This window comes from Heterodontus francisci, chromosome 9 (assembly GCF_036365525.1).
Source record: "Heterodontus francisci isolate sHetFra1 chromosome 9, sHetFra1.hap1, whole genome shotgun sequence".
Classification (NCBI taxonomy): Eukaryota; Metazoa; Chordata; class Chondrichthyes; order Heterodontiformes; family Heterodontidae; genus Heterodontus; species Heterodontus francisci.
The window spans coordinates 73,096,227-73,168,315 of record NC_090379.1 but is presented as its reverse complement, the minus strand read 5'-3'; the positions used below and the strand labels follow the sequence as shown (position 1 = coordinate 73,168,315).

General features: G+C 42.4%; 1 protein-coding gene across 5 annotated transcripts; it reads right to left on the bottom strand.

The window, feature by feature from the left end:
• Positions 1–17,563: 17,563 nt before the first annotated feature.
• snx6 (sorting nexin 6) lies at positions 17,564–69,985 on the bottom strand. Of its 5 annotated transcripts, none has more exons than XM_068039313.1 (15): positions 69,931–69,985; positions 69,753–69,800; positions 63,425–63,529; positions 58,157–58,267; positions 51,775–51,896; positions 51,563–51,686; positions 49,847–49,942; positions 47,127–47,232; positions 46,448–46,523; positions 41,190–41,229; positions 37,592–37,678; positions 31,541–31,700; positions 30,214–30,299; positions 25,531–26,480; positions 17,564–18,043 (listed from the first exon to the last, which is right to left on the bottom strand). In XM_068039313.1, the coding sequence occupies exons 1-14, from the start codon at positions 69,934–69,936 to the stop codon at positions 26,427–26,429; spliced, it is 1,221 nt and encodes a 406-aa protein (XP_067895414.1). In that variant the 5' UTR covers positions 69,937–69,985; the 3' UTR covers positions 17,564–18,043; positions 25,531–26,426. The 5 variants fall into 5 exon arrangements, with proteins under 5 accessions (XP_067895414.1, XP_067895412.1, XP_067895411.1 ...); XM_068039311.1 differs by having other exon boundaries at positions 17,564–19,627; positions 69,753–69,803; positions 69,931–69,954; XM_068039310.1 differs by having other exon boundaries at positions 69,753–69,803; positions 69,931–69,954.
• Positions 69,986–72,089: the final 2,104 nt, after the last annotated feature.

The following is a 72,089-nucleotide window of genomic DNA, read 5'->3' as shown; positions in this document are numbered from 1 at the left end:
TGTATCTTTCCAAGAGATCTCTGAAAACATTACATTTGGTCTATTATGGCTGGACGCTGAAAGTGCAACTCTGTTTCTCACCCACTCTCTACTTATCCATATCTTGTAGGTGCCAATAAAACAATTAAACATCCTAATTTATAACAAAACCCAGATGACAGAAGCTTTCTGTTTGCTTTCAAAATGCAACATATTTATTTCTTTTATAATTGGGATGAGGAAAGATAATAACCAAATAAAGATGGGGAATGATACAATTTCTTTCACTCTCCCAGATGCTAGTAATGGGAAAGTTTACATTTTCAATCAACAAAAGTCATAGGAACATAGGAAGAACCTAGAAAGAGGAGTAGGCCATTCAGCCTGTTCCACCATTCAATTAGATCATGGCTGATCATCTACCTCAACGGCAGTTTCTCGCACTATCCCCATATTCCTTGATGTCATTAGTATCCAGATATCTATCGATTTCTGTCTTGAACATGCTCAATTCTTGAACGTCCACAGCCCTGCCAATTCAGGTGATAACCGGTCGTGATTAGGGGTTTTTCATTGTTTTTCAAAATGTAATCTTTTTTAAAAATTAGAACGAGAAAAGGTGCCATCAGTTTACTGGATTTTTAATAGCTTTTTAAATAGTTCTTATAATTTGAAACCAACAGTAGCTGCAATAGCAGGGTAATAAATAGTCTATTATTTTTTTCCTCTCAGACTAATCAATGCAGCCTCACGTTTTCTTGCTTTCTCACAAACCCTTAATATAAATTTAACAATAATCAAAATTTTGACATTTGTCCTCTAGCGTTTGTTAACAAAAAAAAACCAAGTTGGATTTGTTAATGACAGAGAGAAGCAGTCTGTCATTTGGCTAGCTTAATTACCCTACCGATGCAGCCTCAGAAATTGTATGCACTACATGTGCTCAAATTGTAGGGTCTGCCTTTCTTGTCTCTTGAGAACACACATTCTACTGGATAAAATGTCATGAAAAAGAGGGTAGAGACCCACTTAGCCGTATTTCTGTCCCCTTTATGTTGCCATTGGAATTTCTGCGTTTTCAGCGTGGTGCAGTGGGGAGAGGGTGGGAAGGTAGAGGGCACAGTGGGACCTGTGTTTGTGCTTGTAATAGGTCGAGGTATAACTGTCATTATAAATGTGGTGGGAGGGACATTCTCAGGCTGAGGCCTCACTTTACTATTCATCCATTATTCAAGGTCTCAGCAGAGAGGTATTTGAAGAAACCAGGTACTGGGATTCTATTGGGATTTCTGTGGAACAGAAGGTCTGTAACAGGAGACCACATGATGCCATGAGAGATGGAGAAATTGGAAGAATGGAATGGAGTCCTTACAGGAAGCAGCGTGTGAGGAAGTGTATTCGAGGCAGCTGTGGGAGGTGTTGGGTTTATAATGAATATTTGTGGACAGTCTGTCCCCAGAGAGTCTCCGAAGCGTCTGTTCTGATGATGCAACCTTCCACAACAGTGCTTCTGATATGTCTTCCTTTTTCCTTAACCGAGGATTCCCCCCCACTGTGGTTGACAGGGCTCTCAACCATGTCCCGACCTATTTCCCACACTTGTACCCTCACCCCTTCCCCTCCCTCCCAGAACCACGACAGGGTTCCCCTTGTCCTCACTTTCCACCCCACCAGCCTCCACATCCAAAGGATCATCCTCCACCATTTCCGCCACCTCTAGCGTGATGCCACAGTCAAATGCATCTTCCCCTCCCTTCCCCTGTTAGCATTCCAATGGGATCGTTCCCTCCATGACACCCTGGTCCACTCCTCCATTACCCATGACACCCCGTCCCCTTCCTACGGCACCTTCCCATGCAGTTGCGGGAGGTGTAATACCTGCCCTTTTATCTCCTCTCTCCTCACCATCCAAGGCCTCAAACACTCCTTTCAGGTGAAGCAACGATTTACTTGTACTTCTTGCAATTTAGTATACAGTATTCGCTGCTCACATTGCAGTCTCTTCTACAGTGGGGAGACCAAACGCAGATTGGGTGACCTCTTTGTGGAATACCTCCACTCAGTCTGCAAGCATGACCCCGAGCTTCCATTTGCTTGCCATTTCAACACCCCTGCTCTCATGCACACATTTCTATCCATGGCCAGCTGCAGTGCTGTAGTGAATATCAACACAAGCTTGAAGAACAGCATCTCATTTTCCAATTCAGCACTCTGCAGCCTTCCAGACAGAACATTGAGTTAAATAATTTCAGAGCATGATTGGCCCCTTTTTAAAATTATTTTATTTTATTTTATCATTTTTTTACCATGTGCCTGCCTTAAACTGGGTTTTTCATGTTTGTGCTTTTGGCTGGGCTGTTCATTTTTCTGTCATTAACACATTCTGTGCATTAATGCTTTGTTTTTCACCACACCATTAACACACTCTTTTTGCCTTGGTCCCATGACCTCCTTGTCAGTTAATCTATCTGGCCCTCTGTCCTATCACACACCTTCCCTTTCGTTCTCTTCCCCCACACCATCCCCCACCCCCGCTTTACTTGCTTAAAACCTATTACATTTCTAACCTTTGCCAGTTCTGATGAAAGGTCACAGACCTGAAACGTTAACTCTGCTTCTCTCTCCATAGATGCTGCCAGACCTGCTGAGTATTCCCAGCACTTTCTGCTTTTATTTCACATTTCCAGCATGCGCCGTATTTTGCTTTTGATTGCATTGGTTTACTGGCTTTGATGGAAACTTAAGTGTATGGGTGACAACGCCTTGATAAGTACTGAGGTTCCCCATCTTGCTATTTTATTCCCACCATCTGTCCTATCCAAACTACCAGGGTGGCAAGGAAAAAATTAGCAAGGAAAAAATTAGCAAAGACAAATGTGGGTCCATTACAGGCAGAGACAGGAGAATTTATAACGGGAAATAGAGAAATGGCAAGAGAAGCTGAATAATTACTTTGTGTCTGTCTTCACGGAGGAATATCCAAGAAGTCTCCCTGAAATAATTGAGATCCAAGGGTCTAGTGAGAATGAGGAACTGAAAGAAATTAGGATTAGTAAAAAGTAGTATTAGAGAAATTAATGGGACTGAAAGTTGATAAATCCCTGGGACCTGATGATCTCACCTTAGAGTGTTGAAAGAGATAGTAGATGCATTGGTGATCATCTTTCAAAATTCTTCAAATTCTGCAATGGTACCTGCAGATTGGAAGGTTGCAAATGTAACCCCACTGTTTAAGAAAGGAGGGAGAGAGAAGACGGGGAACTACAGACCTGTCGGTAGTAGGGAAAATACTAGGATTTATTATAAAGGATGTGATTACTGAACACTTAGTTAATAATGGTCTGATTGGGCAGAGTCAGCATGGATTTATGAAGGGGAAATCATGTTTGACAAACGTTAGAGTTTTTTGATGATGCTACTAGTAGAGTGCATGAGGGGGATTGGTGTATTTGGACTTTCAGAAGGCTTTTGATAAAGTCCCACATAGGAAGTTAATAAGCAAAATTAAAGCGCATGGGATTGGGGGAAATAAATTACCATGGATTGAAGATTGGGAACAGGCAGAAAACAGAGAGTAGGGAATAAATGGGTCATTCACAGGTTGGCAGGCTATGACCAGTGGGGTATCGCAAGGATCAGACTTGGACCCCAGCTGTTCACAATCTGTATCAATGATTTGGATGAGGGGACCAATTGTAATATTTGCAAGTTTGCAGATGACACAAAACTTGGTGGGAATGTGAGTTGTGAGGAGGATGCAAAGAAGCTTCAAGGGGCTTTGGACAGGCTGAGGGAGTGGGCAAGAAGATGGCAGATGGAATATAGGGCTGGATTTAGTTCTCCCCCAGGCATCGGGGTCCGTGATGGAGGTGGGGGGCCTGAAAATGCATCCAGAAGAGTGCCACCACGCACCCCGACGCCAGGAGGGCCCGGCCCAATATTACAGGTGGCAGCGAGGCCTCGTGGTGATCCCTGCCACTTGGCGACGGGACTGCCATTTAAATATATGAATGAATTAATTATACTTAAATTCCCACCGTCTGTCCAGGTGCAATCTTCGTGCCGCTGGTTGGCACTCCCGCACCTTCGGATCCCCCGTCCGGGGAAACAAGGCACCACACTGGTGGGGAGGGTGGAGGAGGTAAGTTTCACAGTGGGGGAAATGGGGTCAAAGTAACATCATTGATGTAGGGGATGGTGGGAAGGGTTAGCGGTTAAAGTTTATGGGTATTGGGGTGTGGGAGAGAGGCAAAATAAATGTGTTTAATTTTTTTTAATTCAATTTATCTTTAAATATTTAAATCTGCCGGTAGGGCTGACAGCCTTTAAAAATGGTGTCAGCGCCTGCGCACAGGCAGCTGACATCTTTGCCAGGATGGACAGCTCACCGTCTCCACGTGATCGGCGGGGGGGGGGGGGGGGGTGGTGGTGGTGGCCCGCCCCGGGCATTCAAATGAAGATTGTGGCGGCTCCGCGACATGCAGCCGAATGGGTGGGCCGCTGTTTTTATCGCCCACCGCCATCTTCGGCAGTGGGCACAGAAGATGCAGCCCATAATGTGGATAAATGTGAGGTTATCCAGTTAGGTAAGAGGAACAGAGGTGCAGAATATTTCTTAAATGGTGAGAGATTGGAAAGTGTTGATGGCCAAATGGACCTGGGTGTCCTTGTTCATAAGTCACTGAAAGCTAGCTTGCAAATGCAGCCAGCAATTAGGAAGGAAAATAGTATGTTAGCCTTAACCACAAGAGGACTTGGGTTCAGGAGCAAAGAAGTCTTGCTTCAAGTGTATAGAGCATTAGTGAGGCCGCACTTGGAATATTGTATGGAGTTCTGATCCCCTTGCCTGAGGAAAGATATACTTGCCATAGAGGCAGTGCAGCGGAGTTTCGCCAGACTGATTCCTAGGATGGTGGAATTGTCCAATGAGGAGAGATTGAGGAGACTGGGCCTGTATTCTCTAGAGTTGAGAAGAATGAGAGGCAATCTCATAGAAACTTACAAAATTCTTAATGGAATAGACAGGGTAGATGCAGAAAGGATGTTTTCCCTGGCTGTGGGGTCTAAATCCAGGGGACACAATCTCAGAATAAAGGGCAAGCCATTTAGGACTGAGATGAGGAGGAACTTCTTCACTCAGAGGGTGTGAATCTTTGGAATTCTCTGTCCCAGAGGGTGGTAGAAGCTCAGTCACTGAGTAAGTTCAAGACAGAGATCGATAGATTTCTATTTGCTAATGACATCAAGGGATATGGGATGGTGCGGGAATATAGTGTTGAGATAGACGATCAGCCATGATCTAGAATTGCAGAGCAGGCTTGAAGGGTTGAATGGCCTACTCCTGCTCCTATGTTCCTATGTGGCAGTATGGCCTTTATCACAAAATCATAACTTGGTCCTTCCTTCTCCTCCTCCTTTGATACCTTCTCTTCATTCAAGAACTTGTTTCACTTCACTCACCATGCATTTAAAATCCTCGTTCTCTATTACCCCCCCAACAAGCCCTACACCATGTTTCTCACGGAGATTTCTTCACTCCGTTCCTCTGCTCTGATACACTCCTCATACTCAGGTAAAGCACTTTGGGACATTTTACTATGTTAAAGTTGCAAGTTGTTGTTAATTTCAGTCTCCATGTCAACTCACCTTGTGCCTTCTCTCCTTATTTCAGTGTCTTCCCTTAACCTCTCTGTCCATATAAATTCTCCAGACACGACTATTCCAATGCACTCCTGATCGGCCTCCCAATCTTCACCCCCATAAACTTCAGCTCATCCTAAACTCTGTTGTTCATTTCCTATCCTGCACCAAATCCTGCTCACCATCGCCCCTGTCCTTGCTAACCTACATTGGTTCCAGGTCCTCCAACTTGACATTTTTATCCTTGTGTTTAAACCTCTTCATGATCTCACACCTGCCTACCTCTAATTTCATCCAGCCCTACAGACCCCTCTGACCTCAGCATTCATCTGACTCTGGACTCTTGTACATCTCTCCCTCCCTTCATTCCACCGTTGGTGGCCCTGTCTTTAGCCACCTAGGTCCCCACAATTTCCAATTCCCTCCCTAACCCCACTACCTCACTCTCCTGCTCTAAGGGCCTTCTTAAAACCACCTCTTTCACTAAGCTTTTTGTCATCCATTATACTATCTACTTCTTTGGCTTGCCGTCCATTTTTGTCTGTTTATGCCTCTGTGAGGTTAAAGGCACTACATAAATGTAAGTTGATGCAGATTCATTTATGATAAAATAGATAAATATTTGATGTGATGTCTATCACAAACATAGATCCAGTTGATAAAAACAATGACAAGGTTTGCTTTTTTCCAGGCACATTAACGAAAGACGATTTAGATCTCACAGCAAGGATAAAGACCCTCATTGATGTGCAGAATTGGGACTTCCACCTGAGAATTATGTAGAATATGCAGGGGAGGTATCCTCAGTGTACCAGCCAATATTTATTGCTCAATCAGCATCACAAAAAAGATGATCCGGTCATTATCATTGTATGAGCTTACTATGTGAAAATTGGCTACTGCGTTTCAACATTATAATAGTGACAACACTTCAAAAGTACTTCATTGGCTGTACAGCGCTTTGGGACATCCTGTGGTCATGAAAGGTGCTATAAAGATGAAATTCATATATAAATGCAAGTCATTCATTATTTTGCTTTCTGTACCAGATTTGACTCTAGTTCACCTTATTTCTCTGTCGTTCCACCTTTCTTTCTCAATCCTTAAATCTCATTGGTTAAGGAGATATACTGTTGGTACAGCCATTCACTAATGATGTACTGTTGCTTTGCCACGCTGTTATCAGCTCGCACTTCCAACAAGTTATGGCACCAAAATGTTGGTGAAGGATGCAAGAAAATATCTAACAGCGTACACTGTGGGATGCTCCAGCAAGATGTGGAATATAACAATCATTCCTTGTATAATGCTAATGAGGGAGACAGGCACAATATGAAGGGAGTGGCATGATACACATTTATAAATAAACTATATATCATTCGTTCTTTTCTTTTCATGAGCGGGAGGAAGTATAATGGGGAATAAGAAAAAGGCAGAGACATTAAACAAATCCTTTGGCTGGAGGTCGGGGCGGGTGCATAAAATCGGAGGAGACTGCATTTTGGCTGGAAGTCTGACATCATGACATCGCTTCCAGATTTTACCAGTGGTGGAAACCATGGAGGGCGGACTTCTGACATCGAGGCAGCAGTGACAATATTGAAAATGCTGGTGCCTTTAATTAAACAGGGGACTCATTTCAGTGTTAATAGAGAGCAGGTGATGCTCATTATAGTTTTGTATTTAAGGGCTGAGGTTTTGCCCAGTTGGGGAGTTGCATCTGGACAGAAAGTTAGTCCAGAAGGGAAGAGTGGGAACTGATATTTGGACTGAGCTATGAATTGACAATAAAACAGTTGTGGATTAGAGACTGTCATAGGCCTCCTCATTTTGGTGAATGGACATCTGCCTGTTTAACAGGTGGGACACCAACTGAAGTATTTAAAAAGCCAATTCACTGAAATTTTTTCTCCAAAGAAGAACCAGCTTGTGGTGGCAGGAAGGGTGGTGACAAAGGGTGCTGGCAGACATTGGCAAAATGGGGGAGAAGGTGTCAGGAATGGAGAGGGGATGCTATGGCAAGGGTCATGTAGGTGCAGTGGAACTTGCCCTGAAGAGAAGACTTTTGGGGGGGTGAGGGGGCTAACTTGTTGGAAGACCTAGGATTCAGAAGGAAGCTACCTGCCATAGGCCTCACTCACCCAGGTTGTGTGGCCCCCATTGAGGAGCAGGGGCAGCTCAGAGGGAGGCAGCTGCAGGCACTGGCAGGAGCATATCGCCAACCTCAACCATCAAGAGGGTCAGCCTTTGGGTGGGCATGGTGCAGAAGGGTGCAAAGGGGCACACCAACAGCCATGTGCACGCAGAAGAGCCTATCCCCAGGAGAGAGTCTACCTCTACTGCCCAAGGCTGAACTTTCTCCAAATGTCCTGGAGGCAGTGTCAGCAAAGATTACAGCTCTCCAGGGAGGTCATCGGGTATCTCTGCACTATGCTGCAGGATGAGCTGATATCCATGGGAATTGGTGGACACCCAATGTCAACAGCCCTGAAGATCACCGTGGGCTCTCAACTTCTACACCTCTGGCTCTTTCCAGGATCCACTGGGGACATGTGTGGGATCCACCAGTCTGTGGCCCATCAGTACATCAAGGAGATGACCAACGGCCTGTTCAAGAGGGCTGGCGACTATATGCAATACTATACCGATCCAAAAAGTCAGGTGGAGAGGACCATTGGGATTTGGGCCCACTGCTGGACTCCTGCAGCTGCAAGGTGTCAATGACTGCACACATGCGGTCATCAAGGCTCCCTCGGACCAACCAGCAGCCTTTCTGAACAGGAAGGGTTTCCACTTGCTCAATGTTCAACTAGTCTGTGACCACCGAAAGAGGATACCACAGGTGTGTATAATGTAGTATAAAGTACATAAGCTGTTGCTGGGTAGATTATGTAATTAGACCTTCAGAATCATCACAGGATGTGATGGTATGAGTCCGTACCTCGTGCTGCTCAGTGTTCATGTTGATACCCTAGTAAGAAGACCCCTGTAAATAAACTCCTGTTACTTTGACCCAGAGTCTACTTTCCTCATTCAATACTAATAGCACACTGACAAGACAGTACAATGCAAGGTTCCTGGGAAGCAGCCACGAAGCCTAAAGACCTCGGCAGTCCCAAGTGCCACAGCTTTTCCAGACTTTGCACATCTTCCAAGGATGGATTCTGGGAGACAAGGGCTTCCCACTACAGACATGGCTACTCATACCCATGAGGATCCCACACACAGATGCAGAGGAAAGGTACAACATCTACCATGGATCAACTCAAGCGACCATTGAGCAGACCATTGGACTTCTGAAGATGTGACTCAGTTGCTTTGATTGATCCAGTGGAGCCCTGCAGTACGCCCAGTGAGAGTCTCACATTTCCTCGTGGTCTGCTGTGTACTGCACTAAAGGCTTGCTACCCGACTCGAACCCGACGGGACCCGAAGACATGTGTCGGGTTTGGGTCGAGTCAGGCCAGACACACATGGTAAGTGCTCTGCTGGTAAGTATTGAAATTAAAAAAAACTTACCTGAGCTGGGAGTCCGGAACGTCAAGCAGGGAAACTGAATCTGCGCAGTGCGTGAATGACATCACTATGATGTCATCATGCAAACGCTGCAGCTTCCTGGAGGTTCTGAGTCCGAAGGTAAGTAAAGGGATGGTTGGCTTGAATCGGGGTTGGACTCGTGACAAAATCGGAGGGACTTGGGCCCGCTGTGGTTTGGTCAGGTTCTTTTTCCCGACCTGAGCAGGCCTTTATACTGCACAACCTGGCACTGCTAAGGGCGAAGGCATTGAACAATGACATTGGTGGACATCAGGGATCTTGATGCCTCCTCCCACGATGAGGATGTGGAAGAGCCTGCTGACCAGGCGATGCAAGATGAGGAACTCCTTGGACCCACAGACAGGGTGAAATGAGACATGTGCAAGGGAGGCCGTTTCCTGTGACCATTGTGCCCTTTCAGAAAGGTTCCAATAAAGCCTTAGCTGTAATCCGCCCTGCTGTCGCCTCCTTGATTTGGCATTCCATTGCTCAGGTGCACAGTGGCAAGGTTGAGGAGCTCAACAGACATAACTTAGTCCACTGCTTCAAGCCCATTGAGGGAGCAAGGGTGTAGATGTGATCTCACAGGGCACCAAGAATTAGAATGAGAAGCAGGAAGATTGAGTGAAAGATTTATTGAGGCTCATGCCAGAGAGGAAACTTAGCATCTAGATATTGTAATCACCCGTGACCCTCAAATGCAGCTAGGTGCTCTTCTTAACGCTCTTATGGGTGCTTCTATAAGGTGCAACTCCTGCCCTTGCAGCTGAGGTGAAGGCAATCTGCTGATCGTGCTACCCTTGGCTTGGGATGACCTTGGCGGCCGTCCTCTGGCTGCCTGAGACCTGGAGGACTCCAGCATGCTGTGGGGCTCCTGCACAGGTGCAGAACCCTCCTCTATCATCGCAGCTACTGGAGCTGGGGTAACTGGCAGAGGGGCTGAGGAGCTGCTGTCCACACCAGGAATGCCCTGAGAGGAGCCTCCAGAAGCCGAAGGCAGCCACTCCTCCTCTATTGCAAGGCACATGTACCTCCTGCTGACCTGAGCAGGATGAGGAACTGGTGGAGAATCCAGATGTCTCGTCTCCCTCTCACCTTGCCACTGTTGAATCAAGCTGATGGCCAAGGCAATGGCATGTAGGTCTGCGTGTATCTCTAGCATCGACTGAGTGGTCTGCTGGATCTGGCTGTCCATGGCGGAAGCCTAGCGCATACCAGAGACAGAGCAGCACCTATGGCCAGGATGTTCTCCTCCGTCGTCTGTGCATGGGTCCGCATAGCCTCCGGAAGCTCCACCAGATGTTCCATCACCTCTTGCTGCTGCTGCAGTAGTTGCCATGTTACATCCGACTCCAAAGGCATGTCATCAGCCTGGGGCTCAGCATAGCCTTGGCCTCCCACAGTCCTCCAACAGTCAGGTAGCCTCGGCTGTCACAGCCTCCGTCAGCTGCTCAGGTGAGTCTGTGCTGTGCTCACCAGCTTGTGACCCTGCATCTGATTGCGAACACAAATCTACCGATGTGACAGTATCTGCGCTGGTGGAGGGTCTGGGGGAATGATGTGACACTGCACTCTCTGAGGATTTTGCCTCCTCCTCAGAGGTGGTCCTCAGTCTCTTTATGTCTTCTGGTCTTGTCTTGCCCATGATCTGCATGGGAGAACATAAACATGCAAGGGTTAAGGGCCTCCCATTTTCTCATCCCAACCATGCTTGCTGTGGAACTCCATGTGTCCAGCTTTGGTCACGTGGGGATTATGCCTTCTGTGTGCCAAATGCACCCTTGTGCACTCACACTCATTGACACTTTCCCAAAGGAGACAAGCACAATGTCTATTCTGGCAGCGGCCCAGTGGGGTACATGGATGCCACCTGCATACGGCCACTCTGGGGGGACCTTGTGGGGGGTCAAGGAACACAGAAGGGTACCTCTCACCAAAAGGCAGCATTGCCTCAGACAAGATATGCTGCTGCCTGAATGCCTTGTCACCAACTGGATGGTCACTCCCTCAGCACCAAGCCAACCCTCTCACATTACCACATGCATGCCCCAAAGGAAAATGAAGTATGGAGTACTCGCCTTGGCGGACCAAATGAGGTCATTGACGTACTTCCGACACTGGATCCAGGTTCTGCAGGTGACCCCACAGCTGCTGACCTCCTCTGCAATTTCCATCCAGGCTTGGTTGGTAAGTCAGGCCAGTTTCTTCTTCCCATCCCCTGGGATAAGGAGTCCTTGCCCTTGCAGCCTGGAGGAGAACCTGCATCGCTGAACCGAGGGGCCACCCACTGTCTTCCTTGTGCCATTGTGTGTGTTGCCTCCCGGGGAGCTCCTTGGTACCTTTGGTCAATGAGGGGAACAACAGCATCAGCAGTCACATGGTTGAATGCAGCTGTAGCAGAGTGTCTCCAGGCAGCAGTGGCAGGCTACACCAAGGCAACAGAAACAGGAAGGACTCCTTTGTTCATGCAGGAATGAATGCAGGGCGGGCTGCCCTTTAAATATGACGCCAGGACCTGCTGTGGGGTCAGCTGACACCGACCTCGCCACCTCGTTTTCCACCTTGGGCCCCAGATGGACGGCCTCCAGGCCACGTGCTCATGGGGAGGTGGTGGCGTAGTGGTAATGTCACTGGACTAATAATCCAGAGGCTCAGGCTAATGCTCTGGGGACATGGGTTCGAATCCCACCATGGCAGATGGTGAAATTTGAATTCAACTAATAAAAAATCTGGAATTAAAAGCTAGTCTAATGATGACCATGAAACCATTGTCAATTGTTGTAAAAAACCCTCTGGTTCACTAATGCCCTTTCGGGAAGGAAATCTGCCGTCCTTACCTGGTCTGGCCTATATGTGACTCCAGACCCACAGCAATGAGGTTGACTGTTAAATGCCCTCTGAAATGGCTCAGCAAGCCACTCAATTCAAGGGCAATTAGGGATGGGCAATAAATGCTGACCTAGCCAGCAACACCCACATCCCACGAATGAATAAAAAAAAAAGTGGACGGCCCCTGCACCGTGCATTCCTTAATGGCCAGCTGCCATGAGATCGCGTGTGACCAGCCATCTAACTCAATGGAAATAGAACCCGTTTCCACTGCTGCTGCCGTGACCTGCGCTATCACCATAAAATCTGGCCCTTTTTATCTGTCTTCACAGTAGAAGACACAAAAAAATTCCAGAATTAATTGGGAACCAAGGGTCTAGCAAGAATGAGGCACTTAGTCTAAGTAAAGAAATAGTACTAGCGAAGTTAATGCGACTAAGTGGTGACAAATCCTCTGGACCTGATGACCTGCATTCTAGGGTTTTAAAAGAGGTAACTGCAGTGATAGTGGATGCTTTGGTTATAATCTTCCAGAACTCCTTAGATTCTAGAACAGTTCCCAAGGATTGGAAGGTAGCAAACATAACGACACTATTTAAGAAAGGAGGAACAGAGAAAATGAGGAAACAGTAGGCCTGTTAGCCTTACATCAGTAGTAGGCAAAATCTAGAATCTATTATTAGGAATATGGTGACAGGGCACTTAATAAATCTTCTTCTTCTTCTTCTTTGGCCTCCTTGTCTCGGGAGACAATGGGTAAGCGCCTGGAGGTGGTCAGTGGTTTGTGGAGCAGCGCAGCGCCTGGAGTGGCTATAAAGGCCAATACTAGAGTGACAGACTCTTCCACAGGTGCTGCAGAAAAATTTGTTTGTTGGGGCTGTTACACAGTTGGCTCTCTCCTTGCGCTTCTGTCTTTTTTCCTGCCAACTGCTAAGTCTCTTTGACGCGCCACATTTTAGCCCCGCCTTTATGGCTGCCCGCCAGCTCTGGCGATCGCTGGCAACTGCCTCCCACGACTTGTGATCAATGTCACAGGACTTCATGTCGCGTTTGCAGACATCTTTAAAGCGGAGACATGGACGGCCAGTAGGTCTGATACCAGTGGCGAGCTCGCTGTACAATGTGTCCTTGGGGATCCTGCCATCTTCCATGCGGCTCACATGGCCAAGCCATCTCAAGCACCGCTGACTCAGTAGTGTGTATAAGCTGGGGATGTTGGCCGCCTCGAGCACTTCTGTGTTGGAGATGCGGTCCTGCCACCTGATGCCAAGGATTTTCCGGAGGCAGCAAAGATGGAATGAATTGAGACGTCGCTCTTGGCTGACATACATTGTCCAGGCCTCGCTGCCGTAGAGCAAGGTACTGAGGACACAGGCTTGATGCACTCGGACTTTTGTGTTCCGTGTCAGTGCGCCATTTTCCCACACTCTCTTGGCCAGTCCGAACATAGCAGTGGAAGCCTTTCCCATGGACTTGTTGATTTCTGCATCGAGAGACAGGTTACTGGTGATAGTTGAGCCTAGGTAGGTGAACTCTTGAACCACTTCCAGAGCGTGGTCGCCGATATTGATGGATGGAGCATTTCTGACGTCCTGTCCCATGATGTTCGTTTTCTTGAGGCTGATGGTTAGGCCAAATTCATTGCAGGCAGCCGCAAACCTGTCGATGAGACTCTGCAGACACTCGTCAGTGTGTCAGTTAATGCAGCATCGTCAGCAAAGAGGAGTTCCCTGATGAGGACTTTCCATACTTTGCTCTTCGCTTTTAGACGGGCAAGGTTGTACAACCTGCCCCCTGATCTTGCGTGGAGGAAAATTCCTTCTTCTGAAGACTTGAACACATGTGAGAGCAGCAGGGAGAAGAAAATCCCAAATTGTGTAGGTGCGAGAACACAGCCCTGTTTCACGCCACTCAGGATAGGAAAGGGGTCTGATGAGGCGCCGCTATGTTGAATTGTGCCTTTCATATTATCATGGAATGAGGTGATGATACTTAGTAGCTTTGGTGGACATACAATCTTTTCTAGTAGTCTGAAGAGACCACGCCTGCTGACGAGGTCAAAGCCTTTGCTGAGATCAATGAAAGCAACGTAGAGGGGCATCTGTTGTTCGCGGCATTTCTCCTGTAGCTGTTGAAGGGAGAACAGCATGTCAATGGTCGATCTCTCTGCTCGAAAGCCACACTGTGCCTCAGGGTAGACACGCTCAGCCAGCTTCTGGAGCCTGTTTAAAGCGACTCAAGCAAAGACTTTCCCCACTACGCTGAGCAGGGAGATTCCATGGTAGTTGTTGCAGTCACCGTGGTCACTTAATAAATCACAATATGATTAAGCAGAGTCAGTACGGATTTATGAAAGGGAAGTCACGTTTGACAAATCTGTTTTGGAGTTTTTTGAGGATGTAACTGGTAAGATGGATAAGGGGGAAACCAGTGGACGTAGTGTATTTGGATTTGCAAAAAGCATTCAGTAAGGTGTTATACTAGAGGTTAGTACACAGAATTAGGACTCATGAGATTGGGGGGTAATATATTAGCATGGACAGAAACAGGGAGTAGCAATAAACAGGACATTTTCAGGATGGTAGGCTGTAACAGGCAGAGCACTGCAAGGAGCAGTGCTTGGCCTCAGCTATTTACAATCTATATTAATGACTTGCATTGGCATCATGGCCTTGGCAGAAACCTAGCTGAAGGATGATGACACCTTCCACCTAACTGAAGCCTCCCCACCTGGCTGTATCTTTCACCACTTGCCTTGCCCAGACTGTTGTGATGGTGGTGTGGCTCGGATAACCAAATTTCAGCTTTACTCCTCTGACACTTTCTCTTCCTTTGAGTATCTCATTTTGTTCAACTCCCTCTCACCTCTCATTTAAAACCCAGGTTCTCTACCATCTGCGTAAGTGTCTTGCCAATTTTCTCAATGAGCTATCTTCACTTCCTTCCTCCCTCAGCCTCTGCATCGAGCAGCTTCACTTCCTAGGTGATCTTATCCTCCATCTCAATTCATCATGTTCTCTCTCTGCTGAGTTCTTTGCCCTCCACCCTCCCTTAATCTTACCCTCCATGTAAACTCCCTAACTCATATTCACAGCCACCCACTTGACCTTGCCATCTCACATGGCCTTGCTATCCCCGTAGTATCAGTCACAGATAAGGCCATTTCTGATCACTTCTCTGTATCACTCTCTACCCACATCCCACTCCCCGCTCCAAACCCTACTTCCTTCTGTATCCGCCCCTGGAAAAACCTTCCACTAATTCACTTGGAACTGCTTTCTCAAATTCCCACAAATACAAAAGCAAAATACAGTGGATGTTTGAAATCTGAAACAAGAACGGAAAATGCTGGAAATACTCAGCAGGTCAGGCAGCACTTGTGGAGAGAAAAAGAGTTAACATTTCAGATCTCTCCCCAGATGCTGCCTGACCTGCTGAATATTTCCAGCATTTTTTGTTCTTGTTCTCAAATTCCCAATTGTTTAGCCTTTGGCCCTCCATTCAGCATGGCATTCCTGCAACTACCGATCTGCTCAACTGTACTCTCACCTCCACCTTCAACATCCTTGTCCCCATTAAAACCATTACTTTCTCTCACCCTGGACATTCCCCAGGTACGGCCCTCATTTCCGCTCCCTTAAGACCACAAGACGGAGTCTTGAATGGATATGGTGGACAACTGGTTTAGCCATTCACCACCACATCTGGCTGGACCACATAAAGCTACTTCCACTATTGGGTCATGCTCTCATCTGTAAAAACTGCTTACTATTATACCAGGATCATCCTGGAATGCAAAGGTAATCACCCTCGGCTTCTTTACTGCAAGCCATCTTCTTAAACTCCTGCCTGTCTCCTCCACCCCCACTTCCAACAATGTGCAAGGAATTCATGGATTTCTTTGTCACCAAGATTATCTGATCAGCTGCCTCTGTCACTTCCCTCCCTTCCCCATGCCCACAGGGACCAAACTTCCTCCAAGGTTCCCCAGTGCCCTACCCCTGCACTTGTTTCCTTCTCTAGTTTCATTCCCATCTACCCTCATGCCCTCTCCGAGCTCAGATGGTCCATGAGACCCACCTCCTGCTCTCTCAACCCTATTCCCACTAAACTACAGACCATCTAATTTCCCTTCCTGACTCCCATGTTAGCTAACATTGTTAATGGCTCTCTCCCCTCAGGTTGTGTTCCTCTCTCCTCCAAATCAGCTGTCATCGCCCCTCTCCTCAAAAAACTAACCCTTGACCCATCTGTTCTTGCAAACTTTCCAAAATCCTTGAATGTGTTGTCGCCTTCCAAATATAGAATCACAGAATTGTTACAGCACAGAATTCCACCCCGCCACAGTACTGAAACGACTCTCATCAAAGTCACAAATGACATCCTGTGTGACTGTGACAAAGACAAACTATTCCTCCTCATTCTTCTCGACCTGTCTGCAGACTTTGACACAGTCGATCACACCATCCTCCTCCAATGCCGTCGAGCTGGGTGGGACTGCACTCATCTGGTTCCATTCTTATTTATTTAATCGTAGCCAGAGAACCATCATCAATGGCTTCCCTTCCCATTCCTGCACAATTACCTCTGCTGTCCCCCAAGGATCTATCCTTGGACCCCTCTTATTTTGCATCTACATGCTGCCCCTCAGTGATATCATCTGAAAACAAATGTGTTTTCGTACGCTGATGACATCCAGCTCTATCTTACCAACACCTCTCTCGACCCTTCCACTCTCTCTAAATTGTTAGGCTCCTTATTTGACATCCAGTACTGGATAAGCAGAAATTCCTCCAATTAAATATCAGGAAGTCTGAAGCCGTTGCCTTCAATCCTGGTCACAAACTCTGCTCCCTCCCCACTGATTCCATCCCTCTCCCTGGCAACTGACTGCGGCTGAACCAGACTGAATGCAACCTCGGTGTCATATTTGACATAGGGATGGGCTTTCAACCACATATCTGTGCCATCACTAAGACAAGCCTATTTCCACCTCTGTAACAGCATCGATCTCCACTTCTGCCTCAGCTTTTCTGCTGCTGAAACCCTTATCCATGTCTTTGTTACCTCCAGGCTTTGACTATTCTAACACAATCCTGGCTGACTTGCTACATTCTCCATAAACTTGAGGCCATGCAAAACTCTGTTGCCCAGGTCCTAACTTACACCAAATACCATTCACTCACCACCACTGTTCTTGCTGACCTACGCTGGCTCCCAGTGAAACAACCCCTCACTTTTACTATTCTCATTCTTGTTCTCAAATGCCTCCCTGGTCTGGCCCCTCCCTATCTCTGCAATCTCCTCCTGCCCTACAACCCTCAGAAATATCTGCACTCCTCTAATTCTGGCCTCGAGCATCCCTGATTTTAATCGCTCTACTGTTACGACCGACTGCTCCTATCAAAGCCCCCAATCAAAATATACGATTTTGATTGGGGTGGGAGAGACGCATTGTTAATTCAATCCCGCCCCTCCACAGATCGCCTAACATATCATTTAAAACTTTCCAAATTAAAGACCCAGCCAAATTATACCATAATTAACCCCCCGAATGAGGCTAACCAAACCAGGTGTCTTTAAATCAACAAATTAACTCTTTAATTAGATGAACTAAATTATTAAACACTATGAAGATATAAACAACAATTGAAAAATTAGAGTCCTTGCAAATTTACAGTCCAATGTTGCTTGATGTCCTCACAGGATGTTGCTTGAAGTTCTCACAGCATGTTGCTCGAAGTTCTCACAGGATGTTTGTTGTTTGAAGTCCTCACGGAATGTTGCTTTCGTTCTCCAGCGAATTTCAATAATTAACAACTTGAAAACTCTTTCAATGGAATCAAGCGGACTTTAGCGTTTTTGAGGGACAAAAGATTGTCAGTCTAACTTCTCTTTCTTCAATTTAAATTACCAGAGATCTCTGTCTTGGCTTGATGTTTTAGAATTTTGAGAGATAATAGTTAAACAGACTAAAATCCTCTTCCTTCAGTTTAAATGGTTGAGAGCCCTTTTTCAGGTGCGCTAAACACCACAGCTGTGTCTTCTTTCTGTCAGACTGTTAGAACAAACTGTCTCACTAAAAGCCAGTTCAAACTGAATTGAAACATATGTATCACATCAGGCTCACTCCCAGTGGCTGTTTCCATGGTATCAAGAATGCAGTCTCCAAATGGCTGTTTCTAAGGCAATGAAAATGCACCTTCCTATAACTCCTGAGGCCTGCTAGTTCTTAAAGCAATACTGATCCCTTGCAAGCCTTAAAGGTAAACCGCATATTCAGAATAAAAACTACAGGACCATGACATTACCTTCAGCTGCCTAGGATCTAAGCACTGGAATTCCCTCTCTAAACATCTCTCCCGCTCTTTTCTCCTTTAACACACTCGTTAAAACCAATTTCTTTGCTCAAGCTTTTGGTCATCTGTGGCTGTGTCATATTTTGTTTTATAATGCCTCTGTGAAGCACCTTGGGCTGTTTTATTAAACTCAAGGCGCTACATAACTACAAGTTATTATTGATTTAGATGAGGAGACTGAATGTAACTTCTGCAACTTCACTGACAATACAAAGTTATGTGAGAAAATAAGTGGTGAGAAGGACACCAAAAAGCTGCAGAGGGAGATAGACAGGTTGTGTGAGCGGGCAAGAACATGGCAGATGGAACATGGTGTGGCAAAGTGTGAATTTGTCCACTTTGGTAGGAAAAATAAAAAAGCATAATATTTTTTGAATGGTGAGAGACTGAGAAATGTTTGCATTCAGATGGACCAGCTGTCCTTGTACATGAATCTCACAAAGTTATCATGCAGGTAAAGAAAGCAATTAGGAAGGCAAATGGCATGTTCGCTTTTGATGCAAAGGGATTGGAGTATAAGAGTAAAGAAGTTTTACTACAATTGTAGTAAGCATTGGTGAGTCTGCAACTGGAGTACTGTGTGCAGTTTTGGTCTCCTTATTTAAGGATGTACTTGCCTGAGTGCGAGTGCAACAAAGATTCATGAGACTGGTTCCTGGGATGAGGGGATTGTCCTGTAACAAGAGATTGAGTAGACTAGACCTATATTCCCTGGAGTTTAGAAGAATGAGAGGTGATCTAATTGAAACATATAAAATTCGTAAGGGGCTTGACATGGTAGATGCTGAGAAAATGTTTTCCCTTGCAGGAGAAAATAAAAATGGGTCACTGTCTCATAAGAAGGGGTCAGTCATTTATGAGATGAGAAATTTCTTCATGCAAAGGGTTGTGAATCTTCGGAATTCTCTATCCTAGGGAGCTGTGGATGCTGAGCTGTTGAGTATATTCAAGACAAAAGTCGATAGATTTTGGGGTACTCAGAGAATTAGGGATAAGGGGATAGTGCAGGAAGGTGGAGTTGAGGTAGAAGTTCAGCCATAATCTTATTGAATAGCAGAGCAGGCTCAAAGGGCCAAATGGCCTGCTCCTGCTCCTATTTCTTGTGTTCCAGCAAGTAATCCCCATTTTGAGGTCACACAGTATCTCCTTAGGTTTCTATATACTTTGATGTTATATTAGTCATAGCTAAATAGCAAAGTTTATGACAATAAAATAAAAGCAAAATAGTGCAGATGCTGGAAATCTGAAATAAAAACAGAAAGTGCTGGAAATACTGGCAGCATCTGTGGAGAGAGAAGCAGAGTTAACGTTTCAGGTCAGTGACCCTTCATCAGAACTGGCAAATATTAGAAATGTAATAGGTTTATGCAAATAAAGCAGGGGTGGGGCAAACAATAACAAAAGAGGTGTTGATAGGACAAGGTCACAGAGAATAACTGAACAGAAGGTCATGGAGCAAAGGCAAACGGTATGTTAATGGTGTGGTGAAAGACAAAGCATTAATGCAGAGAGGGTGTTAATTGACAGAAAAATGAACAGCCCTGGCCCAAAGTACAAACATGAAAATAACATGGGTAGGCACAGTAGAAACAAACTAAACAAACCAAAATAAAATAAACAAATTAAAAAAAAAATGAAAATTAAAACAAAAAGGGGGGCCTGTCACGCTCTGAAATTATTGAACTCAATGTTCAATCCAGCAGGCTGTAGCTTGCCTAATCGGTAAATGCGATGCTGTTCCTCGAGCTTGCATTGATGTTCACTGGAACACTGCAGCAATCCCAGGACAGAGATGTGAGCATGAGAGCAGGGGTGAGTGTTAAAATGACGAGCAACAGGAAGTTCAGGGTTATGCTTTCGGTCTGAGTGGAGGTGTTCTGCAAAGTGGTCACCCAGTCTGCGTTTGGTCTCCCCAGTGTAGGGGAGACCACATTGTGAGCAGCGAATACAGTATACTAAATTGAAAGAAGTACAAGTAAATTGCGGCTTCACCTGAAAGGAGTGTTTGGGGCCTTGGATAGTGAGGAGAAGGCAGGTAAATGGGAAGGTATTACACCTCCTGCGATTGCATGGGAAGGTGCCATGGGAAGGTGGCGAGGTGGTGGGGGTAATGGAGGAGTGGACCAGGGTGTCATGGAGGGAACGATCCCTTTGGAAAGCTGACAGGGGAGGGGAGGGGAAGATGCGTTTGGTAGTGGCATCACGCTGGAGATGGCGGAAATGGTGGAGGATGATCCTTTGGATGTGGAGGCTGGTGGGGTGGAAAGTGAGGACAAGGGGAATCCTGTCACGGTTCTGGGAGGGAGAGGAAGGGGTGAGGGTAGAGGTGCAGGAAAAGGGCCGGACACAATTGAGAGCCCTGTCAATCACAGTGGGGGGAATCCTTGGTTAGGAAAATGGAAGACATATCAGAAGCGTTGTCGTGGAAGGTTGCATCATCAGAGCAGATGCGTCGGAGATGGAGAAACTGGGAGAATGGAATGGAGTCCTTACAGGAGGCAGAGTGTGAAGAAGTGTAGTCGAGGTAGCTGTGGGAGTTGGTGGGCTTATAATGAATATTAGTAGATAGCCTATCCCCAGAGATGGAGACAGAGAAGTCGAGGAAGCGAAGGATAGTGTTGGAGATGGACCATGTAAAGGTGAGAGAAGGGTGGAAATTAGAAGCAAAGTTGATAATGTTTTCCAGTTCGGGGTGGGGGCAGGAAACGGCACTGATACAGTCATCAATATACCAGAAAAAGAGTTGGGGGAGGGGGCCTGTGTAGGACTGGAACAAGGAATGTTCGACATATCCCACAAAAAGACAGGCATAACTAGGACCCATGCGGGTACCCATAGCAACACCTTTTATTTGAAGGTAGTGAGTGGTGTTGAAAGAGATGTTGTTCAATGTGAGAACAAGTTCAGCCAGGTGGAGGAGGGTGGTCACGGATAGGGACTGGTTGGTCCTCTGTTCAAGGAAGAAGTGGAGAGCCCTCAGACCGTCCTGGTGGGGGATGGAGGTGTAGAGAGACTGAATGTCCATAGTGAAGAGAAAGCAGTTGGGGTCAGGGAACTGGAAATTGTAAAATTGACGCAGGGTTTCAGAAGTGTCACAGATGTAGGTGGGAAGAGACTGGACCAGGGAAGAAAAGATGGTCAAGGTAGGAAGAAATAAGTTCTGTGGGGCAGGAATAGGCTGAAACAATGGGTCTGACAGGACAGTCCTGTTTGTGGATTTTGGGAAGGAGGTAGAAGCAGGCTGTCCGGGGTTGCAGGACTATGAGGTTGGAAGCTGTAGATGGAAGATCTCCAGAGATGAATTCAGTGACAGTCCTGCGGACAGTAGCTTGATGTTCGGTGGTGGGGTCATGGTCCAGGGGGAAGTAGGAAGAAGTGTCTGAGAGTTGGCACTAAGCCCCTGCAAGGTAGAGGTCGATATGCCAGACAACAACAGCACCACTCTTGTGTATGACAATTTAGGAAGTGGAAGGTATCAGGGCATGGGAGTTTCTCTCTAGTACAGGCTGAGAAGCTTGGAGATGTAAAACTGAGACATTACAGTGAGTGGGTGTAATACATCATGACAAGTTTACATCATAAATATGGACATAGGTATTTACAATGGAAAAAGACAAAAAAGTGGTAAAAACATAAATAAGGTTTTGTAGACAAGTGTGAGTTGTAAAGCATTTATTATAGATATGACTTTTTGTGACACTCACTTGCTACTGCAATCCTGTGCTCCGGCTATCGAGTGGTTCTATTGCACACTTTTTAGTTTCTCAACCTTAATTTGTCAGCCATCTTTTTATCTATACCTTGTGGTTCGAAGTCTGTTTTTTCTTAAAATAATCTTTAAATGCTTACTCCCTTGCAGATTTTCCTATGTATGCCTGGATCATTTCCCCCTTCAAGCCTCATCCTCCCCCTCTGCTGCCTACCCTCCTTCTTTTAGTTGCCAGTGCCAGTCTGCCATGGGCCCATTATTAGCCACCTCTGTTTGCTTCCACAGCCATTTTTACATACTACCACTTGCTGGCCCGGATGCCCACTCCTTCTCCTCAACTGCTTCTGTGGCTGCCTGCCCTGTTCTTCCCAGGCAGTCTGCCCCTTCCACCCCCACAAATCTGGTCTGTGACCCATGTACTGCCACTCTGTCCCCACTCTCGTGGTTCATCTGGATGACCAAAGTCCATCTCAGACTACAGTGTCCCTACCCAATTCCTGACTTTAGGCTGATCATTCTCTTCACTGTAATAGCCTAGGCTCTCTTTCCTCCACAGACTTCATCCAATTAATCTGTGGTCAACACTCACCAGCACCAAATTCTCTGGAACCCTCAACTTTGAGGATAATCACCCCACCCCATCTGCCACAGAGCCCACCAGCAAAGAAGGAGTGCTGATGAAATGTAATGTTAAAAAAAAACTTGGAGAAGGGAGGCCTGGAGCTACAAGGCTGACTTTTGGCCCACTAGGAGGATTAAGAATGGAAGCAAGGTCACTGGATATTTAGTTGATGACTCAGCAATTACAGGCTACCAGTGTCACCACTGGCAATACAGCTTGGTGTCGGGAAAGGAAGGCCACAGTGCCACCTGTACTGGGGTGGTATAACAATAACCAACATTTATATAGTGTCTTTAAGTTAATTAAACATCCTAAGGCATTTTACAGGAGCATTATAAAACAAAGACAGACACTGAGCCACAGTGAGGAGGAGATATTAGGTCAGATGACCAAAAGTTTGGTCAAAAGAGGTAGGTTTTAAGTCATGCCTTAAAGGAGGAAAGCAAGGTATAGGGAGGGTATTTTGGAGCTTGGGGCCTAGGCAACTGAAAGCCCAGCCACCGATGGTGGAGCGATTAAAATCAGGGATGCACAAGAGGCCAGTAGTAGAGGAGCGCAGATCTTGGAGGTTTGTGGGACTGGAGGAGATTACAGAAATAGGGAGGGGCGAGGTCATGGAAGGATTTTAAAACAAGGATGAAAATCTTAAAATCAAGATGTTGCTTGACTGGGAGCCAATGTAGGTCAGTGAGCACAGGGGTGATAGGGGAACAGGACTTGGTGCAATTTAAGACACAGGCAGCAGAGTTTTGGATGACCTCAAGTTTACGGAGAGTAGAATTTGGGAGACTAGCCAGGAATGCGTTGGAATCGTCAAGTCTAGAGATAACGAAGGCATGAATGAGGGTTTCAGCAGATCAGCTGAGACAGACAAAATCGGGCAATATTACGGAGGTGGAAATAGGCGATCTTTAGTGATGGCACAAATATGTCGGAAGCACATCTTGGGGTCAAAGGTTGTGAACAGTCGGGCTCAATCTCAGCCTGTTGCCAGGGAGAGTAACGGAGTTGCTAGCTAAGGAACTGAGTTTGGAGCAGAGATCGAAAACAATGATTTCAGTCTTCCCAATATTCAATTGGAGGAAATTTCTGCTCATCCAGTACTGGATGTTGGTTAAGCAGTCTGATAATTTAGCAACAGTGAAGGAGTTGAGAGAAGTGGTCGTGAGGTAGAGCTGAGTGTCGCCAGCATATGTGAAAACTAACACCATGTTTCCAGACGATGTTGTAGAGGGGCAGCATGTAGATGAGAAATAGGAGGGGGCCAAGGATAGATCCATGGGGGACACCAGAGGTAACGGTGCAGGAGCAGTAAGAGAAGACATTGCAAGTGATTCTCTGGCTATGATTAAATGGATAGGAATGGAACCTGGTGAGAACTGTCCCATCCAGTTGGACGAGATTGGAGAGGCATTGGAGGAGGATGGTGTGGTCAACCATGTCAAAGGCTACATACAGGTTGAGAAGGACGAGGAGAAAGTTTACCTTACAATATGGCAGGTTTACAGAGGCAAAGCCCAAGTTAAATACAAACTAAGAATTTATAATGCAAAACATTGACACCAAAACTGTGACAACAGGAAGTAAAGCAGCACAGACAGGAAGTGGATGCACAGCTAAGATTATAGAGATATACAGTAAATAGTTTTTGATGTATATAAAAGAATGATAAATATGGGCTCTTTTTTCCAAATTACATTTGTATTTTATAGTCAAGGTGCAAGCTACCATTGAGGTAACCCAGGCAGTAATTCTTATTTTTTTATCTTGAATTATAAGGAGAATTGAAGGATATGAAGTGTACAAGATGAATTCAAAACTGGATTACAACTGCATAATAAAGAATTATGCAATCAACTTGCAAAAATAAGCAAATTGGCATATTTGTTAAGAACACATTAAAAATGTTTTGAAAACAAGAAATGCTGGAAATACTCAGCAGGTCTGGCAGCATCTGTGGAGATAGAAGCAGAATTAATATTTCAGGTCAGTGACCCTTCATCAGAACTCATCATCAGAGGGTTCTGATGGTCACTGACCTGAAACATTAACTCTGCTTCTCTCTCCACAGATGCTGCCAGACCTGCTGAGTATTTCCAGCATCTGCAATATTTTTCTTTTATTTTAGAAATGTTTTGACTTGGCTATGGGCCACAGTGCAGTAATTACTCAATATTTGACAATGTTTATTTCTGCCTTTCAGGAATCTTTGTATTGGCCTTTATCCAACTTCAGCATTATTCTGAAGTTGCCCCAATTCTGGATTCAATATTGGTTACCAGCTATAACCTTTTTAAGCAATCAGCCATGCTTAAGTGTTACAGCTGTGTATTGGTCAGCACACCCTCATTACATATTACAGCACAGTGTCATCACTAGATTTTAGTGAAGGGGACATATGAAAATGTCTTGCTATGTCCACTGGTACTGAAAGAAAACCTTAGATTTTGTCCTAAATTTGGATTCTATCCAGTGAGAGTATTTTGATTTATATAACACTGCAGGGTGTAACAGTATGTGGTGATAAATTGAGTCTCAAACCAGAAATGTATTGGCACATTAAAGTATACTCTCTTAAGTACAAGTTTAAACAGCATACAACATTCTAATTGAAATCCCTAATACGGTAGCAGAAATCTTCTACGTTTTTTTTTAAACTGTACATTTGACAAGTTCTTGGTGATGTCATTCTTTTACCACCAATTAAAGTACATCACTCCTTTAAAAGCGGAAGTTTAACCATTTTTTATATATTGCTTTATATTCAATGAGACCGATATATTAAAATATTGCAGTATAACAAAAATTACTTATATGTCAGCTATTTTAGCACTTAGAAATTTAGTTTGAAATACCTGATTTGGCACACTGTACTTAGCAGAGTGAGTAACTGTTGCTGGTCTTGACTCGGTTGTCAGATGGCAGGCCTTATTGGAAAGTGGCGATGGAAGAACCAGAATGGTACAGCTCAATTGAAATGAAATCATATTATGGTTATAGCGAAGACCACAGGCCGCTCTTTCAACTGGTATAGAATGCATTCCTGCAGAGGAAATTCTGTGTTTTTAAAGTTAGTGTTAAATTATCACTAGAAAGCAACAGGAAACCATTAGTCTGCTTACCCATATAGGTAGTATATAGGTAGTAAATAGGTTAATAAAGCAAGGTATGAAAACATTCTCTCATTTATCAGTTTATTTTACAATGATCAGGAATCATTCTACAAGTTTAAGGCAGTTATACTTATACATATGATTTAGAAATTATACTCAGTTATAACAGTTGAAGACTTAAGTGTTATTAATATAAAAATGAAGACTAATTGTCATTTTAAGATGTTGGAACAGCACTAAATGCCAAACAATGCATTGTATGATAATATTGAATACATCTAATGGTATAATTCCGTTTTTTTTAATTAAAAAAACATACTGTAATTAGGCCTTTGATAATTGTAAAAATGAATAAAGTTGGCAACCAAATATACAATAGTATCGAAGATATTGGCAACTGCTGAAGAAAATATTTTGGTTTCTGGACCATCAAATACAAATGACATGTACTATATGGCATTTCAGAATTGGGTTTTCTGCACCAAAGTTTCTCTTTTCTGGTCAGATGTAATGGTGCTATTTCCTTCTGGCATACATATAACTTCCTGGCTGTAAATCTTCTCCAAGGAGCCATGAAAGCTTTTTTCCTTGTAGACTTGGTGTATACAGCCCTTGTTAATACAATAATCATAGAGCAATTAGCTGTCACCTTTAAGTGCTACAAGGCAGCTCTGCAACAACTGCAAATGTCCCTGTGGATGAAAAAAAGCATTAAATTACCTTGCTAGGATGAAGCATCTTGAGAAAGTACAACACGTCTGGTTTGATGCAATCATACAGGATTGGAAAACAAACTTTGCAAACTGTGCCGAAGTTAGGCCATACTTTGTGCTATTCAATTAACAACGTCGCTTAAAATACTCATGACTTTTAAGGCGGTTAGATAACAAGGATCTGAGACACATGAAGATGAATGTTTAGGATGAAAACTGTTAACTTACAAGTATGATTTAAATTTAAGGATGACAAAAACTAAGTAAGTCTTCTTGACAGGGATTCAACGTTAACATTCAACCAGTTTTTCATGATGCCATCACCTCTACACAACAAAAACTGAACACATACATATAGAATATGCATGCACACAAACACCAAAAATGTAACAAGAGCTCCCCACTCCTAATCAATCTCACTAAAATGTTATAGTACGCAGCACATTCTTGCAAACAAAAGAACTGCTATCCCACTTGGGAACTGCAGATATTTCTAACATTACAATATTCACATAGTTCTACTACAGAAGACAACACAATTTTTAGTTTTTCCATAAGTAAAGCAGTTTCTGCAACAAAACTGAAACAATATTTCTATGGGTTTTGGCCTGGCTCATTTACCATCTTCCAGTGTTTGGTTTAAAACCCTTGGTGCAAGGACCATTTGGTGCAATGAACAAATAGTACACTATAATCGTAACTTGACTGATCGTAGCTCTGCTCCATGGGATAGGTTAGCGTGCCCGAAGCATCTACATTCAATTTGTTTTGTGGTGGGCGAGAAAAGAGGAAGAGTAAGGGAGTTGTAAATACAGGATGCAGTTTGGATTCAGCAAGGAACAGGTTTTTTTTTATAAAAGGTATGTTAAGAAAATAGATGCAAGGCATCATGCTAGGCTCCCACCTGCCAAGAATGAGGCACATCAATTTTGTCATGAACATTGATTTTTAACTATTGTTGGAGCGAGGAAATGACTTGTTAAACACATCAGCTGTGTTTGGAAAAAAACATTTTATATACTAACAGACATCGAAGGTGAGGAAGCATATTCCAGGGCCTGCTAAAGGAGGATACAATCCACAAGGGCCAGGACTGGTTAGACCAGCTAGTCACATGACTAACTGGCTGTTCCAGGGTTTTCTTTTGAACTGGCCACTGGAGTGTTTGAACTCAAAGATTGTTTGCTCCTGAAATGAGAAGATCTCTCCTGTCTGCTCCCATCTCTTTCTCACAAGCCTCTGAATGCACTGAAGACACAGGAACCCCAAGAGAGAAAAGTCTCCTACAGCGAACAAGGTTTAAGAAGAGTACTGGGCCCCAAAGAAAAGCAAGATCTACCTATAATCAAGGATTCTACAGTGAGTTTGAAGAACCGTAACAAAAACTCTTCAGATACTGCCTCAAGCTTTTCCACTTTATATTTCATCTGCTCTTTTCTGTCTCTATTTGCATGTGTGTATCGTGTATGCATGCTAGGGTGGGCGCATCGTGCATCCGTCGGTGTCAACTGAATTAGAGTTTAAGTTTAATAAATTTCAACTTTTCTTCTTTAAACCTGAGAAAACCAGTTTGTGCTGGTTTTTTTTGCCTTATAATTGGAAAGTGGTGAAGAAGGATTCCCCAAGGGGGATCTAAAAACACGGTGTGTTTAAAATTAAACCCTGTTAGGTTAAGACCAGGTGAAGGCTGAGAGGGACCCCATGACACCTTTCTCACGTGGTCGTAACAAAGGTTATAAAATAGCTGTTGCTTCTGTCAGAACGCTAGTAAGGAGCCTGCAGCTATTGTTTATAGCTACAGGTGACTCAAGCTGTCTGTTTACCAGAACATTCATGGAAAAGTATTAGTTTTCCATAAGCAGTTAGCAATTGTTCAGTCTTAACGATTTACTATCACAAAGGACACCTTTTTTTTTTTGAGTTTAATTGATTATACGAGATTCAATATGATGCTAATTTGCAGGATGTAATTCTCTTCATAGCTTGTGAGTGACAGATTAACACAGGACACACCATTAGTTAAGCTGTTAGAAATTAGATGTAGTCCACTATAACAAAGCTGCCAGAAATGGGGCAAAGTAAGTTGAGAATGCACAAGAGATAAGAGTTGAGGAAACACAAAATTCTGAGAGGGTTGTAGGAGGTTACAAAGATAGGGAGGGTGAAGCCATGGAGGGATTTGAACAAAAGGATGACAATTTTTGAAATCGGGGCATAGGAGTGATGGTGAATACAACTTGGTGCAAGTTTGATACAGGCAGCAGAGTTGTGGATAAGCTCAAGTTTATGGAGGGTGGTAGATTGTAGACCAGCCAGGAGCGCATTGAAATAACTTTGAGTCTGGAGGTAACAAAAGGATGCATAAAGGTTTTAGCAACAGATGGGCTGTGGCAGGGGCAGAGATGGGCAATATCACAGATGTAGAAGTCGGTGGTCTTTGTGATGGAGAAAATATGGGGTCAAAAGCTCAGTGCTTAGGATGCCAAGGTTGCAAAATAGTCTGGTTCAACCTAAGACAGTGGCCAGGCAGGGGATTAAATCAGTGGCTATGGGACAATTTTATGGCAGGGGCCAAAGACAATACTTCGGTATCCTTGATGTATAACTGGAGGAAATTTCTGCTCATCTAGTACTAGATATCAGACAAACAGGCTGGCAACACACATACCATTGAGTGGTCAAGAGGTGGTAGTGAGGTAGAGCTGGGCGTTGACAGCACGCACGTGAACCTAATGTTGTATCTTCGCGTGATGTTGCTGCGGGACAGCGTGTAGATGAGAAATGGGGGGGGGGGGGTCAAGGATAGATCCTTGGGGGGCTCGAGGTAATGGTGTGGGAGAAAGAATGGATGCCACTGCAGGAGATTCTCTGGCTATGACTGGATAGCTGAGGGTGGAAGCAGGAGGCAAGGGCAGTTGGCTCAGCTGGGCAATGGAGGAGAGGCGCTGAAGGATAGTATGGTCAACATATCAAAGGCTGCAGACAGTTTGAGAAAGGTGAGAAGGGATAGAGCACTACGGTCACAGTCATAACAGATATTATTTGAGAGACCGATAAGGGCCATTTCAGTGTTGTGGCACACGAGAAATCTGAATGGAGCCAAGATGAAGAAATCTCACACGGAAGTTTAAAGTTATGGATGCCAGCCTGGTATTACTAAAAGAGGTTGCAAAATTTTGCATATTTTGTTAGTTTTGTACCAGAGGAGGTGCAAATTAAGTTTGTTAGCTACATACTGTATTGATTTTCTGCTACTGTCTACTATTTACTTACAATAAACCAGATTTGTAATTTATACATGACATTAAACTGGTCCATACTCCTACAGCGAGCAGAAGATGCAGAGTAAAGAAAAATGATGCATAGCAAGAGCCTTGTTTCAGCAAACGTCTTATTTAATCTTAATTTAATAGGTCAGATGGGCAAGATTTGCCAGGAGAAAAGTATCAGATGGGATATCCACAGCACTGTTGAAAAAAGGTACAGTCTAGAAACAAAGAAAATTTCAGAACATATGGTTGAGGAAATTTGGGACAACTCAATAGTTTTGAGATACTCAGGAAAGCCAGCAAAGGTTATAGTGCAAGATGAAATTTGGCCCTTCTGCTTCAAATTTTAGAAGTGTTAAAAAAAATTTAAGCATTAATACACATAACATAAGCTCTAAACTTAACAGGATTTTGAATGGACATAATATTTTCAAAAACATTACCTTAGAATGCTTTAGTTCCAATTCTGCCAATTCTACAAGATTTTTTCGAAATGCTGCAACTCTCCGAGTTTTAAAGTCTATAAGTTCTAGGAGCAAAGTTATAATTATCAAGGCTACATAATCTCAAGGAAGGTGTATATATCTTTAATTGTCAAGGCAACAACTGGCAAATGCTCAAAATGTTTATACACTTCCAATCCATTCACTCCTAAATAGTCTGTAGATACAATCATTATGTCAGTCAATAAAGACACTGGGCTGGATTTTCTTCTGCTGCCAGGAGTGGCAGAGAGCGAAAAAATTGGCACCATGATCCACCAGGCAGCAGCCCAACATAATACGCCAATCAGGCTGCCCCATGCCCCCCAGACCATGTGGAGGGGATGGGCTCTGCAACACCGGCAACGTCATCAGCTGCCTGTGTGCAGGCGTTGGCGCCATTTTTAAAGGGCATCCTGCCAGGTACACTTAAATTTTTAAAGGCCTACCCCCACCGCCCCCAATGCACCGCAAAATAAACTATCGCCCCTTCCCCCCCAATAACAATTAAATGTAATAGCTGCCCTCTCACGCACCCCCCCAAAACACTTAGCCTGCAAGACTTGACTTTCCTCCCTCCACCCTCCCCCCAAAACTGATGAAACTGCAGAGGTCACCCTTTCCAGCCCTCCCCTACACTTTTCATGCCAATCAGATACCTCCCCCCCCACCCCCCACTTTACTAAAAATCTTAAGAACCCCCATTCCCCACGTCGGTGGTATCAGCTTTCCCTGAATGGGAACGTGAAGACGCGTTAAGCTAGCCACCGCTCGGAAGATCCCGGACAGCAGGTAAGATTGCTGTGAGTTTTATTTAAATTTATTCATTAACTTAATTTAAATATGTAAAGCCGGGTCTCTTCACCCAATGGCGGGGGGGGCCGCAATTGAGCCTCACCGCCGCCAGGAAGATCGAGTCCGACACTCCCAGCGTGAGACTCCGCGATGGGCCGCTGCTGGTACAACCTTCCGCTGCAGCCCCCTCCCTCCACCGTGGATCCCAACATCGGGACCTCAACAAAATCCCAGCCACTGTATGTTGAAGATTTAAAAGATACTTTTAATCCACTAAAAAACCTTTACAGCTATTTTTCCTATGTTGTAACAGAGAAATGGGCAGATCCACAGCTTGTATTTTTATGCAGCTCCACTACTCAATAGAATGAGATTGAGAACTACCTCTTCTGAAAAGTAGCTCAACAGCCACAAACAAAATATTCAACTGTACATAATAACATTTTGCATATAAATGGTAATTCTGAAATGCAATGATATTAAAAACATTTACCTTGTTTTGCTGACTCTGAAAGTTTCTCAAACTTCTGGCAACATAACTGCTGACTGGTCTCAGCTTGAAGCACATCTTTATTTTTTGCTCTTGATCTATCCAGCAGCTTGTTTGCATTTTCATAATCCACTAATGACCTTGCTCGTCTATAAAGGAGGTCCTGTACACAAAGTCAAGCAGCATGAATAATGAATAACTTTTCCATAAAATATAGGCATACAAAGTCCAGGTAAATTACACAAGATTATACGAATTGAACTTGTGAACATGACTCAACTGCAATGTTGCACTGCAACTGCTGTTTAATGTTTTACGCTAAGTAAAAGTTAAAAGCATAAATATTACTGCAATGTTCTTCAATCAAGCAGCTGGAATGTCAGTGACATTAAGATTCAATTTTTTTAAATATAAAAGGTGTTCCTCACCAGTTCCAACTTTGGGCATTTATTCCTTGTTGGGGTATGCCCCATAGTTACTTGGAATCCTCTGGTATCCTGCCCAAGTGACCGTCATTCATGCATGATTCTTAACAGCAATGCCTAACTTTTTATCCAGGTTACAATGATTTTGGGTAATTCTGAAACCACTCAGCAGGTCTGGCAGCATCTGTGGAAAGAGAAGCAGAGTTAACGTTTTGGGTCAGTGACCCGAAACGTTAACTCTGCTTCTCTTTCCACAGATGCTGCCAGACCTGCTGAGTGGTTCCAGCATTTCTTGTTTTTATTTCAGATTTCCAGCATCCGCAGTATTTTGCTTTTATTTGAGTAATTCTGAGTTGGCCAATGGAGGAAAATTGGGCAGGGAGGTATCCCCACTGGGTGAAGACCACAATGCCAGTCACACCAAATGCAACTAACAGAAGAAAGGCAGGATTTGCTGGCTTGTTCCATTTCCTTTCACTAGCACACATGGAGAATGTCTCAGTAAAAGAGGTACTGGGGCTAGGAAAAATAATTCTTCTAAGCTGCTTTGAAGTATAACACTGCTGCAGAAAGCAGCCTCTACTCTTTTTCATTTAAATCAGCTTCTTGTGAGCGAGACCTTCAGCAGGTGCACATTTGTTGGGAAAGAAGGGGAGAATTGTGGACCCAGAAAATAGTGGACTTTGCCTTGGGATGTTCTATACAGCATCCATCTACCATCTATAAGATGCACTGCAGCAACGAACCAAGGCTCCTTAGACAGTACCTTCCAGACCTGTGACCTCTACTAGAAGGACAAGGGCAGAAAACGCATGGGAACACCACCACCTGCAAGTTCCCCTCCAAGTCACACACCATCCTGACTTGGAACTATATCGCCGTTCCTTCACTGGCGCTGGGTCAAAATCTTGGAACTCCCTTCCTAACAGCATTGTGGGTATACCTACCTCACATGGACTGCAGCGGTTCATGAAGGCAGCTCACCACCACCTTCTCAAGGGCAATTAGGGATGAGCAATAAATGTTGGCCTAACCAACCACGCCCACATCCCATGAATGAATTAAAAAAAAGGATCAGGAGAACAACAACAGACCAAGCAAATCAGGCACCTCAGGCATCTTCTGGACTCTGTCCACTCGTACCCAAGTCTGTAGCAGGTGAGGTTACTTAAAGCTGACAATGTGACGATGCTCAAGGTAGCTGTGTTTTATCACGAGGCAATAATCAAGTTGTGCCTGCTGCCAGATAGCTGAGGGACAGCTTACAAGAAAGACTTAAGTTAACTATGATCAGAGAACACTGCAAAATAAATCCTGACATGCTGGCCCCTGTTTAGCAACAAACTCAAATAATTTGTTTTCTGACATGTAGTTTTCCTCCAAAGCTGCCAAGGCTCCCTTTTGGAAATCATTCTGCTACTCCTTCATGCAGACATGCCCTGAACTTGATTCAAATTACTATGACATACCTAGTCAGTGATTAAAACATTTTACCAAGAACAAATGTGACAACTTTCTCACTGTTTATGATCCTTGGTGCCTATTTTTGTTTGCCCTTACAATCTTGGCTTTGCACTTTTCTTTCCTTCTGCAGAAAGTTCTGAGGAGTCTGATTGATGATTTGCAGAAATAACCTTAGGGGATTAAGGTGACCCTTTCATGTCTTTGGCCAGGGCCACTTACCTTTTAAGAAAGTAGAGTATGTGAAAGCATTTTGCATACAACCATATGGACTGCAATTGAGATTTCGGAAAGCACGCTTTAGTGGGGGTGAGAACAGATGCAGTGTATTCCACTGCTTCCCTGCATGCCCAGTTGTGAGTAAAGCTCACTTGCAGGAGAAGAAATCAGGTGTGGCCACAACATCACATCACTGGGCCTGAATTATGCCTTTCAGGGGTGTCCTACCCTCAGGGAAAACAAGCCTTATGCAGATTAGACAATTAAGCCTCTATTTAAGAGTTTAAAGTGTCCCCATGGGTCATCAGCCTCAGACACAATGGCCGGGATTTTATGCTGGTGACAGGGGTCTCGACGTCTGGAACAAGCAACACCAAGAACCCTGTGTCATCTCTCCTCTGGATGACCTGCAGAATCTAGTGCCAATTAGGCACTTAAGTGCACAGCGGAAGGCCTTCCACAGGATCAAGGGCCCCGTCCTTGGCAGTCCCACCCTTTGAGAGCTGCTGGCCAATCAGAGGCTGGCAGCTCTTCCACTGAGCAGTGCCACCGCAAAGGCAGTGGCTGCTGCCAGAGGAGCACCTATCGGAGGCCCAGGAACGGCACTGGACCCAGGTCACAGGTAGGTCAGGGCAGGAGGGGTCTCAGGGAGGGGGTGTAGAGAGGCTAGCAAGAGCAAGGGGATGGTTCCCAGCAGGCACCCCCTTCCCAATGCCAAGTCTCTCATTCAGGCACTGTGCCTTTTAACGAGGGACACACCCCCAGTTCCCACCACCAACCCCCCCATCCCGGAGCCAGGGAAGCAGCCTGCACAGTTTTTCCTATCATGGTTCCCGTGCGGCAACAGGGCTACACAGCTAATTGTGGTTGCAGCGTGAGGAGGCCCTTAATTGGGGATTAATTGCCCAGTTAAGGGCCTTAATTGACAGCGGGGCGGGAAGGCTATTCACAGACCTTACGACCCCGGACTAAACTTTTTAAAATTAATTTGTGGGATGTGGGCATCTCTGGCTAGGCAGCATTTATTGCCCATCCCTAATTGCCCTTGAACTGCGTGACCTGCTAGGCCATTTCAGAGGGCATTTTAAGAGCCAACCACATTGCTGTGGGTCTGGAGTCTCATGTAGGCCGGACCAAGTAAGGACGGCTGATTTCCTTCCCTAAAAGGACATTAGTGAACCAGATGGCTTTTTACAACAATCGACAATGGTTTCACAGTCATCCGACCTAATGTATGCTATCCCTGACTCCAAACCCGTCGCAGGGGACAGCATAAAATTCCCCCAATGTTGTGCCATATTGGCAGACAATATCGCCACCTACAGTCTGTATAATGTTGCAGCAGCACCAGATTTACTGCTCTCTCAAAAGCACACACCCTGGGCTGGATCTTGTTCTCCTTCCGAGTGTGGGGGCCGGAGAATCGGAGCAGCAGCGGTCACCAGGATTGACGGTTCCTATTCTCCCGGGGGCGGGAAAGACCAAAGACATCATTCCCGCCCAGAGGCCACATAAGGGCCTCTTCCCACCACCGCTGGAATCTTACCAGTGGCGGGGGGGGGCTCCACTACGTAGGGAGGACACCTTGGAAAATGAGGCGCCCTCCCTGTGGGTTTGGTTTGGGGGTGTGGGGGGGGGGGGGGGCAGCGGGGCCTCCTTCATGGGCAATTTGTGGCCCACGAAGGATACCCACCGGGAACAAATATACTCCCCTCCCCTGTACTGAAAGGCCACCCCCCACTCACCGGGGCCTTCCAGAGTGGCCCCAGTGACCTCGCCTCACTTACCTCAGGTCCGGAGTTCCAGTGCTGGGCCTGGGTCCGAGGCCTTTGCAGTACCAGCAGTGGCCATTGCTCCCAGTGGCACTGCCGATACTGCTGAGCTGCCGGCCCAGTGATTGGTCGACAGCTCTTGGGGGCAGGCTCCCGTCTCTATTTAGTGTTTAAAGGGTTGGGGATCCCACCTCCTTTAACTCAGGCTCCAAAAGACCGGAGGATCGCTCCGCGGATCAGAAAAAATGCAGAGGCGAGGTTCCCCCCAACTTTTCGGCCCAGCGCCGGGAGCCCCGCCTCCTGCATAAAATCCAGCCCCCTGTATGGGTTCCAGTAGTGTCAGGTACCTGTCATGAATATATAATGAAGGCGCACCAAGGAACATTGAGCAGGTGCTTTGCGTTGCACATCACACCTGGATCACAAGTAGGAATCCTGGCTGGTTTTCCCCTTAAACACATTCAGCACATTGAAACATCCCTGCTTAAGGGGATTTTTAAAAAAATGTAACACAATGTCGCTAAGGCCTATTGTAATACCCCTATTTCTTCCTTGGCTGAAATCAGTTAACTTTGCACCAAGTGGATATCCGGGGGTGGTGGATTTTAACCTTAATTGCCCACCAAAACCAAACAGGTGGACAGTTAAAATGTCCTAGGTTAATTAACCTTGGAAAAAACGCCCAAATCCCAAAGTTCCCCATTTGAATGGGTCCCACGCAACCCGCTCAAAGTTGGTAGACTCCTAATTCATATGTGCCAACTGCAGTCTGATATCATCATTGGGCCAGACTACAATTCTAATTTCAGCTTTCCTGCCAGGTAAAGGCCAGTATTGAGAGAATCAGAAAGTCAAAGACACCTTCTAGATAAGTTTATTTACTTTCCTTTGTGGGGCCAGGATGATGCAGAACGCTCAATTTTCCAAAGACCGACAACTGTTTCCCACCCATTTCAAGCAGGAAATAGACAAACAGCACGTTAATGAGGCTAGCTGGTTAAAATCACTGTGGCCTCACACTGCTGCGGGTGGGCAGGCAACTAACTGAAATTAGCATTTAAATTACTCTTCCCCTTTGATCTCTTGATTAACCTGGTCTGTACCACGCACAGGTGAAAACTGCTGAGAAACTCAAGGAAACTTCCTTGTCATGCTAACGAAGGGAACAATGATGCAATAGGAAATGAACTGGAGGAATTATGAAATACGTCAACTGTGGAACTGAACCACAAGAAAACGGACACATCTGTGCCACAGACAAAATGGAGCAGAGGTGCGGTGACCCCCTCCTGTACGGTTAATGAATACGTTTGTCTGTTGAAGATGCAACTCTTTAGCTTTGTCTGAATAAGCTTTGGGGAGAACCCATTGAAACTAAAAGGAGCCCATTGCATATTGATGACTCTTATCTACAGGAATGAGCTAACAAAGTCTTTTGCAGCCTGACTGTCTCCGAAGCCAAGGCCAAAATAATGCGTGTGAAGTAAAACCTATTTATCAGAATGAACCACATTCAGATGCCATCATGTAAAAATGGTTCACATATCCTGGAACATTGTATGAAGCACCCCAGGGGAGAGAGCCCTCAGTCACCTGACTGACACCCCAACCTGACCAGTTTCTATCTTAAAAGGTATCTCTCTGGAAAGAGATGGAAGAACAGCCAGAGAAGATATTTTCTAGCCAGAACAGCTGTGAGACCAGTTAAGCAGGAGCCTGCTGATGATGTCTTTTAACTACTGTAGTAAAAAAATTGCAAGGTGAGATTGGAACTTCCCATCTGCAAAGGTGTACCAGGATTTCTACCATTGACTTTGGATTGAAGCTTAACCACAAGCAACCTGTGACACTTCATCCTTTTCAAGACAAAGAACAGTCAGGCCTGCTCCAGTGAAAGATCTGAAAGTGCCTGAGGTCGTAAACATTTTTCGGTCATTGTTTAAAATAAATGTTTATCTTTCTTTTTTAACCGACGAGAAAACATGTTGTTTGTCTTTTTATTTGGCCCTTAAAACACTCCAGGGACTAAAATGCTATTTTTAAAAACGCTATCTGCAGTCAGTTAACAGGTGAAAAATGGAAGTCACCCACACCACTTGACACCTGTCCATAACATCCTAAAAATATCAGAAATTACCAACTTATGTAAAAATAGCAGTTGATTAAAAATTATTTACCTTAGCAGCTTGTGATTCCCTTAAGTAATACCTCAAAAGATCAGAAAGTTTTAGGTCTTCATCTGCTGACACCCGTGCTTCTATTTTCTGGAAAATAGAGTGCAAGTAATGAAGTACAAAATGACAGTAAACCGCTGCCTGTTGGGTCTAGAGAAGCCCGGACCAAACATGTAATGTCAAAATTGCTAGCCTATGTCTTTCAAAAATTTCATACAGAGCAATTTAACTAAACTGAATGCTTAAAACAGGCAATGTTCATGCATGGCTGTCAAATAGATAATTGTAAATAATCTTTTGTACCCATGCCTGATAAATGGGTAACTACACAAATGCTTACCTTGACCTTTTGACTACAGATCATTTATGAATATCATGAAACCTATAAATACCACCTGCAGTAAAATACTAAGTTCTCAAATACTGTATAGTTTCAGAGAAACACAAAAAATATAAAACTTTTCAATTCATTGCATTTTTCAAAATGGAAAAAATGGATATCTGGTTATAACTTTAGCACAAACTGTTACTCATTTGAAAAATCAAGCAGGATAATGATTAAATTCTTCCTTGTGGCAACTACAGTAAAACATTGAATACAAGCACAAATGGTAGCAATGTGGAAAGTGTAACTGCAAATAAATTTAATTTTTTTTAGCCAATATGCTAGTTTAAGTTAGATGTACTCAAGCTAGGATCAGAAGAGGAAATGACAGCACAGGAGAACATCACACCTACACCAGCGTTAGTGTTTCACCTGGAGCTATCTCCTTTGATTCTATTTCCCTGCAACTTTCCCCAACACACAGCCTACCATATTCAGTCAGTTATTCCTAAGGGTTTGTTGTCAGGACACATGGGAGTAGAAACTTTAAAAAAAACCATATTAAAATAAAGTTTATGACTGCTCACAGCCTGATATCACAAGCAGTTTATGTCCACACACTGCAATACACAGCAGTAGGATGTGGGTTAGCATCTGTATTTCCCAATACAGCAAGGTCCCCGAGCCAACTGGGAAATCAAAGGGAAGATTGTCCGGCTCTGTGCTCCCAGAACAGACTGGGGCCATATATTCGGAGATTGTGCATCTCCAGAATGTGATTTTCTGTCCATTAAAACTGGCCTAACTGGAAAATTTCTGTACTTTGGTCTCTCTCCCTACTCTTCTGGCACCTTCTCCCTCTTTGAGCATCTCTACCTGTTCAACTTCTCGTTTAAAATGCTCAGTGACTTCTGGCCACCTTAAGTTTTTCACAGAGATGTGCTTCCTTCTGTCCTCCCTCAACCTCTGCAGTGAGTGACTTCTTATCCTCACTGATTTCAATCTTAACACTCCTGCAACCTCAGGACACTCTTATTGTCTCTAAACCTCTCCCTCTACATAAACTCCTAACCATATTCACAGCCACAGCCTTATCCTTGCCATCCCCTGCTCCCTCTGTACTGCCCTGGTCTTGATCAGTGACAAGGCCATCTTCAGCCACTTATTTGTAACCACATCATTCACCACCCACAACACCCCATCCACTTTTAATCCTGCAGAAACACTCCCAAGTTATTTACAATTGTACTTTCAAACTCCCAACTGCTCAGCTTTTGGCATTTGATTCACCACAATATTTCTGCAGCTATCAATTTGCTCAACTACTACCTCACCTCCACTTTTGATGTCCTTATCCCCACAAAAATCTTTGCTCTCTCCATCTGGGTCATCCCCATTGATATCATCCCCATCATCACTCCCTCAAGTTCAATGTATCTGGTGCAAAACTAGTTTAGCCCTCCAACGCCAGATCTGACTGCACCACATAATGTGCAATTGGGCCTCACTCTCCACCTCCAAAATCACCCACTGCTCCAGGATCATTCTGTAAAGCAAAGAGAACATTCATCTTTTCTCTAGTATCATCTATCTCTTTAAATATCTCCTCTTCCCACACCACACTCACCTCCCAACAAATGCAAGTAGCTCATGGTCATCTTTGTCACTCCTCTGCTCCTTCCCCTCTTCCCCCAAGCTAAACTGCCGCACCTCCTTCCTGCCCGAGCTCTGACCCTCCATAGTTTCACTCCCATCTTCGCACATGCCTCTCCTAAGCTCATCTTGTTCTAAAGACCCACCTCCATTTCCCTTTACTCCATTTCTAAACTGCTAACCATCCAAATTCAATCCCTGGTCCCCATGCTAGGTGACACTGTAAATGATTCCCTCAACTCTGAGATCGCCCCCTCCCTTTCAAAACTATTAAGGCCCCTCCTGAAAACACCCACCCTTCACCCATCTGATCCTTACAAACTACCACCCATGGTGAATTATTTTTCCTCTCTGCAGCTTTTGACACCATCCTCTGCCAAGCCTGTCCTTCATTGCATCAACTCAGTGGGACTGCCCTCGCTTTGTTAGACTCTTACTTACTCAATCATAGCCAGAACATCTCCAGCAATGCCATCCCTTCCTGCCCCTGTATTACCACCTCTGGAATCCCTTTAAGTTCTATCCTAGGTACTCCCTCCTCTTCTTCATCTGCATGCTACTTCTTGGCAATACCATCCAAAGACATGGGTTTAGCTTTTACGTACAGTGACACACAGCTCTACCTCTCCACCATCTCCCTCAACTCCAAAGCCTGTGCTATCAAACTGTTTGTCTGATATCCAATTTTGGAGAAGCCGTAATTCTTTTCCAATTAAACACTGGAAGACTGGAGCCATTACCTTCTCTAAACACTTGCTATCAATTCCAACCATCTCCCCAGCCACTGTGTCAGGCTGACCCAGGCGGTTTTGCAAACTCAGCATCCTATTGGACCCAAGGCTGAGTGTCTGACCCCATATCCTCCCCGACTTTCACCCCTGTCACATCGCTAACTTCCTCCCATCTGCTTATGAAACCCTCAACTATTGCCATTTTCACCTCCACTCATCTACTCCAATACTCTCCAGGCTAGCCTCGTTGCCTTCATGTTTCATAAACTTCAGCTCATCCAAACCCTGCTGCACTAAGTCCTGCTCACCCATCACCCCCAACCTCACTGATCTACTTTGGCTCAGAATCGCCCACTACTACATATTTAAAATTTTCATCTTTGTTTAGATCTCTTCATGGCCTTGCCCATCCCCATCTCTAAACTTTCTCCAGGCCCAACAACCCCCACCTCCCCCAAACTCTCCGTTCCTCTGACTCTAGCTTTTTGTGCATCCCCCTTTCCCCTCATCCCACCATTGGTAACCATACCTTCAATGATCTAGGCCCCACACTCTGGTTCCCTCCCTAAAGCCCTCTTCCTCCATAACTCCTCCTCTACGATTCTCCTCAAAAAACCCATTTCCTTCAACCAAGCTTTAGGTGAGCCTTTCTAGTATTTCCTCCCTTGGCTCAGCATTCATTTTTCCCTCATACCCTTGTAAAGCATCTCGAGAAGTTTCATCTATGTTCAAAAGGTGCTATATGTATATATCTATATATCTGGAGCTGTTGTATATCTACACCGATGCTGTTTTTGCTTATAAGCCATAAGCCTATGAAGGAAAGTTCAGCTAAATTGCAAAATTTGGAAAGTTAGTTAAACTAGATGCATGCAAGTCAAAATTGACATACCCTTGTTTTTTCAAATAACTCTGATACCTTCAAGAAAAATCTGAAACAAAATTATGAACACATTACCAAGCTGTAAAGTCTTTTTCCAAAATAATATATGGTACTTAATGAGAAAAGGGAATTTATTAATCTGATCATTTGAACAAAAGTACTTTATAAATCACCATTCAAAACTAAGGAAAAAGTTGTTGTTCATTAGGTCAAACCACTGTCTCAACATCTTTAGAACCTGGGTTTCAACAACGAGTCTGCTCTTAATGATGCCTCTAGGAGTCCTAAGTGAAATGAGTTTGGCTAGTCTCAATCCACCTCTTACTGGACACAAATTCATACCACAAAACTGTTTGTAACATTGCTATTGTCAGAAGCAGAGATGTCACACTACTGCAGTGGGGATGCTTCTGAGTTTGAACCATTACTCAATGCTGGACAGAGCATCAAAAAATGTTATCTGTGCTATAACCTGATTCAGAACTGTTATACAGACATTGCTAAAATTGGAAAGAATATTCCATTTCTCTATCGCCGACATTTGCCATCTGGATGGCAGGGCAATTTACTCCCAAAACATTACAGTTAAAATTAGTAAAATACAGCATACTATATTTTAGTATTAACAGATGTACTTGGTGGAAAAAACAAATTTATAGCCATATTTTAGGAAATTTTAATCCTTGATTGTCTATATTTAGAAGAGAAAGAAATATTGGTTGTATTTACTAAATGGTACTCCTGTTTATTCAGTGGGAAAACAAAGAATTAAAACGTGAACGCAGCCATCTAGTTTTCATTAGGCACTATCATCCCAAAAAATTATACTTAAGAGTTCTGTCTCAAACTAAAAATCTTTTGTTAAAAATGTATAGACGGGTTACATTTAACAATTTTGCCTGAATCAGTATATCCCACAAAACAAAACTGCACCATACGTGCTAAAACCCATGAATTTTAATTCTCTCCCATTTTTACTGTCACTTATTTCTGTGATACTATGAATATATTGAAAAAAAGTTTGTATTGGTGCTTTTGATGCACATTTAAACAATAAATATACAATGAAAAAACCAAACATAGAACTATAGTCTCTCTTAGAATCACAAAATAATTTATTATACACTTCTGTGAATCAGGTAACAGTATTGATCTGCAGTGATGGCATTGCAATGACTCTCTTGGGATAAGATTTCTTCTATGCATCATGTAATAAAGTCATAAATTATAAAGAACATGTTTATGATTTAAATACACATGATGCACAGAGGAAATCTTGCCCTTTGGCTTGCAATTGCTAAGTTCAACTGACTTAAGGCTATAATTGTTATAACAGATATAGTGTAATTAAATTTCCTGGTTCAGGAGACAACAACTACCCAGTTGAGCTTAACTATCATTTGAACCTCTGATATGAGTGTTGAATGTACATGTTTGGACTGCAACTGATGAATAAGTAGATCACAAAACAAAGATTACAAAGTATCAAATAGTTCATTAGTGTGTCTATTGTGTGCAAAACAAAAGAAACTTTTTTCTGTCTTCCTGTTGTATCAAATGTTTAACATTATTAATTGTTACTATGATTTACAATACTGTTAAGCATGGTCTGTAGGGTCAGAAAACCACTTGGAATCAGAAAACATGAGTTATATGAAATCCTGACTTAAATAAGGTGGATTTTTTTTTAGTTTAGCAGTTCAACGAATTCTGAAACAGTGGAAAACTTCACAATATGAAGTATACATTTGAACTCCAATTGGCATATCAGTATCAAAAATGGCACAAAACTACTAAACCATTGAATTCACAGTGCCTGTAACCAGGACTATGTTTTGTAGAATGACAGGATATCTGCAGGATAAATTACAGAGAAAGATGATTAACCCATTACAGATTTGAATCATAATGTTTAATACTGTGCAACAATATGGGAGTAATTATCATGTGCCTCATATTTTTAATTTTAATGCAAATAAACTACTTTAGCATACAATAAATGTTTCTATATTAAGAACGCTAAAAAGACATTTTAAAAAATACTGGCCAATTGCGATACTGATGGCAAAGCTTATTCCAGCCATGTTAAAAGTCAGAGGACAGTGAAGGACTGCTTTAGTCCTTTGAAAGAGTTGCCAGGGTTTGTATGAAAATAAGATTTTACGATGAGCTGAACAGATACTTTGCATCAATTTTCACTTCTGATCACGATACTACGGCCCCAGTATTTCAGGATAGAAGAGTAAGTATAATTACTTCATTAGAAGGAACTACAAAAACATTTTAGCTTACATTAATATACTTAAGGATTGATTGCTCTGGAGAGAGAGAGGGGGAGGGGGAGGGGGAGACCTGTATGCTTCCATTGTAATAAAGCAGGGCATTTAAAAGCTGACTGCTGGAAACTAAAGGGAAAACCGGTAGGGTTAATCAGGGCACACCCACTCAGTGAAGACAGGAACCTGATGGAAAACACAGTAGAACAAGTTGTGGCTTTAACTGCAGTAATGTGAGAGACCCAGGAAGCTAATGGCTGCAAGTGCAGGAACATTTAATAGGATTCGTGGGGGCATCAAGCTTTTGTGACTAAAGGGAGAGTAACCCCATTCCCCTCGAGTTGGGTAAGCAAGCCCATAGTGATTCTCAGGGACACAGGGGCCACTAGATTCTTTTTACTGGGAAAAGGCCTGACCTTTCCCCCAGAGAGTGCAGCGAACACCAAAATGGTGGTGAACGGTACTGGAGGGCAGGACATGCCTGTACTTGTACACCTGGAGTTTCAGGACCAGTGACCGTAGGGATTGTCCCTAGTTTGGCTCTGGATGGGGTTGACCTGCTCCTAACTGACCAAGCTCAAAGACCCGTAACAAAAACACTTCAGATATTGCCTCAAACTGTTCCACTGCTCTTTTCTGTCTCTATTTGCGTGTGCATATCGCGTATGCATGCTAGTGCGGGGCATGTCATGTGTCCGTAGGTGTTAACTGAATTAGAATTTTAAGTTTAAGTTTAATAAATTTCAATCTTTCTTCTTCAAACCTAAGAAAACTTGTGGGTTGTGCTGGTTTCTTTACCTTATAATTAGAAAGTAGTGAACAAGGATTCACCAAGGGGGAGCTAAAAACACAGTGTTTAAAATTAAACCGTTACAGTAAGGCCAGGTGAAGGCTGAAAGGGAACCCTAGACCACTTTCTCACCTGGTCGTAACAACAGAGAGAAAACAAACTCGTGAGTTCCTCTTTTAAATTACATATTAGAAGTTTGACCATATTCAGCCAGTAATTGAAGTTATCATCTTAAATTTATTTTATTTATTTAGAGATACAGCACTGAAACAGGCCCTTCGGCCCACCGAGTCTGTGCCGACCATCAACCACCCATTTATACTAATCCTACATTAATCCCATTACCCTCTCACATCCCCACCTTCCCTCAATTCCCCTACCACCTACCTATACTAGGGGCAATTTACAATGGCCAATTCACCTATCAACCTGCAAGTCTTTGACTGTGGGAGGAAACCGGAGCACCCGGCGAAAATCCATGCGGTCACAGGGAGAACTTGCAAACTCCGCACAGGCAGTACCCAGAATCGAACCTGGGTCGCTGGAGCTTTGAGGCTGCGGTGCTAACCACTGTGCCGCCCCAAATGAAACGCCTTTGTTTTGATGTGAGAACATGCAGCTCCCAAATGCTTACCCCATCCAAGCTCCTAGCTGTGTGAATGAAATGAAATGAAATAGGTGTAACAAGGGAACTACTTACAATAGCAGCGTGATATGTGGGAGACATTGTTTTTACTAATTAACACTCCAAATTACTTGCATGGGGACAAAAAAAAACAGGTAGCTGGCCTAAAGTTGAGAAAAATGCTGCTTACAGCCTTACAATTTAACCCATTCTTAATTATATCTAATGTTACAGAAATATTAAAAATTATGAAATTCAGTGTAGGCAATACAGGGAAAATAATCATTACAAGCCCTTAGTTATAAGAATAGGACTCAAGAGTTGGGTTATTTACTTTGGAGTACCACAATTTTAGAAGGAATTATAATTTAAGCTTTTAAAATGAAGTAACTGGATAGAGTCTAGTTAGATAAGTTATTTGAAATGTATAGGGAGGGTACAACTAGAGGTTATGTCCATAAAATCATTAGGCAGTGTTAGATTAAATGACAGTCAACACCCTCTGGTACAAACCACTGAGACACATTGAGTATCAAGTCGCTAATGTCCTATACAAGGGAACCTGACATGGTCACGAGGGAAGAGTGCATTTCCAATTAAGTTGCAAGTAAGATGCTACTTAGCTGTGATTGTGATAAATCACAGCCAACCACAGGTTCCTGAAGTTTAGTTTGATTGCCTTAGAGAGTCACAAAAGGAAAGCCCCAGAGTTTTTCCCCTGAATTGGCTACAGTTTTTTTTCCCTCTCCCAGGGTAGAGGTTGGTGAGCAGTCTATAAGGTGCACCACCATAGGGTATGGTTGATGGTGTTTTCTCACCTTTATTTTTGTATATACAATACCCTCCTTTCATAGCATGAGAATGTGCCTAAAATAATGAACATATTGCAAGATTACTATATAACTGTTGATCTTCAATGTTACGGAAGTCTACTAGTAAAAACACATGTTCATGAATCATTACGAGGAGGAGCGAAGAATAATAAAGACACAACAGACTTATAGAAATTGCTGTAAAACTAACAGACAAAATCATCACATTGTTGATTGAATTTCAACCTCACCACCCATTTCCAGTTGTAAAAAAATGTTGTCATCTTAATTTTCATCCCCTGCACCCCCCCATCACCATTCCTTCCAACACCCCTAAAGGCACCTACTCTCTCTGGAATCCATCTCCACAAACACCAGCAGCACTTGGTCACCTCATCCAAGTGATCTTCCTTCATATGTGTCAGTGAGTTTCAGTTATTATTTCACTGTGGAGGGCATCACAGCCAAACCAGGTCCTGCTCTCATTGCACATGGTCTTTCCAGCATGAGTCAGTACAACAAAGCATCCTTGCTGATATTTTTCTCTCTATAGTCCAGTGACACCAAAGCCAATTACAGCAGCCCAGCTAAAGTGAGTTGCATCAGCACAAAGTGGGAATCAAACAAGGCACATTTTAGATTTAGGACTTATTTTTCCACTAGGACCAATTAGCTATCAGGAAAATCCCAATTCATAATTCAAATGATACTATATTGTAAGTAACACTCAATATCTAGAAAAATGTTTTTTTTATATATCTTACTTGCATAGATCTGTCGAATCCTGAGTTCCTAAAGTCTGCAATGTTGAACTAATTCTACTATTGTCATCTGCCACATCTGAAAAGGAAAAGCATGTAGTGTACTAGAGTAAGAAAGATATTTTACATAAACATAACAAAAATGTTCTGTTTCTTAGTACCTGCTCAACATACCGATTTATGTATTATGCATCGTGTTTTCCCTTCCAACCCACAGTTAGTGCATGACACTCACCCAAGTCCTAGTTCCTTTCCCAATCTTTCACATCCCTTTTTGTTTTAAAGTAAAACCCTCCCTCCAGTCCATTTCTCCTCAGTCTCTCATTGCTATTTAACAACTCGTACCATAACTAGTTCCATGAGTGAATCAGCTATGCTGCCACTTTTATGCAGATTGGATGCATTCAATCATTCTGAAAGTGAATAAGACTATATAAAATGGGAATGGAAATTATTTTTGTGGAACGAGCCAAATGAAGCATTCTTTGAAAATAATAATGAATTTTGTGGTAGTCAATACTTTTTTTCTATTGATTTAGCTACTAACCCCACAGGAATAACTGAAATACAACAAAAGGTTGCAATACAAAGAACAAGGATGAACATTTTGTCTAACGTACCAATATCCTATAAACCTCAATTGCTTCACAATTCAATGCCTCACAACAAAAATGCTACTTACTCTTGTGCGATTTTGTCAATTTGTCTGCCTTGACTGCTGCATCCTTTATTCTGTTATTATATTCTAGAAGGAAGGTTTTCTCGTGTTCGAAGAAATCATCAACATCCTAAAAATATTTTGCAGCTAGTTTAAAACCAACAACTTAATTACAGAATTAAAACACTTGGTTTGCTTAAACAGCAACCTGGGAGCTAAGCGCTTACTTGAGTACTTCTGTGTTCTCAGGTCCAAATCTGAATAGTAGCTGACCTTTGTCAGGTAATCAGTGGGGCATTTTCTGTAATTTCTTGATAGATGCAGCACCCTAACAAGTTTTCTTTTATGCAGCTGCAACCAGATAATCAGCAGTCTAATGCTCTTTTTTTTAAAAACCAAATAATGATGTGGCATTTACAGGTTTCGAATTTCTCATTAATATATTTATAGCTAGATATACAACTTGCATTTATATAACACCCTTAAAGAAACATCTTAAGGTGCTTCCCAACAAATGGCTGCAAAGCCAGGAAGGAAAGGGATTAGAAGAGATCAAAAGTTTGGTCAAAGAGGTGGATTTTTAGAAGGTGGAGAAAGAGATAGCAAGGCAGAGAGACTTACAGAGCAAGATGGAAGGCAGCTTAATGCTCTTAAGCCAATGGTTGGGTGTACGAAAGGCTGAATTCAAAGGAATGGAGAATGAGAGGAGAAATAGGGCTAAATGAGATGTCAGAGATTGCATGGGGCAAGGTGGTGGAGCATTTTCTAAACAATGATGACGATTTTAAATCTAATGTTCTAGGGAATAGAGTCAGCAAGGATAGAAATGATGGGCAGGAAGGACTTACTGCAATACAGAACATGATAAAGGCATCTTTTAGGATTTCAAAATGTGGAGGGGCTGAGGTCGAGCTGAAAGTAGTTTTCAGTTGCAGTTCAAGATTTAGCAAACCTTGGTAAAACAAGCATTAGGTTAATGTAACTACAACACTGTAAATACAGAAATGTAGTTTAATTAACTGGTTATACAAGCTAAATTTGCCAATTTGGTAATCTCTAACAACATTCAAGTATTCTCTATTTCCACGATTCTGAATTTATAATTTTTCGACCTTTTAGTCAAACCTTGATGTAGCTAAATTCTCTCTCCTGCTCTTTTCCTAGTCTACTGTAGCATATCTTCTTTATATGCAGCAGCTACCTCACAGATAAAAATCTTCAAAAGGCCTGAAGCAATATTTCCACTAAAAAAAGAGACAACAGACCTAAAGCAATCTTGTGGCAAAACCAACAGCTACTGCACTATAAGAAACATGCTAGGATATTATATAGATAAACAATTTGAATTCACTTGCATGTACAATGTTGTAATTCACACAAGAAACTATAAGACCTGCTTGTACTCAAATACAGATTAAACTTCCAAAAAGAACAATAATATCTAACTGAAAATATCAGTAATGCAGCCAATAAAATAGTGCAAACAGGTTAACAAATCTCCAGCAAATGTTTTTTTGGACTATTTTGCCAGCAGCCATGATGATAAATGCTACGCTACAAGGAGACTGGTGACTTAGCAAAGTTGAGGTTTTCACAACATTTTAAAACTGATACATCAGAATTTTCTTCAACTGTGCCATTAATGCCTTGCTTAGTAAGAAATTCTATTTTAAATATCAACAATGGCATTAAGTGAAAATGATGCAAACAAACAAAAATTTCTTGAAAAAAAAAATAGGCGATTTAACCCCTTTTCCAAACAACCTAGCCTGCAGTTTGGTAGACATAATTACAAGGATGGGATTAATCAACTTGTATTTAGTTGTTTCTTGATGTTCTTACTTTATCAATGAAACTTCACAGATGTCGACATATTGTAATGATACGCATGCATGTATATAAGCCAATTAGAGAGGATGTGCATTTTTTAACAAATGCAAAACTAGCTAATTACAGCATTAGATTTTTCTATTCTTGACGTTTTGGTAAAATTCCAACATCACTACAGGTTGAACATGGTGCAACAATTGAAGTGAAGTGTTTCAGTATTGAAAACTAGTAGCAATGAGTTCAGCATCCAATTCTCCAACTGGTATATAATATTTAACACATAAGTTAACTGATTTTGTGACACCGCTGACAGATTTAAATGGATTTGGCTCCTATCTTTCCCTGGTGGGTGATAATCAGTACATCAAGGGGAGGTGGTGCTCTCAACTTAGTCCCTTGCCTATGTGTCTTTCCTCTTCTTCTAAGAAAATTCCCTGCCTCACTGTCTAATACAATTTTAATTCATAATTGCTCCTCTCCTGATCAGCTGTTCCATGATTTGGTTTGTAGTGATCTGTACAACCTCTGGCCTTGTTACTATCTTGCTCTACTTTCTGTGGGTCTCACTCAACCATATGCTCAAAAAAATAACTAAACTAGAATTTATTGGGAATCGGAACATGTTCCTGGTTCTGGTTATCTTCAGCAAACAGCTTGAAATCCAACATTATTGTTTAGTTTTTATAAGGGTGTGGGGGGGATGGTGGGGGATGTAGAAAAGAGTTTTCTGTTTGGTCCTTAAGTTCACATGTCTAGGATAGGCGAATGTTAGGAGTAAATGGGTACATGGTGTCACATGGTTGGCAACAGTGAATACTCACTGTATTAATATAGTATGACGATATAACAGACTAAACTTTTAATACAGATTTATCAATTTTCTTGGTCTTTAAAATACAAAAACATTAACACACCTTAACACCTGCAACAAGTACTTCATCGGCTGTCTTTACCATATTCTTAAAGAAATCTTCCAGTTTCTCCTTTTTGTTTTTTCCACGAATACTCAGCTTAAAAAACAAAATAAACATTATCATAGCTACTAGTGCTTACAGAAGTACTCTTCCATATAAATGTAATTCAATTAACATTCTAGTTTTAAACGAACAAAAATCTGCAATCTGTTATTATTTCTCAATTAAAAATATACAAAAGGTAGTAGGAAGCAAAGATGGACACAGACTCAAGTTTTGCACTCCTGAGTTCCTGATCCCTAGCGCCTACTGTATACTTGAAATGGAGAAATTCAGGGAAGCAATCCAGCATAACACAGTAAACAGGAGCATTATCAAAATACAGGCCAAATATCATGAAATTTTTCCATTAATTTTTCTCATCATTTACCACAGATTTACCATAAAATGAGTTGAAAATGAAAGCTGATTACCCATTCTCTCTGCTGCAGGCATCAAGCCAGGTGGATCACAGCAGGATTCAAAAAAAGTGAAAAGTTACCCAACTCCCCATCAATTTTTTAAATCTCATTTTTACATAGCATGATGGTAAAGCACAGTAAATGAGCAACACAGTGCTATAGCAGTGGGGCACAACTTAATTTCCTCACAGGATTAGTTCCCAATCCTCTCTGCATTTGGGAGGGAAGCAAGCAGATATTGGGCAACTCGCTACAGGTTGTATGTATTTTATGCCTTCAGGTTTCTAAGTCCCTAAAAGGTGAGGAAATAAACAGGCAGGACCTTAATCTTCTCAGTTTCCATCAATTTCAATGTTTAGCCTGCTGCAAGGAGGTGCAATAAAGCAGCCCAAGGTAACTTCCCCTCCCAATATTATCCTGATCATATTTTACTCCAGACAATATGGCTCACATCTGGAATGTGCCATGTGATAAAACTGCCAATGTAAATTGGTATTTTATCATTCTGCCGTAACACTACAACCAACTAATATTTTCAGTATTTAGTGTTAATAAACAGACTACATTTGATAATTTATAAATGGTTCAGTCGTAATTACAAGTTCAGTTATACCATTCGAGCAAGAGGTTCTGCATGTATATTTATTCATTTTTTTGAAAAAGATTATTAATTCAACACTACAACTCTTTAAATGAATTCAAGTCATTTATATCTAGGTGAAAGGTATCCATTCTGAATTTACCCAGAGGTGTCAAATCCTTTGATATGGTTATATTCTTACCTTAGAGATCAGTTTCAAAAAACTAGAGCATGCTGCCAGTTAAAAAGGTGTCTTCATTCACATCAAGTTATAACACCAAAACTATTTGCTCAAAAATGTTCTCTTTTGTTTTGCTATCAGCAAGGAAACCATCTACACTTTTTCCATTACAATGTTCATGTAATGCAAGAGTTAAAACTTAAACCTTTAAAGACTGTAAAAAAAAACTTTAAAGTTCTGTGGCTTAAGTAACTTCTGATTTGCTTCCATTACTGAACATTAAGACATGTATTAAAATTGCATTCCAAGCAGACCAAATATTTGAAATGGAAAATATAAGGGAAGCAGTCTCACACAACACAGAAAACATGAGCACTGTCAAAATACAGGCATCATGTCATTTTCCCATTAACTGCTGATTTACCAAGAATGAGTTGAAAAACTCAACTAATCTCATCAATGTAAATACTATATATAAAGTAAACTCAACTGACATCTTGATTATATTCCAAGAAGACGTGAAAGTTTAAGTCATTTCGAAGAACTGGATGTGCGGCTACGCGACACAAAAAGACTTCATGCATGGCAACGGTTTTCTTGAATATAGCCAGGTATTCACTGGAACAAGAAAATAGTTTAAAGTCACTATTAACAACTGCAAGATAATGTAAAATTTGTAAAATTGCATGGTGTACAGTATGCTCACGCTTCAAGTTCCTGCTTCATCTTTGTGAACTCTTCCTTGGTCATTGATCCTTCTCCTTCCCCTAGTTTCTGCAGTTTATCTCTTGAAGCATCAAAGTCAGGTTTTGGAGGTGCTGGTGGGATCTGTTGAGATTAAATTTACTTTATACAAGTATAGTTACTTCCTTTATTTACAGATTCCCACCTTTGCACTACTGGAAGAAACATGCCTACAACTAGAAGACATGAACACATTTTCATTCTCAAAAGCAAAATTAAATTCTAAATGGAAATATCAAACTCTAAAATGCGAGTTTGTTGCCCATTCAATTTTTTTTTTTTACAAAATAAAGCCCTCCTTGCATACTTAGTTCCTTTAATGTAATTCTTCCTATTTAACCTACATTCTCAAAGATCCGAGGCAACATAAGCTCAACATACTTTGTAACAGTTAAGTTACATGCTTTCAGCTCCCTATTCTCCAAAATACAAATTATATGACTGTATAACATTCTTTACAATTCTAAATTTACCCTTCCTGTCTGAAAACCTTTCTATCCCAGTCAGAACAATTAACTGGTTTGCAACAAAAAGCTTCATCTTAGTTCTCAGAGTTACCACAGGTCTCAATGACTAGTGTATCAGAGTACATAGTGTACAGCTTACAACTGCACAATTATATAACGCATTTGCACAGCAGTATAACAAAATCAAAGGCTACCCGTTTGCTAACATTACAAATGCGGAAATTATAAAGATGCCAGGAAAACTACTTCTCTGGCAACACTGCAATTAAAATGGAACTAGTCTAAAATAATGACCTAATGACAGCCTAAACAATAATCAGATAGAACTGTGTTGGGGCATTATGTCTAGAGAGATCACCGGGAATCAGTGATAAAGAAGGCATTATGAACCAACGAGAGATGCAAACTTTGCTGATCAATAGCCAAAGTAGTCAGAAAAAACTGTTAAAAGTACAACTATCTTCAAAGCCCTAAAATTTAAAGCCTAGAGCTTCTGCTAGTTTCATCAACACAATTCAGGTGAAATTGGCCAAACCATCACAGAAGATTGCGGAAACTCAAGCACAAGTTACATCAAGCATAAATCAAGTTTCCATGATCTTCAACGCGGGATTCAAAATTATTTCATCTGTAACTGGTCTCACCTACAAAGCTGGCCAAGCTCCCCGATCGAAATAATGAGGCTGGTGAGTTTCCGCCAATTGTGGCCTTTCGAGGAGGGTCTTCAAATTGAGCTCATTTTCTTAGTGCATAAGCACTAATAGGCACATTTTTTAAAATGTTGCAAATTAAGCATGGTTAATCTATTGGCTAATCTACTGACTAATGAAACTAGTTAATAGTACAATACAGTCTTTTTTTTTTTAAAGTTATTTTCAGTGATTTAAAATCAGGTTACTCAGGTAGTGGACTAGATATTCTTACTAAAAATGCTTATTTTTTGTGATAAATCAACTTTGAGCTGTATTAATAAAACTGCATCAAGTTACTGCTCAAGTATATCAAGGAATTTGTTAATGTAAAGAAAACATCATGTTCTATTACACAGACCAATTGTGCTACTTCATGGAAGGTTTTACGTTTGTGATTATACAAAAGCATTTTAGAGGTAACTTGAACCCTAACCAGTGTAATTTGTGCCTATTTTCCCAAAGCAGAAATGGTTCCGCTGTAAGTTTTATTTGTTTTATTTTATTTTAAATCTAGCTTCCTAGAGTGATATTGTGCAACACAAAGGTTGTACTTAAAACAAAAAAAAAATCTTTACTCAAAGGATGATTAATGTTCAGTATGATCGATCAGCTGAAGCATGAGAATCAAAGATGGCAAGGTAGTTCAAAATGCAGTTCACTTCTAGGCAGCTTGAACTGAAATATTATCAGTGCCAGAAGGACCATATCACCTTTCCTCATCCTAAACATCTTCTTACATTCCTGAAGCAGATACAGCAATCTGAATACATTTAAAACCTTAATGTTTTCAGCAATCTCAGTAATCACAAAAAGTTAAATAAGGTTCAAACATTATGTAGTCATCATATTTTCCAAAATCCTTGTGTCATGAAGACCCCCACCAGCCATGAATGAGGCATATTAATTTCACCATATGAAACATTAATTTTAAACTGTTGCTGGACTGAAGAGATCAGCAGTGGCTGGAAAAATTTGCATTCTAAGAGACAGTTGCCTAGGAAATGACAATGGAACTTCTCCCTGATCCAATTAACCCAAATGGATTTTGATCATCAGACACTGAAGGTGGAATAAACCAGCATTCCATTTCTCGCTCCCCCCCACCGCCCCCCACTTTGCCGGTGTCTGCTAAGATGAAAGGAATCCACAAAAACGCAGGAGAGTTTGTTAAAAAAAGAAGAACTAGTCATATGACTAACCTGCTGGCCCAGGGTTTTTGAATTGTGCTCACAGCACAGTTTGAAGACAACAGAGAAGGTCTCTCTCCCTGCACCTCTCTCTCTCTAGTGAATTTCCAAATCCACTGAAGCCACTTAAACCGCAAGAGAGAAGACTCTTACATTGAAAGAAGTTTGAAGCGTGCACTGCGCCCCAACAAAACGGCAAGATTTAACTGCAATCAAAGACTCTACATTGAACTCAAAGGGCCGTAAATGACCTCCAGCTATTGCTTCAAACTTCTCCCCTTTATTCTTGCTCCTTTTCTCCCTCCGTGTGTGTTTATCGCTAAATGTATGCTAGCCTAGTCATGTGACATATTTGCAGTAGCTTTTACCGAATTAGAGTTTTACGGTTAATAAACTTACACCTTTCTTGTTTAAATCTAAGAAAACCTGTCTGGTTGATTTCTTTGCCTTACAATTGGAGAGCAGTGAACCAGGATTCACTGAGGGGAAGCTAAAAACAGTGTTTTAAAAAATTAAACTCTGTTACAGTCAAACCAGGCAAAGGTTTCTCACCTGGTCGTAACAGAAATTTGAATGCATAGCATAGCTCTTAAAATGGTCCTGGACTTAAAAGTTGAACAGAAGAAAGCTAGTCTTACTAGCCAACTGAAATAGTAGACTAAAAAAGTTGTAAACTATTGGGTACATAGCTCGATGAAAGGAAAACAGAAACCCTGTAACTATGAAGATGTCAATGACAAATATACGATAATATTGCAGTCTTCTGTTGTGGATACCAGACAACATTTCCAATGTAATTTGTATTTGACCATACAATTTCTCAATACTACTTCCCAGAAAGAGGCAATGAATCAGCATTTAATCCAAATATAAAGTATAACGCCAAGAAATGTGCAGGCTTCCAAAACTCAGTGCACTTAGTTCCCATTTAGCTAAATTAGACTGGAATCTACAATGCCTTCATTGGAGTTATAGATTTCTTTCACTTATCTGCATGTTTACTGATCTTTATCTAATCCAAACTGTAACGTTCTGTACTATTACACAAACTGAACCCACTCAAGTGACTTCACACCACCACGCCCCTCCCCTCACTCAGTCCACTAAAATGGATGACTGGGAATTTTCAGGAACCATAAGCTTGTATTTAAAGCAGGCACATATACTATCTGATATGGAGATAGAGAAGATATTTTAGAATTTTGCTCCATGTTGTATCATGAAGTCTATGAAAACAGATGGTAGTACGAACTTGATAATGTCTACATCAAACTAAAACCAGAGAAAATAATTTGCAGAGACATAGGGCTGAATTTTACCAGCTCATCATGGTAGGGCGCACACACGGGATTTGTCTGCGGAGCTGCCGCGATATTAAACGCGGCAGCTCATTTCCATGGCCGGGACAGACCACCACCCACCCCCACCCACTGATGACGTGGAGGGGGCGGGTGCTCCATCCCCAGCAACGGCGTCTGGCGCCACTGCACAGGTGCCAGCATGATCTTTAAAGGGTCTCAAGCCCTTACATTTCATTTAAAGTTTTAAAGGCACATTGCTTTAAAGTTTATTCCAAATTATTTAATTTCATGTTCCCAGCCCCTCTCCCACCTCCCCAATAAATTTAATTTCATCCCTTGCCCTCTCCCCCACCCCCCAAATACTCACCTTGTGTCCCTGACCTTCCACCACCCTTTCCATCACCTCCTAGACCAATCAGGCAAGTTTGAGCCCGCTCCCCCACTCCCACACTGATATACTTACCTCCTCCCCCCTCCCTACCAGTGTTCCGCCATCCATCACTGATCATAGATCGGCAGGAATGCCAGCCGCCAACTGCAATATCGGAACGGGCAGCCGGCGGCATCAGGTAATTCATTAATTTACATTGATTGCCATATGTAAGTGTGTCCCATGGCCGAGTGGCGGGATCCGCGACAAGGTCTTACTGTTGACGGTAATATGGGACAGGGCCTTCCCGGTGTTGAGGCCCATGCCAGGCCTCTCCTGGAGGCAGTTTCCGGGCACCCCCGCCACGATCCCCGACATCGGTGAGGGGGGGGGTCTGTAAAAGACAGCCCAAAATTTCACAATATTCAAGAGTTGTACTTTCAAGCAAAGCAGAGAAAAGTATGCCAGAATATTAGAGTCTTTATTTGATAAAATTTAAAACTAGAACTACATAACTGGTAGTTTAAGCTTGTTCCCCAAGTTGATACCAAATTGAAGGACTCCACAAAAACATGAAATGAAATTATGTGCTCTTTAAGTTTTTTTTTTAATTCTTTCATGAGATGTGGGTGTTGCTGGCAAGGCCAGCATTTGTTGACTATCCCTAATTGCCCTTGACAACTGCGTGGCTTGCTAGGCCATTTCAGAGGGCAGTTAAGAGCCAACCACATTGCTGTGGGTCTGGAGTCACATGTAGGCCAGAGCAGGCAAGGATACCAGATTTCCTTCCCTAAAGGACATTAGTGACATTACATTCACCAAGTTTCCCTCCTCTCATCCTACATTTTCCTCAGACTATGTTTGCTTCCAAAATTCAAGTTTTTTTTTTAAAGACATAAGTTAAATTAGAATAAGGCAAGAAACACCCTCAGTCTTTGTGTGTTACCTTCCACCCACCCTTGCCTTCCCCATCTCCTCTATTTCATAGGTGTTCTAAAAAAGAACTTCTGTCTCAAGTCAAAGCAGCTAGTGGTAATCTTTTCTGTTTAAAAAAAATATGCAGATGGAGACAATTAGTTGGTTTCACATGTATTTTTTTTTTTGAAGAACTGAATTAAACAAAAGCTACAACAAATGTGTCATCAAAACACCATCATTTTTCCCCTCACAGACACGTACAGCCACAGTTAAAAAGAAACACAAAATAAATTTCACTCCATAAAGCTTTGACAATTGTCCCTTTTTCAGCATTGACATTTGTCCTTTTTTTCAAAGTTATTTGAAAACAGTGGACAGAAAGTGCCAAGAACTAAAGAAAAAAATCCCATCAGTGGCATTGATGCACTGCGAGAAATTAGGCACACCACATATGCTCAGAGCGTAAAGCTAAATTCAGCTCAAATGCACAGCTCAGGGCAAGCATATTGTCAAAGTTAGACTTTTGGGAGAGGCTAAGCACTCAAGTAAAATCTTTAAGGAATATATTAAAAAACAACAAAAATCAAAAGATATATTTAATTAGGTTATTGTGAACAATGTCATTTAAAAAATTATTTGCTTATTTTGGACGGAAATTTCAATTGGAAAGGCGGACCTTTTCCATAAGACTTTTTTCAAAAAACAGTGATTCAATTATTGACAGTTTAGAAATGATTTTCCCCATTATATCATGTTTAACTATTTACAAACAGAATACTTAATGTTTGCATATATTGCCACTAAAAATGTTGCCATTAAAAGTGTTACAGGAAGCAACATTTTGTACAAAAAATACATGTCATACAAAAAGTTAATATATTCATAAAACAAAAGTATCATCATTTTATAATTTGCAGCAGAATAGAGTTTAGATTCTGTCACACTAGCAGGTCACCCTCTTTAAGATATTCCTGTGCTCTAAAGATTTATTCATTTTACTTTATTTCCTTCACACAAGCTATATTTGAACTACCTTATCAAATGTGCTTAAGTGCCCAGTATACTACTGGTTTATTTTGTTCTAGTATTTGTTTAATAAACTAATGCTCAATAAGGAAATTGCAATCCATCAGATTGCAGCATACAAAACCACACCGATTCAATTATTAAAGGAGAAATGACTGCGGTTTGGGAGAGAAAGACATCTTTCTTTACTGAAACATTCAAGGAACATGCTTGTCAGCCCAATTCAACTTTTCCTTCAGTTTGTCATCTATAATTTCAAGAATTCTTCATAGATTATTTATATAAACTCCACCTTGGCTCAGGATGCTTATAACATTAACAGTTGGGAAGCAGAAGTATGTTGTATTATATTCAGGAGACTATTAAATTTCTATAGCACTCACAACATAGCCAGCATACTCTTCATTTTCAACAAAAGCATCGTGAAGCCAGACAAATTCTTCATGTTGACGAACTACAGAAAATTCATCCTGTTTGAAATTAGGTAGGGAACTCTGCAGGAAAACAAGCACACATCCATAATTTAGCTTTACCCTGTTTTAAAGAGAAAAGAAATTGTTATGCGGTAGATATAATAAACATTGTAGCAAATGCTTAGTAATTTAGCGAGAAGTTCTTAATTTGTGTAACTACCCAGGATTCTGAGAAACAAACTTGCATTTGTATAAATAAAACACGTCAGAGCATTTTACAATGGTGAGAAGATGACAATAATAAGGAAGCTAGGAATCGGGAAAAGATAGAATGTACAGTTCAAGAGGCTTCTGAAAGCAGAAAGAAATGTAAGGAGGTTGAAAAGTTTTGGGACAGTTCTAAAGGGCAGAGCATAACAGGAAGATCAGTCTCCAATGGACGAGAAGAGGGGCTGGATTTTGTTCTCCCCACACGTCGGGTTCTGTGTTGGGGGGCCTGAAGATGGCTCCAGATGAGGTCCGCCACGGACCTCAACACCAGGAGGGCCCAGTTTGATCCTCCCGTTGGGGGCGAGGATCCATGGCAACCCCCACCCTGGCCACTGAGTGACGGGACCTCAATTAAAATATTCAAATCAATAAAATTAATACATTTAAACAGACTTACCTGCGATCTTGAAGGCTCACCGTGATTTTCAGCACGGCAGCCAGTACTCCTGCACCTTCAAATCCCCGTCCGGGGAAACACGGCACCACACAGGTGGGGAGGAGGTTAAGATTTTCAGTGCAGGGGGCGGGGGAGAACAGGGTCAAATAAACGGAATGGATGTAGGGGATGGTGTGAAGGTCAGATGTAAAAGATAAGTGTTTTTATGGGGTGGGGGGGGGAAGAGAGAGGGCAAATAGTTACTGTAATTGTTATTGGGGGGTGAGAAAGGGGAGTTATAAAATTTATTTAATTTTGTGGGGGGGCTACTTCTTTAAAAATTTAAAATGTGCTGACAGGGTTGGCTGTCCTTTAAAATGGCACCTGCACCTGCACACAGGCAGCTGACACCATTGCCAGTGACAGACAGCTCGTGATTGGGGGGGGGGGGGGGGGGGGGCCACCCTGGCTATTTAAATGAGCCGCCGCTCAGGAGACTGTGGCGACTCTTTAAATCCAGCCCGATATGGGGAACAATCTGGTATCAGAGGATGTTAGTTGGATTATATTAGGTGGAGAAGATTATCCAAATAAGTCTATGGAGAATTTGAAAACATGAACCTTGAACAACCTTGAAATCAAATCCTTGGGGTACAAGGGTCAAGTGGAACAGGATGAGGATAGAGTTGGATTTGAGTCACTTTGTGCAGAACAGAACTCAAGACATGAGAGTTTTGGATTAGGTGAAGGTAGAGAAGAGCAGAGGTAGGGAAGATGGTGATAACGTATCAGAAATTGCTCCTCGAGGTGTTAAGGATTTTAGCTGCAGACAGAGTGGCAAAGCAGAACAGTTCCAGAGTTGGATGATGATAATCTTGGCAACAAACCAGACCAAGTAGAAATCTAAGCTTAGGTAAAGAAAATGCAGAGGTTGTGCACCATGAGGTGGCAGCCAGAGAAGCTGATGGAATTGACGCCAGATGCACATGGCAAGACACAAACCAGCTGGCTTCAATTTTGCCAACACTGAGTGAGAAGTTACATGATCAGTAGGAACTCATCCAAGAGGAAACACTGGACAGATAGATAATGGGATAGTGCAAGTGTGGCAGCAGAAAGGCCATCATCAGGTTACATACAAAAGCTGCCTCCAATGAATGAATGTCAAGGGGTAGTAATATGTAGATTTTAAATAGGGAGGGATCGAGTACAGAATCCTGGGGCCTACCAGAAGAAGCCATTAGAAGAGATGTAGTAATTGCACTAGGATAGGTAGTAATTGCACTAGGATAGGTAGAATGGCAACCACAAGTTTGGTGCCACTGAAGTGGACCTATGAGAGAGAGAGGTGTTGGAGGAGAATGGGTTAAACACTCGTGTTTATGGCAGCTAAGAGGTTAAACATTAGGAGAAATGGCGAGCCACAACTGCAGTCACATAACATATTATTGATGACTGACCTGGGTGATTTTGATGTTGTGGAATGATCAGAAGCCAGATCAGAGGGATTCAAACTGGGATAGCCAGTAGTGGTTGGGCTACAATGACAAGAAACAAGAATTTCAAGGATAGAAAAGTACTCTGTGAGGACAAAGGTGTTGATGGCAGACTTTTTAAAAAAAATGGTTGGGGTGATGCTGCAATATTTAAAAGGGTGGGAAATAGGTCTGAGGATAGAACTTGACACATCAGCAAGCATAGTGCCAAGTCAGAGAAGTTGAGTCGTCAGGAGCTGTGTGGAAATAGGTCAAAGGTGCAAGTGGCAGGGTTATTGGAGGAACAGACTTTAACAAGGGTTTTACACCGATTGGATTTTTCTTTGGGGCTAGACAAAGTGATCTACAAAAATTATTTTCTGTTTGTGCAATCAGTTTCAACATAGCACTAAAAGAGTAAATTAAATAAATCTAAAAAAGTCATTGACCTGAAATGTTAACTCTGTTTCTCTCTCCACGAATGCTGCCAGACCTAAGTATTTCCAGTATTTTCTATTTTTGTACCATATTTATGAACATGCCCATAAATTTTAACAAACACTTACAATAAACAAAACTTTTGAAAATTATTTGCTTACCAATAACTCTATGCTTAAGCCTTGATTCCTACTTTATATCTAGTAATTAACCATGGAAGCTTTGCAAAATACCTCAAATTATGGCATGATATTTCACTATATATTGCACAGCAAAAAAAATTAACAGTTCAGAATTTTCATCTTAAATTTAAAATGGCAATTAATTTTGTGGATTGATTTTTCCTAACTACACGCAAACTTGTCAAATTTGAATTAAAAAGAGGCTTTAAAACTTGTCAAGCATACAGCCAGTTGCCTTAAATAACAAAGTAAGCAAAAAGTAACTGACAACATACGACTTGAATTTTAGATAATGGAAAACACAACAAACTATAGAGGAACCAAATCAGATTTGGTTTCCACAATAATTGTAATTGCAAACTTCTACAGAACACTGGTACAGTTTATAGGAACCATTCCATCATAATGAAAATTAGCTGTTTCAATTAGGAATATAATCGAACAGCAAATTCTAGGATTTTTTTCAATAATGTTTGATATTTCAATATAAAAGTAGAATTAGGCTGTGAAGTACTATTCTCTGTAAGTGCACTGATCCACTATGCTAGAGCACAGCAGACCATTGCATTCATGTTCCCCATGTCAGGCAAGCCCCCCACCTGCCAAGACTGAGGAACACATTATTTTGCCACATGAACATTAAAACTTAAAATTGTGGCTGGGAAGGAAAGAGGGCCTATCACAAGGAATTGCCAGGCCCCTGACTGGCAAGACATTTGCATGCTAACAGAAAGTGTTGGGGACTCAGTCCTTGCTTCCCAATACAGAGAAGTGGTCAGACCAGTTTAGTCACATGACTGGCTGGCTGTTGGTTTTATGAATTTGAACTGGCCACTGAATTTTAAATTCAAAGCTGTTTGCTCCTGGACTGAGAACACCTCTCTCCTGTCTGCTCCCATCTCGCTCTCACCAGCATCAGAAACTATTGAAGACATATGAACCCCAGGAGAGAAAAGTGTCCTACAGTGAACAAGGTTTAGAAACATAGAAATATAGGAGCAGGCCATTCGGCCCTTCGAGCCTGCTCCGCCATTCAATAAGATCATGGCTGATCATCCAAACTCAGTACCCTGTTCCCTCTTTCTCCCCGTATCCCTTGATCCCTTTAGCCCCGAGAACTATATCTAACTCTTTCTTGAATATATTTAATGATTTGGCCTCAACTGCTTTCTGTGGGAGAGAATTCCACAGGTTCCCCACTCTCTGGGTGAAGAAATCTCCCCTCATCTCAGTCCTAAATGGCTTACTCCTTATCCTTAGACTGTGACCCCTGGTCCTGGACTCCCCCACCATCGGGAACATCCTTCCTGCATCTAGTCTGTCCAGTCCTGTTAGAATTTTGTAGGGTTCTATGAGATCCCCTCTCATTCTTCTAAACTCCAGTGAATACAAGCCTAATCGACCCAATCTCTCTTCATACGTCAGTTCTGCCATCCCACAAATCAGTCTGGTGAACCTTCGCTGCACTTCCTCCATAACAAGAATATCCTTCCTCAGATAAGTTTAAGAATACTGGGCCCCAACAAAAAGCAATACCTACAATCAAGGACTACAGCGGGCTCGAAGCACAGTAAAAACCCCTCTTCAGAGATTGCCTCAATCCTCTCTACTTTATATTTCTTCTGATCTTTTCTGTGGCTATTTGCAAGTGCATATCCCGTATGCATGTTAGCGTTGGGCGCGGCATGTATCCGTAGGCATTCACCAAATTAGAGTTTAAGTTCAAGTTTTAATAAATTTCACTTTTTAAACCTAAGGAAGCATGTTAATGCTCATTTCTTTGCCTTATAATTGGAAAGTGGTGAACAAGGATTCACCAAGGGGGAGCTCAAAACACATTGTTTAAAAATTAAACCCTGTTACAATAAGACCAGGTGAAGACAGTAAAAGACCCCTGGACACCTTTCTCACCTGGTCGTAACACCTACAAATGAGTTCCCAATCTTTGTCAGCACTGCTAGTGTAAGGTCTCTAGAGGGCCTATAACCAGAGATCAAGTTTGCCACTTTTCTGAGCATTATCAATTATCACTTCCATAGATTTTGAGCTCTGTCACTTGTAATTAAGCAAAGATGTCAAGCAGCAGAAACATAGTAAGCATGTTTTAAAAACTTTGGTATTTTATTAAGGATATAACATAGTCCATCCAGAATGTAGTCCCTCAATCCATATTGTATGGGCTCACTTCAAAATATATTTGTGCACAGCAAGTCAGTCACTTGGGAAAAAAACCCTTGAAATTTGTGGCAGGAGCTGAAAAAAATCCAGGCAACAGACTCAAACCCGCTGTAATTTTTTTTTTTAAAAACAGAAATTCTGCGAATAGGACTTTTTTGCTATATTACCTACAGTAATTAGTTGCAGATAACCATGAAAGCTACATACAAAACCTTGTGCACAAATTATAGCAGGATATTTCATTGTTTACCACACATTAGAAAAAAGCACAGGTCATTTAAAGTGCTCAGTTTTCACCTTAAATTTTAAATCCCTTTACCTTTGTGTGAACTGTAAATTTTACTTTATCTCTTTCACTAAGAGCATCAGAAATGTCAACCTGAAGCATGGCATCAGTTTGGAGATCCACATTGACTGGTCTAGGCTGAAATGGGAAAAATAATTGAAAAATAAGCCTCAAAATGTACAACATTCCATCAAAAATAAAGTTGAATATGGAGTTTAATGTAGAAAAATGTGAATTAATACATTTTAGTACTAAGAATGGATAAAGGAAATAAATACACATCTGATAATCACAAAAAAAATGGAAGAGGAAGTTAAAAAAGAATCTTTACACAGTTGATGGCTATAATGTGGAATTCCCTGCCTCAAACTACTGTTGAAGCAGGGTCCACAAATTCTTAGAGGAGATTTAGGCAGCTGCTTAAACAAAAAAGCAAAATATTGAAGACTATGGTGAGTCAGGAGAGCAGAAGTAGACTAGATGCTTCATGTGGGGGGAAATATTGGCACAACCTTGATGGGTCTGTGATTCTCATCATGCCTGAAGATTTATATGAAGATAATCTCAGAAACTCTAACACCAAGTCCAATTGCAAACATAAATGGATATAAAGTCAATATTCCATTATTACATTGTAAAATCTGCAAACAATGGCTTCTTTATGCTCTGACATTTAATTTTCTTTCTGCCAAACTAATATTGCCAACTTTGGTAGAAAAGGTATTCATAGATTAACTGGCACAAAATAAGACTTCCATATTAATCAACATCTTTGCTGCAACATTTTACCCTTAAGCTGAATGCATGTGTATAATCTATTACCTTTTAAACTAAGAAATCTGAGCATTAGCCCAACAAACAGAAAAGATTTAAGATTTTACTGAAACCAAAATATCCACAATTGGATAGGAGAGAAATAACCCAATAAAACAAAAGTCATCAGTACATTTTAAAATACAAATATATTCTCAAGATGGTGATATATCCACCAAAATTCAGGCTTGCTAATAAATCAAGCATGCAATACTGATTAAAAAGAAGCATACTGGTTTCCTTTCAAAATAGGCAATCCTGTTTTAATGTACATTATAAAAAGACAAGGTCCTATATTCAATGAATTTGGCCAACTGGAATTCAGTTCCTTGTGGATGTAGTTGAGATTGTGCACCCATGCAAGTTTGTGTAGCTAATGCACGATTATGTTCAATTAAACCATGTTGCACTGCTGCAGATGTAACAACTTAGTAAGACGTCCAAAGGCACTCACAGGAGCATTATCAGACAAAATCTGAGACAAAAAAAATTAGCACAGGTGAACAAAAGCTTGATAGAGAGGTTAGCTTTAAGGAACGCTTTGAAAAGGAGAGAGTGGTAGCGTGGTGGAAAAGTTTAAGAAGGGAATTCCAGAGCTTAGAATCTAAGCAGGTGAATGCATGTCCACCAATGGTGGAGCGAAGGAAATTGGGGAAGCACAAGAGGCCTGAATTGGAGGAGCTCAGAGATTCTGGAGGATTGTAGGGCTAGATGAGGTTACAGTGATAGTGTGAATACAAGGATGAGAATTTTTTTAATTGAGGCGTTGTGGTGCCACGAGCCAATGTACATTGGCAAGCAATGCCTCAATTTTGAAAATCCTCATCCTTGTCTATTTTACAAATGAAAACCAATAAATATGTTCAACCAAGATGCCTGTTTTAAAAAAAACTGAAGTAATTAATTCACTCAAATGCATTGGCAACACTCACTCTGCTCTTCACACAATACCACTAACAAACCAGTACATACATATAGTTTCAACACGATGCCTCAGAACGAGCCAAAGCTAATTCACAGACTATACATTCTTCCCTACTTTTACTTATGAAGAGAAACAATTAATATGACCATTGTTTAAAAAAAACAACTTTATTACAATCCAGTTACAGAAAAATCATCGATTTTAGAAAATAATTATTTTAATTTTACAATAGAATAAGTACTTTTGGTTGACATTCAACAAGCATTTGGATCACAGTGAAAAATAAGCTATTTCTTCCAAAATATCTCTCTTGTATTCTTTTAAAATTCTCTTTTGGAAGGAATACACCACCTCATTTTTACTGCTGCAAAATTAGTCAGAAAGGCTAACTAAACTGCCACATAAGAGTGTTCTATCTCAAAGATCATCTTAAGAAAAAATGATCAAACCTTGCCTACCTTGCTTTGATATAACTCAAAGCCAGAAAATATTAACAGCATACATAATCAAGATCAAAACCAATTATGTTTTTCCTAGAAGATGCACAACACCTCCGTATCCATTCAAATTTTGAAAGTATATTTAAAGATGAGCTTAAAGCAAGCAATTACATCATGTTAAACATCTTATCTAGACTCACTTGTATCATTCAGACCCAAGTGTCAAATGCACAGATCAGTATCTTGTTCCACTGCACAGACATCCCATTATATATGAATAAAATACAAACTGCTCACCAATATCAGTGATGAAAGGACAGTGTTGCATGTTTGTTTGGAACTCTACAACCTTAATATGCTTAGCTAGTCTATCTTAGAGATTCCTTAGTCTGGAATAATTAGAATATTACCTTTACTACATTATAACTATGTACAGCTTCACACCAGTCTGACTCCTTTAAAGCCAAGCTGCATCTATCTTCAAGTCTCTCTTATGTTACCTCTTACGTCATCATGGTAGGGGGTATTCTTTACACTCTCTCAACATTCACCCTTTCAGACCCTTATACTACAGACACTGCACAATCTGCAGCCTATTACAAAGCACCAACAAATCAAGGTGCACAAAAATAAAGTACAGATGAGCAAGGCCATTTGGCCTATCGAAATCATCCTTTTATAGAAACCTGCTGTCCCTCCATCACATCATTGAACTGTCTTTTGAATTATTACATTGTTTTTGGCTTCACTGCTCTAGAATGGTCCAGGCATTAATCACTCCTTGCAAGAAGTGTCACCTGAATCCTGAACTTGTCTTTTACCAGTTTGCACCAATATACCCTTTGTCCTACAGTTAAGGTTTAGTTTGAAATAGTGCCCTAAATGAACTATTTTATCCACTTTTGTCCTACCCAACATTTATTTCTTAATGAATACATTTGTTGAATCTTGCTGTGTTCAAATAGGTTGCTGTTTCTATACTTTACTATGGCGACTATAATTCAAAAGTACTTTGTTAATTGTGAAGAGCTGTGTGTCATCTTGAGGCGATGAAAGGCTCTATATAAATGCAAGTTCTTTCTTTCAAGAAGGTTCCAACTCATTCAATTCCTTTCAAGACTGAAGAGTTCAAGTTTTTCTAACTTTAACTGGAAACTAGGGGCCCGATTTTAACTCCTTTGAAACCCATCCACTTGCACAGAGCTAAACTCAGGCCCTAGGAATCAGCCTTGTGGCTCTTCTCTATACTGCTTCCAGGCTTGGTATTTCCTAAAGCTTCACAAACTGGAACCAAATGTAATACTCAAGTTTGAGCTTAACCAGAGCACTGAACAACATTTGCCTGATGTCCTCAGACTTATTATGCTCCACGCTAATTTCACAATATAACCAAACATTCTGTTTGCTCTGTTGATTGCTACTTTGCAATACTGGACATATGTTGAATCTTTCACTCTTTGATCCCCTTCAGTCTCTCCAACAGCATTCATTAAATCTTGTGACAAAATATGGAATTTCTGTAGTTCATTCAATATGACTTTGAAATGGTTCCGAGCTAAAATTCAAGCTGCTCCATTACCAAATTGCAAAATGATGGTCAGGAGACAAGTTGCTTAAAAGACCAGGCCAGGTTGATTGAACTGGAAATGAGCGAGGATGGGTGGGCTTTGTTCCACATGCAAATTAAATTATACATGGTGGAGACACTAACAGCCACTCAGAATAAAGAGGACACATGCTCATTAGCATTCTGTACAATAATTTCTACTATTGCACCCTTCATCACATTTGACTGCCAGCTCTAACTTCAGAAACCTTTGGACTGAATAAGGACTGAGGAATTTTCTTAGTCTTTAGTCCTGGCAGCTCTACACTTAGGAAACTGATGTGCATATCATCCACAAACAATGCATCTGGAAGGTCGACAAACATAACTGTCACATGTTATAGTCTAAGCAATGTGTTCTGGAACAGGTATTTTGACCACTTGTGGAAGGATTCTAATTTTGTGTTGATTCAGTATGGTGGAGTATTATTTGACCTGCAAATAAACATGTACGCATTCATCTATCATATGCCGATCACTGGCATTTTAGGAAACAAGATCACAGCAACAAAATGTAGGCATTTCAACACCATAATTTGAAACATGCTAGATCTGATTTAATATATAAAATATGTTTACATATCTATTCACATATTAGGGAGGGCCAAATAGTCACAACTTTTTAAAAATTTCATTCAGACCTTCAACTATGCCACACCCTTGCAACATGCTTCCAGGCATGTTATTCCTGTACATGACATTACAATTTTATTTATCATTATTACTTCCATGTACATAGTGCAATCTCTGAAATATATCACAAAATTATTCAGCTAACTTTTCACACTAATATAAACCAGGGCAAGGGGGAAAAAAGAAGAAACAAGGCACAGTAACAACTTTAATCGTACGGACAATAATTCATGGCAGTATTAGTAACTTGATAGAAGTTAGTATGTTGATGTTCCAGATTTTTTACCGTCACTTAGTTAAGACAGCAAGTAGATTTTCAATTTATCCTGTACATTTACATTTGAATCAGCTGAGTTTCAAACTAAAGTAGGAATCGAGCTGCAAAGATCTCAGCCACTAGAGATCCTGATCTGTCCCCTCTCCCCCCTCCCATCCAACTACTCCAAAACTATTAAGCTTCCTGAGGGAAAGAGAATACAATTTACAAATAGAACTTCACAGAATTATAGAATCACACAATTATTACAACGCAGAAGGCGGCCATTCAGCCCATCATGTCCACACCAGCTCTCCAAATGAGCAATGCCATTTCCCCACCTTCGCCCCGTAACCCTGCACATTATTCATTTTCAGATGACAGTCTAATTCCCTTTTGAAAGCCTCAATTGAACCTGCCTCCAGCACATTCTCAGGCAGTGCATTCCAATCCTAACCACTGCGTGAAGTTTTCCATGTTGCTTTTGCTTCTTTTGCCGATCACTTTAAAACTGTGCCCTCTTGTTCTCGATCCGTTCATGAGTGGGTACAGTTTTTCCCTATCAACTCTGTCCAGTTCCCTCATGATTTTGAACACCTCAATCATATCTCCTCTCAACCTGCTCTTCTCTAAGGAAAGCAGTCCCAACTTCTCCAATCTATCTTCATAACTGAAGTTCCTTATCCCTGGAACCATTCTTATGAATCCTTTCTGCACTCTCTCCAATGCCTTCCATCCTTCTGAAACCACGGTGTCCAGAAATGGACGCAATACTCCAGCTGAGGCCGAACTTAACATAAGCTCCTTGCTCTTGTATTCTATGATCCATTAATAAAGTCTAGGATACTGTATGCTTTATTAACTGTTCTCGCAACATGTTCTGCCACCTTCAATAACTTATGCACATGTACCCCCAAATCCCTGTTCTCCTGCACCCCCTTTAGAGTTGTACCCCCTTTATTTTATATTGCCTCTCCATGGTCTTCCTACCAAAATGAATCACTTCACACTTCCCTGCATTGAACTTCATCTGCCACTTCTCCACCCATTCCACCAACTTGTCTATGTCCTTTTGAAGTTCTATACTATCCTCATCACAGTTCACAATTGCTCCAGGTATATCATCCGCAAATTTTGAAATTGTGTCCAGTACGCCAAGGTCTTGGTCATTAATATATATCAGGAAGAACAAGGGTCCCAACACTGACCCCTGGGCAGCTCAACTACAAACCTTCTTCCGGCCCGAAAAGTTTCCTGTCACTTAGTCAATTTTGTATCCATACTGCTTCTGTCCCTTTTATTCCATGAGCACTTTACTAAACTGTAATGTTTTGAGTCTGTTCCTTAATAACGAACAACTGACATTAATTTCCTCCAGGTCATTTTTGCAGCTGAACTTCTTAAACCAGACTTAATAACTACAACAACTGATAAGAGTAAATGCATGTTACACTAATAAGGTGAGCAAGTAGAGAATTAACAAACAAAAAGAGGCACAACAGAAACATATCTGACACTCAAAAAACATTTTATCGAAAATAATATACAAACAGAGAGGATGCGGGGGGGAATGGATCCATGAAGAGGAAAGGTGTGAAGCTAAAGAGCTGAACTTGCTTGATTTTCCATTTCAGGCCCAATCAAGGGCTGAGATTCAGATCCAGAAACTGAGAACGGGAAAAACTTACTCCTCTATCCTCCTCTGACAGGAAGTCGGGGCCGTCATCCAACCCTTCCTGCTGATTGAACAGAAAAAAAACTGTCATTGCACACATGAATACTAATGTCCGCGGCCGACATTTTGGTCGATAAAAAAAAGACACCAACAGTTAAAGCCAATAATGGGACAGAATGAAGAACACCCACCATCATGGCTGCGCAGGAGAGGAGCCAGACTCACGTGACCTGCAGGGATGCCCGTGACGCAATAATCCGGGAGGCGGGTTCTCAGTCCGCAGCTGTCACTCACTGGGAGCAGGGAGAGTGACACCCAGTCCGCAGCTGTCACTCACTGGGAACAGGCAGAGTGACACCTAGTCTGCAGCTGTCACTCACTGGGAGCGAGAGTGACACCCAGTCCGCAGCTGTCACTCACTGGGAGCGAGAGTGACACCCAGTCTGGAGCTGTCACTCACTGGGAGCATGGAGAGTGACACCCAGTCCGCCGCTGTCACTCATTGGTAGCAGGGAGAGTGACACCCAGTTCCCAGCTGTCACTCACTGGGAGCAGGGAGAGTGGCAACCAGTCTGCAGCTGTCACTCACTGGGAACAGGCAGAGTGACACCCAGTCTGCAGCTGTCACTCACTGGGAGCGACAGTGACACCCAGTAAGCAGCTGTCACTCACTGTAAGCAGGAGAATAACACCTAGTCAGCTGCTGTCAGTAAATGAGAGCAGAAGAGTGACATCCAGTCAGCTGATGTGACTCACTGGGAGCGGGAGAGTGACACCCTGTCAGCAACTGTCACTCACTGAAAGTGGGGAGAATGACACCTAGTCAGCTGCTGTCACTCACTGGGAGCGAGAGTGACGCCCAGTCAGCAGTTTTCACTCACTGGAAGCGAGAATGACACCCAGTCAGCAGCTGTCACTCACTGGAAACCAGAGTGACACCTAGTCAGCAACTGTCACTCACTGGGAGTGCAGGGGACACCCAGTCTGCAGCTGTCACTGACTGTAAGCGGGAGAGTGACACCCAGTCAGTAGCTGTCACTCAACGGGAGCGGGAGAGTGACACCCAGTCAGTAGCTGTCACTCACTGGGAGCGGGAGAGTGACACCCAGTCAGTAGCTGTCACTCACTGGGAGCGAGATGACACCTAGTCAGCAGCTGTCTCACTGGGAGTGAGAGTGACACCCAGTCGGTAGCTGTCACTCACTGGGAGGAAGAGTGACAGCCAGTCAGCAGCTGTCACTCCCTGGGAGCAAGAGTGACACCTAGTCCGCAACTGTCACTCACTGGGAACAGGCAGAGTGACACCTAGACCGCAGCTGTCACTCACTGGGAGCGAGAGTGACACCTAGTTCGCAGCTGTCACTCATTGGGAACAGGCAGAGTGACACCTAGTCCGCAGCTGTCATCAACTGGGAACAGGCAGAGTGCCACTTAGTCCGCAGCTGTCACTCACTGGGAGCGAGAGTGACACCCAGTCCGCAGCTGTCACTCAGTGGGAGCGAAGGTGACACCCAGTCCGCAGCTGTCACTCACTGGGAGCGAGAGTGACACCTAGTCCGCAGCTGTCATCAACTGGGAACAGGCAGAGTGACACTTAGTCCGCAGCTGTCACTCACTGGGAGCGAGAGTGACACCTAGTCCGCAGCTGTCACTCACTGGGAGCAGGCAGAGTGACACCTAGTCCGCAGCTGTCACTCACTGGGAGCAGGGGGTGACACCTAGTCTGCAGCTGTCACTCACTGGGAGCGAGAGTGACACCTAGACCGCAACTGTCACTCACTGGGGCGAGAGTGACACCTAGTCCACAGCTGTCACTCACTGGGATCGAAAGTGACACCTAGTCTGCAGCTGTCACTCACTGGGAGCGAGGGTGACACCCAGTCCGCAGCTGTCACTCACTGGGAGCAGGCAGAGTGACACCTAGTCTGCTGCTGTCACTCACTGGGAGCGACAGTGACACCTAGTCCGCAGCTGTCACTCACTGGGAGCAGGCAGAGTGACACCTAGTCCGCTGCTGTCACTCACTGGGAGCAGGCAGAGTGACACCTAGTCCGCAGCTGTCACTCACTGGGGGTGAGAGTGACACCCAGTCCGCAGCTGTCACTCACTGGGAGCAGGGAGAGTGACACCTAGTCTGCAGCTGTCACTCACAGGGAGCAGGCAGAGTGACACCTAGTCTGCAGCTGTCACTCAATGGGAGCAGGGAGAGTGACACCCCAGTCCACAGCTGTCACTCACTGGGAGCAGGGAGAGTGACACCTAGTCTGCAGCTGTCACTCAATGGGAGCAGGGAGAGTGACACCTAGTCCACAGCTGTCACTCACTGGGAGCAGGGAGAATGACACCTAGT

Excerpts from the sequence above, each read along its gene's own strand:
- snx6 (XM_068039311.1), bottom strand. Across the intron at positions 51,897-58,156 it reads AAGAGTATGCTGGCTATGTT|ATCCCACCAGCACCTCCAAA; the intron begins GTGAGTGCTATA and ends TAATCTCAACAG. Across the intron at positions 41,230-46,447 it reads GATTCGACAGATCTATGCAA|ATTTTTCTTGAAGGTATCAG; the intron begins GTAAGATATATA and ends ATTTTGTTTCAG.